General features: G+C 37.4%; 7 protein-coding genes and 1 pseudogene across 13 annotated transcripts in view; 5 read left to right on the top strand and 3 right to left on the bottom strand.

Annotated features, from left to right (window-relative positions):
- LOC116205328 (NADH dehydrogenase [ubiquinone] iron-sulfur protein 5-B) overlaps nucleotides 1-1072 on the top strand; it is a 2573-nt gene extending 1501 nt beyond the window's left edge. For both annotated transcript variants that reach the window (XM_031537900.1, XM_031537899.1), the window contains exon 3: nucleotides 722-1072. In XM_031537900.1, coding sequence (XP_031393760.1) covers nucleotides 722-823 — 102 coding nt within the window. In that variant the 3' untranslated portion in view covers nucleotides 824-1072. The remainder of the gene's footprint in view (nucleotides 1-721) is intronic.
- On the top strand, nucleotides 898-2235 carry LOC116205327. The gene is made up of 3 exons (XM_031537898.1): nucleotides 898-1141; nucleotides 1407-1411; nucleotides 1554-2235. Exons 1-3 carry the CDS (start codon nucleotides 927-929, stop codon nucleotides 1676-1678), a joined length of 345 nt encoding a protein of 114 aa, XP_031393758.1. The 5' UTR covers nucleotides 898-926; the 3' UTR covers nucleotides 1679-2235.
- A 14924-nt stretch (nucleotides 2236-17159) lies between these two features.
- Nucleotides 17160-19209, top strand: LOC116204547 (chaperonin-like RBCX protein 1, chloroplastic). The gene is made up of 6 exons (XM_031536688.1): nucleotides 17160-17407; nucleotides 17761-17855; nucleotides 18435-18552; nucleotides 18670-18686; nucleotides 18772-18834; nucleotides 18952-19209. Exons 1-6 carry the CDS (start codon nucleotides 17203-17205, stop codon nucleotides 19024-19026), a joined length of 573 nt encoding a protein of 190 aa, XP_031392548.1. The 5' UTR covers nucleotides 17160-17202; the 3' UTR covers nucleotides 19027-19209.
- A 217-nt stretch (nucleotides 19210-19426) lies between these two features.
- On the bottom strand, nucleotides 19427-28049 carry LOC116204546 (malonyl-CoA decarboxylase, mitochondrial). 3 transcript variants are annotated; one of them, XM_031536686.1, is made up of 16 exons: nucleotides 27567-28049; nucleotides 27201-27316; nucleotides 26995-27085; nucleotides 26776-26902; nucleotides 26503-26686; nucleotides 25721-25865; nucleotides 25552-25642; nucleotides 23937-23995; nucleotides 23783-23857; nucleotides 23600-23683; nucleotides 22523-22704; nucleotides 22042-22170; nucleotides 20705-20777; nucleotides 20135-20220; nucleotides 19874-19958; nucleotides 19427-19715 (listed from the first exon to the last, which is right to left on the bottom strand). In XM_031536686.1, exons 1-16 carry the CDS (start codon nucleotides 27648-27650, stop codon nucleotides 19683-19685), a joined length of 1644 nt encoding a protein of 547 aa, XP_031392546.1. In that variant the 5' UTR covers nucleotides 27651-28049; the 3' UTR covers nucleotides 19427-19682. The 3 variants fall into 3 exon arrangements, with proteins under 3 accessions (XP_031392546.1, XP_031392547.1, XP_031392545.1); XM_031536687.1 differs by having other exon boundaries at nucleotides 23783-23860; nucleotides 27201-27310; XM_031536685.1 differs by having other exon boundaries at nucleotides 23783-23860; nucleotides 27567-28048.
- Nucleotides 28050-29102: 1053 nt separating this feature from the next.
- On the top strand, nucleotides 29103-33811 carry LOC116203771 (O-fucosyltransferase 15-like). Of its 4 annotated transcripts, none has more exons than XM_031535693.1 (11): nucleotides 29103-29377; nucleotides 29523-29941; nucleotides 30565-30654; nucleotides 30738-30837; nucleotides 30991-31055; nucleotides 31160-31248; nucleotides 31425-31545; nucleotides 31660-31803; nucleotides 32120-32451; nucleotides 32871-33111; nucleotides 33375-33811. In XM_031535693.1, the coding sequence occupies exons 2-11, from the start codon at nucleotides 29561-29563 to the stop codon at nucleotides 33702-33704; spliced, it is 1893 nt and encodes a 630-aa protein (XP_031391553.1). In that variant the 5' UTR covers nucleotides 29103-29377; nucleotides 29523-29560; the 3' UTR covers nucleotides 33705-33811. The 4 variants fall into 4 exon arrangements, with proteins under 4 accessions (XP_031391553.1, XP_031391552.1, XP_031391551.1 ...); XM_031535692.1 differs by having other exon boundaries at nucleotides 29103-29392; XM_031535691.1 differs by having other exon boundaries at nucleotides 29104-29941.
- Nucleotides 33812-34104: 293 nt separating this feature from the next.
- On the bottom strand, nucleotides 34105-37823 carry LOC116203772 (plant UBX domain-containing protein 4-like). The gene is made up of 4 exons (XM_031535696.1): nucleotides 37565-37823; nucleotides 36173-36458; nucleotides 35565-35660; nucleotides 34105-34782 (listed from the first exon to the last, which is right to left on the bottom strand). The coding sequence occupies exons 1-4, from the start codon at nucleotides 37711-37713 to the stop codon at nucleotides 34405-34407; spliced, it is 909 nt and encodes a 302-aa protein (XP_031391556.1). The 5' UTR covers nucleotides 37714-37823; the 3' UTR covers nucleotides 34105-34404.
- A 20826-nt stretch (nucleotides 37824-58649) lies between these two features.
- On the top strand, nucleotides 58650-59540 carry LOC116202433 (uncharacterized protein At4g22160). Its single transcript, XM_031533976.1, has 2 exons — nucleotides 58650-59199; nucleotides 59294-59540. The coding sequence occupies exons 1-2, from the start codon at nucleotides 58685-58687 to the stop codon at nucleotides 59340-59342; spliced, it is 564 nt and encodes a 187-aa protein (XP_031389836.1). The 5' UTR covers nucleotides 58650-58684; the 3' UTR covers nucleotides 59343-59540.
- A 1222-nt stretch (nucleotides 59541-60762) lies between these two features.
- LOC116202434 lies at nucleotides 60763-61883 on the bottom strand (annotated as a pseudogene).
- Between the last annotated feature and the right edge of the window lie 8507 nt (nucleotides 61884-70390).

The following is a 70390-nucleotide window of genomic DNA, read 5'->3' as shown; positions in this document are numbered from 1 at the left end:
TGCCCCCTTAATGATTTTTTTTTTTTCGCTGAGTAAAAGGAAGTTAGACCATTGCACCTTTAGTGATTTTTTAAGCTAGGGATGAAACAAATATTCGTCATCTGGAAATCTTAAAACTTTTCTCCATTTAAAACTTTTCTCCATTTCCTGATTTTCTAGCCAGAGAAATAGCAGAACCATAATTGGGATTTGAGAGTAGCGATGGTTAGATTGCATAGAGATCTAATTATTTGGTATTAGGCAAGTTTTTATATTGGCTTTGTCTAATTATACTTAATACGATAGAGCTATCCACCGCTCTATCATCTATATAATGTTGGGTAACCTCAAGGCATGTATAGTAGCATCTGCCAGTAGTTGTCCATATTTTACGTTCCTCTTTTACCAGTCAACAGAATCAGTAGGACAAATATATTCCAGGTTAATTTCTTTATTCTCCATTCATGACATGATATAATTATTGAAGAGAAAGTTTTCTTGTTTAATAAAGCATGTAAGAATTGAGTTTGTACAAGTTTATCCTCCTTGGCAAGTATACTCTGGGTTAGAGGATCATCTTGCTTTTGGCTGAAGGGTGTGTTATGATCTTATATGGACAATACAACTTTTGCGTATAAACTTTAGGGAAAAGGAGATGGTCCTTAATCACCTACCATTGCGGTAAATTTTATCCCTGTCCAACTTCAATTACATTCTTTGCAAATTGTTGTTTCTGATTCAGTTCCAACGAAGAAACCGGATTTACAAGGAAGAGCAGCGAAAGCTCAGGGCAGCTAAACAGAAGGCTGGAGGTGGAGATGGTGGTGAAACGCATCATCATTAGCCCGCAGCTTTATCAATCTCAGTGAGATCTTCAAATAAGGTGTACGAGGATATCCTGTTGCTTGTGATGTTCATTTTGACATTCACGAAAGAGTCGTGCTTTTATGGAGCATTTTCTTTTATCGATCTTTGGAATGAGCAAGACATTCAGCTTTGTAACATTCAGTTTTGTCTTCCTACAAGTGATGATTGGATGTGGTTCTGATCTTGGCTCCAACATCCCAAATAAGGAGCCGTTCTTGGCGTACAAGTTTAATGCCTTTGTCCTCAAATTAGAAGAAAAACTCAGAAAGAAAAGAGGTTCTGCAGTTTCTGCATGGTAATCTTTTTCCTACTCCGATCAGCTGAACTCCTATTTATCCAAGTATCCTGTCCTACGAACTGAGGTTGTATTGCACTTGCATTTATCCAAGACTCTGGGGGAGGGTTAGTGTAATTAGTTTGTCAATGCCTTGGTCCCTGTCTCCTTTAATGCAGTCTTCCAAAACTTGGGCAGTCTTTCTTTCCCGATTTTCGAGCTTGAATAACTACCAAGGAAGAAATAAAAAACCAACCCTGCTTACTGATTTCTTTTCAATCTTCAGTGAAGGTACAACTCAGTTAAGCCAGTAGAAAGATTTTCAACTTTAAGCTTCTGTTGTGGACGGCTTGAACTTGGCTTCAAGTACTGAGATTCATTCTTGGTCGATCTAACTTGTATCTGCAACTCCTGTATCTGCAACTCCGGACAGGAGTACTCATGGCATCGATTTGGTCTGCAAGTAGAAAGATAATCTCGATTACACAGATGGGATACCTTAGTTCCAGTTCCCATGCTTTTGGAACTTCAAATACCATAATTTCCAAGAATCGATAGTCTATTTACCACAAATGGTTGCAAGTTCGTTTGAGAATCTTTGCGACAAATGGTTCGAGAATCTTTACAACAAATGGTGGTAAGTTCCAAAACTGTGGCCTAGCCAGGGCAACCATATTATTTCGGAGCTCCTTGGGAGTGATCACTGAGCAACAAGTCTACTTCTTGGCCACTTGCCGTTCCATGAGCTTAGGAAGCAGAACGGGGACAGAGATACAAGTCGCTATGATTAGGCAATGGGGCCCTGACAAGACAAAGCAATGGCAATCTAATGCAGTGAAGCCCCACCCCCTTATCGGAAGAGGCCCACGTCCATTACTTGAGAGACGAGCAATCTGCTCATTCGGCCGTGTGTTGACGCTACCTTGGCGGGATCAGATTCCTCGTGCTCACTATCGCCGACTAGGAGTGCAACTTTCCCCTATTCCAAGTTATATTTCTCCATGTGTTAAGCAATAATGTATGTTGGCATGTAGGGCCGGCAGTATTTGACACGACACTGTAACACGACATGGATACGATACGGAGTTAAACGGGTTCGGGTTGAGGTTTTTTTATATTCAGTCTAAACAGGTTTAACTCGTTTAGACACGGTTAATAAATGTGTCTTAACAGGTTGAATCCGTATAATTCGATTATACACGATTAAACCTATTTATTTAGACGTGCTTAATCGTATAACCTGTTAATCCGTTTATCTAATTAAATTTACCAAAATACCCGTCTACTAACCCTAATTTTGAAATTTCCTCTTCCTGAAAACCTGTTCACCAAATTCATTCAACTTCAAACTTCCAATTCCAGTCTTCCAGATCCCAAATTTCCGTTCTGCCTCCACCTAAGTCACGAAGCCTCCACGGTCCTAAATCCTTCCGCCATTCCGCTCAACCTCGACCCCGGCTCAACCCTGCGACCCTCGACTCAAGCCCTCTCTCCGACCTCAGACAAAGCGACATCACCTCGGTCCTCGACCTCAGACGAAGTCAACCTCGACCCCGCGACCTCGGCCCTACGAGTGGGTGTCCTCATGCACCGGTTTCCTTTTCAATTTGAGAAATGTTTGTTGTCTCCGTCCGTCCTTATTGGAGCAAGATCAAACCATGCTGAATAACTCGCGCTTGGAATTCCCATTTATTGGCTTTGCTCTTTTCTTCTTGCTGCTTTCGATAGATCGCTCTTACCTGTTAGAGATTTAATTTCTTGCCTTCTTTTTTGTCACGTTCTCTAGTTATCATTTTCCTTGATACCAATAGGACAATTGAGCATCTCTAATAATTTAAAATTCCGATTTAGGTATTGTCTTCGATGTCATCGCTCTACATTACCTAAAAAAACAACAATATATTAGTGAAAACAAGAATTTAAACAGAGATGATTCATTCTCCCTGCTCCTCAATTTTCAGCTGTTCTCGTTTTTCATGCTGGGATGATGGTCGAAAATTTCTCTCTTTGAAGCTGTACCACATGCTTTTGCCCTTCCATAATCGACAAGTATTGGCCTTTAGGCGAGAGAAAATCTTTGTCTTGTCCAGTAGATGGGGATTCTTATAATTTCCCCGTTAATGTTTGATTAAATTTTTTACTCTTGATGCTTCCTGGTGGCGGTTTGGCTGATTGTGGTTTAAGGCTTCCTTTCGGTATGCGTTGCGAACACTTTTATTTGCGTGTTCTTTCATTTTGGAAGCGCAGTAATATGATGATGTTACAAGTTATTGTAATCTATTTTAAGACTAGACTTATATCTCACGATCTTTCTACTTCCTAGATTATGGTCCATTTCTATGAATATCCTTGAAGCAAGTTTACTTGCTTTCTCATATCTGCGTCACTCATGGTTAACTTTTTAGAAATTTCTGTTGGGAATAAACGGGTCGTAATCGTGTTAATGTGTCGAATAAACGTGTCGAATAAACGGGTCATGTTACCGTGTCCGGGTAATCGGGTTGATCGAATAAACGGGTCATGTTTACGTATCCGAGTAACCAGATTGATTGGATAAATGGATCGTGTTAACGTGTCTGGGTAACCGGTTATAATCGTGTCGTGTATGGACACGTGTACCTATTATGACACGTTTCGATAAACAGGTTTAAACGTGTCATGTCTGGGTTGACACGGATATAAACAGGTCGTGTTCATGTTTCCAAAACCTGACCCGTTTAATAATTGTGTCCTGTATGGGTTACGACTTTAATGACACGAACCCGTTTAGACACGAGCTCGTTTAGACGCGACACGATTTGCCACCCCTAGGCATGACTTTGTTTTCTTGAGAGGGTAAGTACCCCGTCTCTACTTTCGAGAGGTGGTTGTCCCTTAGTGTAAAGTTATAATATCAAAAAGAAAAAGGAGAAGAACAAATGTGGATCGATTTAAGCGGTTCGATACTTGTTCCCTTTAATTAAGGTCTAGAGTTCGAGTCTTGTGAATGAAGAAAATTCATACTATGAGAATTTTACCTGAGAATTTTACCCCTTAGTGGACCGATTCGGCTTGACTAGATTAGTCGGGACCCAATTAAGTTTTCGGATATCAGAGTTCACATTGAAAACAGGGTAGAGGAAGAAAGAATACGGAATTCGAATCATGCAATGAGAGACCCCATTCATTTTACGAAAATCTATCACATTTGCATTTGGGTAATTTTGAGAATCCGTTGATTGACTTTTCGTTTCTTGCATTAATATACACAATATATCCTAACATTTAAGGCTACGTTTGGCCGTCGGGTTTAGGATAGGGATTAGGGTAGGATGAAATGGGATTTGAAATCCCAAAGACAATATCCTAATCAAGTGTTTGAGGCATATCAAGGTTTGGAATTGGAATATTTAAGTCAAATGACAAACATGCTCATAACTAATTATTTTTTTAAAATTTTCCTAAAATAATTACCAAAAAATAGTTGTTAAAATTGATTTCTGAAATAAAGTAAATATAATTACATTTATTTTTTAAATAAAAATGATTATGAATTTTTTTTTTAAAAAGAATCAAACAAAGGGTGCGGTGGTGGGTTGGGCCACCGCCGCCCGGAATTTCAATAAAAAAAGAAAAAGCAGCGGGGGGGGGAGAGAGAGAGAGAGAGAGAGAGAGAGAGAGAGAGAGAGAGAGAGAGAGAGAGGAGATGGGGCTGTGGTAGCTTGATGCTAGCCCCTACCACCCTAATCGAGGTCGTTGATTTTTTTTTTCAAATTTCGAGCGGTCATGCAACCACCGCACCCTCTCTCGTTGAAGTTGGCTATTGTTTCTCAATGAAATGATTTGAAATTTGAGGACTGACCACGAACATTTTCGTCCTTTTAAATATATTACAATCACAATATGCCTTTATCTCACCCTTTAATATGATAAGTTGGATAACTCACTTAATTAATTAATCCAGCCTTATCCCAAACCCAATCCTAATCCTAGAGTTTGCAAACATAGGATAAGAATTTTCAAAATCACATCCCACCTCTTATTCTGACCATCAAACACGGTCTAAAAGTTTTCTCAATTTTATCCTTGTTGAGGATTGGATTTTGGGCCCCTGATTCAGTAAGGCCCATAGGGCCCAATGGACTCAGTGAAGCCCCGCGAAGCGCAATTCCTTGATGCACGACGTGGGCTAAGGTCTCTAGAGTGAAACCCATTAGCAAAGCCCATTTGTAGGGTTTATCTTACTAATGGCAAGTCAAATAATTATGAGGTATGTTTCCTATTATGACGATATATGAGATCGAGCGATATACTTAATATCTCTCTATTGGTGGTAACACAATCTATTCTTAAACTCTATATAAATACATGATATGCACATACGTTTAGGGTTAATCGATTACTTGCACTCTTTCCCTTGTACATAAAACTCAATCTGACTTGAGCGTCGGAGAGGGAAATCAGAACACCACCTCCGACTACCCCTTGTGCAGGTGTTCGTGGTTTGTTCGTAGCTCAGGGATCGTGGATTCTTCGTCAATAGTTTGCCCGTGGATTGCTCGTGATATCGGCTCGATTTTCGTGGTCCTAACAATCCTATACTTTAAAAATTACATAAAAGTATCCAACATTTCTATTTCTTTTCAAATCTATCCTACCGTGTTCCCTTAAAAAATGGATGGAGAGGCTAACGTGGCACTAACCAAGAAAGTTAATGGGTGACAATTGGAAAGATGGGAGATAGAGGTCACTAAGCTTGTGTTTGGTTTTCGAGTTGGATCATAATCCAACTTAACTTAATTTTGTGTAATGATTGTAAGTATTGACAAATATATGGATGTGTGATAATATATATCTATGTATATATAGATGTAAAAGTAGATGAAAAATTTATTATTAAAAAGTTGATTATAAAAATGGTTATGAAAAAGTATATATGAAAAACTGTTATTAAATAAAGAAAAATACAAAACAGTAATGATTACAGTGTTGAATTTGAGAAAAAATAGAGTTATGTTGGGTAGAGTAAAATTTTTTATTTAAAAACCAAACAGAGCCTTTTTTTTTGGGAAAAGTACAAAAATTCTCTTGTGGTTTGAGGTCGGGACAAATTGTACCTTGTATTTTTATTAGGGACAAGCCTCCCTGTGGTGTACTTCGTTAAACATAGGGGGTTACGACATTAATTTTTTTTTTCATTTTCAATCGTCAATCTTTAGCCTTTTAATCATTTTGATTCTAAATCTTTTTTCTTTTATCATTCATACCCTCAACTTTTCATTTTGTCTCATTTTAATCCTATAAAAAAAATCGAAAAGGGAAAGATGGGTTGGGGTCGCCGATTGGCAGCCCCAATTCTGAATTGACCGGGGACTCTCCACCGAGGTCGGCGGCATCATCTGTGGGTGCCGGCGACCTCGGTGGAGGGGTCAAGGTCGCCGATTAGCAGCCCCAACCCCAAACTGACCGGGGACCTTCGACTCGGAGTCCATGGTCGGTTAGGGGTCCGGGTCGCCAACCGGCGACCCCGACCCCTCCATCGAGGTCGCCAATGTCCTTCGTGGGTACCGACAACTTGGGTCGGCGGCCCCGACCTCTCATTTCCTTTCAATTTTCTTTATAGGACTAAAATGAAATAAAATGGAAAGTTTAGGATAAGAATGATAAAAGAAAAAAATTTAGAACCAAAATGATTAAAAGACTAAAGATTGTTGACTGAAAATGAAAAAAAATTAACGTCGTAACTCTCTATGTCTAATGGAGTACACCATAGTGGGGCTAATTATCCCTAAAACAAACGCATGGTGCAATTTGTTCCAACCCCAAACCACAAGGGGTTTTTTTTGTACTTTTCCTTTTTGTTTTTTGGATAAGGATAAGATAACATTGCGGCGAAAAAAAAGATATAGCCGTAGCCGGATAACCCTCTATCATACAAAATGAATCAAAATCTAATTTGAGGCCATATTAGCCTAAATCATGGTCAAGGGAGTTATCAGAACGTGATATCGATGTACATATCCAATCCGAGAAAAGAAGCAGAAGATTAATTATGTCTGAGACAATACTTCTAATTTTCCAATGGGATGACAGCTATGGATAGCATGAACTAGCAAAAGGGCATCGATGTGTATCCAAAATTTCTTTCATCCATGATCAAGCACTAACGAGATAGACAACAACACAACTTTCACTTAAGCTTGTATAGGGGAGGCAACCTTAGTTGGAGAGAACCAAGAGTAGGATATGTTGGAAATTATGGCTAATGGTGAATGAGGAAATTGTTCACAAGCTAATGACTCTTGAATTTCTTGGTGGTTACAAGAGATGGATGGATTGCATTCATGATTAATCAAATTCCATTAACACATATATTGAATACGTGTGAGTTATTCTCCATAACGAGAGAATGGGAAGAGTCAAAGAAGCATTGAACCTAGCCTATAAAATCCAATAGACCTTTCAATCTGTCCACGGGACAAAAATTGATTAATTGCTTGTTTGGAAATGATGAGCTAGTGTGGAGTTTTGTCTTCATGCACAAAGATCCGAATTTCCACCCGAAACCAACAGAATTCGGTGAATTGAGGTTCGAGGGATCCAAGTCTCCCCTTTTCTCTTATGTACATTTTGAGATAATGTTCACGCTTCACTTCGAGTTCGCTGGAGCGTTGCTATTTGTGCTGCTGCTTCGCTTGTTGCCGTTTTACCCTGAGAAACGATTGTCCACTTGACCTCAAGCATCCAGGAGGGGACAATTCTGTTTCAAGGGGTTTGTGTCTAACACAGGACTAAGCTCTTTCGTATCTTTCGGTTTTGCCTTTGTTTCGGTTTGAATTTCCAAGTTCTTACACTAGTGAAATTCATTTAATTTTATAGCATTTTATTTGTCCGAATTGCTATTTGAATTATCGTTCAATTTTGTGACTTATTACGGCTAATTATAATTTTGATTACAATCTTGAAACAGACTTTGTTCTATGAACGATTCGAATGGCGTCGGGGAACGATGGAGATACGACCAACGGAAGCCAGACTACTGGCTCCGGCCCTACTCCTATCTTGCCTAACCATTTGGTTAGCCAAAACGTGGTTGCTCCTTCGATGGTCCCTGTGAACCATGTCGAGAAACCCGAGAAGTTCAATGGGTTGAACTTCAAGAGGTGGCAGCAAAAGATGCTATTCTACCTCACAACTCTGAACCTTGCAAGATTCTTAACTGAAAATGCTCCAACCCTATCTGTGGGGGGAGTTAGATGTGCAGGCTCTCAGTGCGGTTGACGCTTGGAAGCACTCCGACTTTCTTTGCCGGAATTATATCATGAACAGTCTTCATGATTCCCTGTATAGTGTCTATCAGGTGTTTAAGACGGCAAAGAAGCTATAGGAATCCTTGGACCGTAAATATAAATCAGAGGATGCCGGTGCGAAGAAATTTCTCATCAGACGATTCCTCGATTTTAAAATGGTGGATTCAAGGACCGTAATGAGTCAAGTGTAGGAATTTCAAGTGCTCTTGCATGAGATTCAGGCTGAGGGGATGGCTCTAAGTGAATCCTTCCAAGTGGCTGTTGTCATTGAAAAGCTGCCTCATGGTTGGAAGGATTTCGAGAATTATTTGAAGCATAAGCGAAAGGAAATGACAATGGAAGATCTTGTTGTCAAGTTTCGAATTGAAGAAGACAATAAAAACTCCGGAAAGGATCTCATCCTCCATGCTGCTAAGGTAAATGTCATGGAGCAAGGGCAAAGCTCCAAGAACAAAAAAGGCAAGAAAAAGCTAGGTACGAATGGAGGAATCTTCAAGCCCAAGTTTCAGGAGAAATGCTTAAACTGTGACAATAAAGGTCACAGATCTGCTGACTGCAGGCTCCCAAAGTGGAAAAAGAACCATGAAGCAAACGTGGTTAATGAAATGGCCTGAGATGTGGCAGACATCAACCTATCTGCTGTGGTTTCAAAGGTGAACCTCATTGGGTCCAACCCAAAGGAATGGTGGCTTGATACCGATGCCACTAGACATGTGTGCTCAAACAGAGACTTGTTCACTATGCTCGAACAGGTCACTGGGGAGATGATCTATATGGGAAACTTTGCCCATTCTGCTGTTGAACGTCAAGGCAAGGTGGTCTTAAAGATGACTTCAGGAAAGGAGTTGACTCTGAACAACGTATTGTACGTACTTGAGATTCGGAAGAATTTAGTTTCCGAGTCATTGCTGAACCAACATGGGTTCAGGATGGTTTTTGAGTCAGAAAAAGTTATTTTGTCCAAGTCTGGAATGTACGTAGGAAAGGGATATGTGTGTGATGGGCTTTTTAAGCTCAATGTAATGACCATAATCAATAAGAATTCTGGTTCTTCTGCGTATTTGATTGAGTCTCCTTATTTGTGGCATGGAAGACTAGGTCATATTAATTTTAATACTTTGCGTAGATTAATTAACTTGAATCACATACCCACATTTCAAATTGATTCACAGCACAAATGTGAAATTTGTGTTGAGGCAAAATTGACAAGATCACCCTTTCAAACGATTGAAAGGAACACCGAGCCATTTGATCTAATTCATAGTGCTGTATGCGATTTAAAGTTCGCAACAACAATGGGTGGTAATAATTATTTTATTACCTTTATCGATGATAGTACAAAATACTGTTATGTATATTTGTTGAAAAGCAAAGATGAGGCCATAGGGAAATTTGTTCTCTATATAAAAAAAATGAAGTTGAGAATCAACTCAACAAGAAAATCAAGAGATTGAGGAGTGACAGAGGAGGCGAATACGTAACGCATTTCGGGGAATTCTGTGCACAACACGGAATTATACACGAAGTGACTGCACCCTATTCACCTCAATCGAATGGTGTTGCTGAACGCAAAAATCGCAAGTTGAAAGACATGATGAATGCAATGATATTAAGTTCAGGATTACCTCAAAATATGTGGGGTGAAACAATATTGTCAAGCAATTACCTATTAAATAAGGTGCCCCGAAAGAAAGGAGAAAAGACACCTTATGAATTATTTAGAGGTAGGAGACCATCTTACGATCACTTGCGAGTGTGGGGGTGCTTGGCAAAAGTAGTCGTTCCGGCACCAAAGAAAGTAAAGATCGGTCCTAAGACGGTGGACTGCATCTTTATTGGCTATGCACATAACAGTAGTGCTTATCGATTTCTTGTGCATGAATCTAAGATTCCCGATATACACAGTAACACGATAATGGAATCAAGGAATGCATCTTTCTTTGAAGATGTATTTCCATGTAAATTGAATGAGGCATCGAGTTCATCGAAACGAACCTCACATACTATGAATGATGGACTTCATGACGTAGATCATAAAAGGCAGGGTTCAAATCAAGAGATTGAACCTAGACGCAGCAAAAGAGCTAGAATTGAAAAATCATTCGGGAATGATTTTCTGACATATTTGTTAGAAAAGGAACCACAAAGCTATGCTGAAGCAGTGAATTCCTCTGAGGGACCTCTTTGGAATGAGGCAATCAAAAGTGAAATTGATTTGATTCTACGAAATCACACTTGGGAACTAGTGGATCTCCCTACTGGTTGTAAACCCTTAGGATCCAAATGGGTCTTTAAAAAGAAAATGAAAGCAGATGGATCCATTGATAAGTACAAGGCCAGGCTTGTAATTAAGGGATACAAGCAAAAGGAAGGCTTGGACTATTTTGATACTTATTCTCCTGTGACGAGAATAAATTCCATTAGGATGATACTTGCAATTGCGGCACTGCGTAATTTGGAAGTTCATCAAATGGATGTGAAAACAGCTTTCCTAAATGGAAATTTAGATGAAGAAATATGTATGGAACAACTCGAGGGTTTCGTGGCTCCAAGAAAAGAAAGGAAAGTCTGTAAATTGGTCAAATCACTGTATGGGTTGAAACAAGCGCCAAAACAGTGGCACGAAAAATTCGATAATGCAATGATTTCCAAAGGATTTAAGATCGATGAGTGTGATAAATGTGTATACATTAAGGAGACAGAAAATGGTTACATCATTTTATGTCTCTACGTGGATGATATACTCATTATTGGTAGTAATGATAGAATGATCAAATCTACAAAGAATATACTGAATTCGAGATTTGACATGAAAAATATGGGACTCGCTGATGTGATTTTAGGAATTAAAATCATGAGAACATCAGATGGACTAATTTTGAGTCAGTCACACTACATAGATAAAATTCTAGAAAAATTTACCAAAAATGATTTTGGAATTTCAAAGACTCCAAGAGACAATAATCTTCATCTATCAAAGAATAGAGGAGAGAGTATTTCTCAGTTAGAATACTCGCGAGTCATTGGAAGTCTAATGTATCTGATGAGTTGTACTAGGCCGGATATTGCATACTCGGTTAGTAGACTCAGCAGATATACGAGTAATCCGAGTAGGGACCATTGGAAGGCAATTGTTAGGGAACTCAAATACCTTAGATACACTCGAGATTACGGGCTGCACTATACTAGATATCCAACTGTCCTAGAGGGGTACAGTGATGCAAATTGGATATCTGATATAACGGATTCGAAATCCACTAGTGGATATGTGTTTACACTAGCAGGTGCAGCAGTTTCATGGAAGTCCTCGAAACAAACTGTTATCGCTAGGTCCACAATAGAATATGAGTTTATTGCTCTGGATAAATGTGGAGAAGAAGCTGAATGGCTGCGCCATTTTCTAGAGGACATTCCTAAATGGCAAAAACTTGTGCCACCAATTTGTATCCACTATGATAGTCAAACGACAATTGGAAGGGCATAGAGTAATATCTATAATGGTAAGTCTAGACATATACGTCGTAGACATAATACCATTAGACAACTGATCTCAGCTGGAATTATCTCTATTGACTACATGCGGTCAAAGGATAATATAGCGGATCTGCTAACCAAATGGTTAAGTAAAGAGCAGTTTGAGAAGTTGTCAAAGGGAATGGGTTTAAAGTCCATTAGAGGAAAGGTTTTATAGTGGACACTCAACCTAGCTGACTGGAGATCCCAAGATCTAGGTTCAATGGGACAACCAAGTTATAGAACCGAATTAAATTCACTGTGAGGGAGAAAATCCCTGGGCCATTCCTTGATAAAATAGTGATAAACATATAAGGCTAGCAATCTAAATTGCTTTAATGAAATCACCTATGTGAGAGAGAAGTGATGCCGCTTTAGAGGAGAATTTCTATAGACTTAATTATTCAGAAACTCTCACAGAATCAAGACGGTGTTCCATGGCAAAAATGGACACAACTATGAGAACCGAAGGAAGTTAGTTGACTCCTGTGTGAGGTGTGTGATATCTTTACACAAAACAGCGGAACAATTCAAGGACTTCGTGTCTATTGGACTGCTAGTAAAGTACATGCATTTTCACAAGGGAAGGTTCAAGGGTGGTGACACCTACCTATCCTATACAGGTTCAACTCGTGAACACTATCTACGAGTCTAAACAAAACAATTTCCATTCATGTGGGGGATTGTTGGAAATTATGGCTAATGGTGAATGAGGAAATTGTTCACAACCTAATGACTCTTGAATTTTTTGGTGGTTATAAGAGATGAATGGATTGCATTCATGATTAATCAAATTCCATTAACACATATATTGAATATGTGTGAGTTATTCTTCATAACGAGAGAATGGGAAGAGTCAAAGAAGCATTGAACCTAGCCTATAAAATCCAATAGACCTTTCAATCTATCCACGGGACAAAAATTGATTAATTGCTTGTTTGGGAATGATGAGCTGTGGAGTTTTGTCTTCATGCACAAAGATCCGAATTTCCACCCGAAACCAACGGAATTCGGTGAATTGAGGTTCAAGGGATCCAAGTCTCCCATTTTCTCTTATGTACCTTTTGAGATAGTGTTCACGCTTCACTTTGAGTTCGCTGGAGCGTTGCTGTTTGTGCTGCTGCTTCGCTTGTTGCCGTTTTGCCCTGGGAAACGATTGTCCATGTGACCTCAAGCATCCAGGAGGGGACAATTCTGTTTCGTGGGGTTTGTGCCTAACACAGGACTCAATTATCTTGTATTTTTCGATTTCGCCTTTGTTTCGATTTGAATTTCCATGTTCTTACACTAGTGAAATTCATTTAATTTTATAGCATTTTATTTGTCCGAATTGCTATTTGAATTATCGTTCAATTTTGTGACTTATTACAGCTAATTATAATTTTGATTACAGGATATTGGCTGATTCACAATGCGAATGGTTCCTACCAAGTAAGATTTGTTTGTCGTCCAAGCAGCATCAGTGTTAATGTGTATCCATTCATGTTTCGAGCAGTTGATTTCTCCATGGTTGTCGGTTGGGCAAAGTGGAGGATTTAAAAAGTTCGTTAGATGCCTGCTTGCTGGTGTGTTCTTTGAAAGCTCGCTTGATCCGACAAATGGAAGAAGTAAGATAAGCTCTTTTACCTGTGATCAAAACATCATTTCTAAGGCTCCAAATTTCATAAAAAATTATAGAGCCATACAAAGTAAAAGAGGCACAATCAGGTAACATGCTAGCCAAAGAGGTAAGGGGATTCACAATGAATTCAACAATATCAGTAATAGATGTGTACATAATAATATTAGACAAAATATTCCGCGGTGATTCTCTCCAAGCAACTCAATAAAAGATGCAATCCCTAAAGAGATGAGCATAATTATCGGAGCTGGTTCGACAAAGCGGGCAATGAGGCATTGCTTTGTGTGAACCAAGGAAGGCATTCACTTGCCATTCTCCAAAGATGGATTTTCAAGCGGTCATGCAACTTTAGTCGCCATAAAGCTTTCCAATTAATGTTCGAAGCATAACTGAAACGGTTCATAAATAGATTTTACCGAGTGAGTACCAGAGGTAGTTGAGGTCCAAATGATCGAGTCCCTGTAATTTTCTTGAGGAAGATGAATTTTCAAAATGTTCGAGATAGTGGCATGGTCAAAGAGATTCATCAAGAGGTGCATATTCCACCGTTTTGGATTTAAGAGCATTAAGTCACATACCTTAGCTTCCGGATCAGCTTGTATTCCCACGTTAGAGATGGATTTATAGTCGGAATTACCTGGGATCCATGGGTCGGTCCATATGAAAGTGGATGCTCCATCACCAATGGAATGGTACGTACCTGATTGCATCGTATTCTTGCACCATTGAAGTCCTTTCAATGTGTATGAGGAACTCGTTGATGGACACTATTTTGAGGAGAGGAACTTGCCGTACTTGGCTTTCATAGCTTAGAAGGTAAGGCTATTGGAGTTCGAGATAAGGGCTCATGCTGCTTTCGAGAGCATTGCTCGGTTTGAATCCTCAGCTCTCCTAAATCCTAGACCTCCCATGGCTTTTGGCTAGCATATCGAATCCCAACTCTTTGGGGCAAAATAGCTTCCCTCTTCTTTTTTACTACCCCACCAAAAATGTCTAGTAGCTTGATCAATCTTGCCAAGTGTGGACTTAGGGAGACGGAACAAAGACATATTATAGATAAGAATACTAGTTATGACGGATTTAACTAAGGTCGCTTGACCTGCCCAAGACAGTGATTTGGATTTCCAAGATGTAAAATTGCTCTTTATTTTTTCAATGATGAAATGAAAATACTCTTTCTCTTTCAATTTTATAAAGAGTGGATTACCAAGATAGTGAGAGTCCTCTTTGAGCTTCCTCATTCCCAAAATGCTCTTAATGTCTTTCCGAGCATGGTCTGTGGTGTTCCTCGAGAAGAAAACACCTAATTTGGAGAGGTTGACTTCTTGGCTAGACCACGAACTGAATTTTTCTAGAATGCCCTTGACCATGTTAATCTCAGAAGTGGTTGCCCTTGAAAAGATGAGTAAGTCGTCCGCAAACGTCAAGTGGGATATGGGGGCCACGTCTACTTATTTGTATGCCTTTTAGGGCACCTTGTGACTTAGTCCCGTAAAGAAGTCTAGACAAGGCTTCCATAGGAATAATGAAGAGGTATGGGGAGATTGGCTCACCTTGTCTTATACCTCTTTTCGGAGACAAATACCCATATGGTGAGCCATTGATGAGTATAGAAAAGGAAGACATGGAAATGCATTAGTGGATCCAAGTGATAAAGCTTTCATGAAAACCGACTTTTCTGATTGCAAGCTACGTGGAAATGCATTAGTGAGTTTTCATGCAAGCTAGAATGTCAAAAGGCAAACAAGTTAAAGAAATTAATCATTCTTGATAAAGAGATTTTGGAATGATTGCTCGGTGGTGGTTCGGATTGTCGGTCCGCTCATATGTTTATTAAGGACTGTGGATTCATATGAGAAGCCGGCATTGGGACACGTATATGAGGGCTTACATAGGGCGCGTAGAGCCATTAAGGAGACTTTCCAAAATAAAAAGAGATTGTACAAGCCCTACACACATTAGCAAAGGAGAGATGGGATAAGCACATGCGGAGAGATGTTCATGCTACAATTTATTGATTGAATCCAGCTTTTAGGTTTCAGATTTTTACAGTGCGTTTAGTCTTAGAGTTAAAGTAATTTTGAATTTGATAGGAAAAAATGACAAATGAGATGTGATTATAAATTTGACTTGGAAAATGTGTGTTTTTGTTGTGTAGTGTGTTTAGTTAAAGTTAAAGTTCAAATTTTTTACTTGAGAAATGTGTGTTTTTGTTGTGTAGTGTTGAGTTAAAGTTAAAGTTAAAATTTTTGTAATTTTAACTAAGAAAACAAACAGGCCTTTAGGGTTTTTAGGGTACCTCTTGGTTTTAGTGTTTATAATTTAGAATTTAAAATCTAGAATTTTAGGGTTAAGATTTTTAATTTAGGGTTTAGAATAGGGGTATTTACCTAAAATGGCCCATGGTTTGCCCGTTTTGTCAAATCTATCCCATGGTTTACTTTTTGCATCAAATCTATCCCGGCGTTATCTTTTCCGTCGACATCTAACGGCCGTGCTGACGTGGCGCCTACATGGCAAGTGTGGCCCACTATCTCTCCACGTGCCACGTCAGCACGGCCGTTAGATGTCGACGAAAAATATAACGCCGGGATAGATTTGATGCAAAAAGTAAACCATGTGATAGATTTGATAAAAAAAAAGCATAGGATAGATTTGATAAAACGGACAAACCATGAGCTATTTTAAGTAAAAATCCCTTTAGAATATAGGATTTTAGGGTTTCATGGTTTAAGTGTCTAGATTTCTAAGGATATACGATTAGGATTTAGGAATTATTTTTTCCATAGTTGATTTTTGGTTGTTCACAGTAGCGAATTACATTTGATAGGAGAGAGAGAGAATTTTCAAATATAAAAAAGGGTTATATTTGTCATTGAAAATATAGTTGTTTCATCATTAATTATATATTGAAATATATATGGCAGTCAGTGATTGCTTATCCTATGTCCTACCTAGACAAACCCATATTTTTAAGGGACCAAGATGGTAAAAGAAAAAAAAATGGTAAAAGGGCATCCAAAAGTATCAATATTTGTTCGTTTTTTAATATAAAACAGTTATTTCAGAATTACCTTCGTTTTTTTAATAACCAGATTCTTCATGATACATATTCATTGTCCTATCATTTTTGTTTCTCTTGTTATTCCCCTTACAATATGGTGATAGTTTCGGTTGTAGGGACGCCACTGACAGCGCCTAGCACCCTCTCAATCCAAGTTTGTTGGACTTAGCGAGCTCAAACGGGAGGTAGTGGCCACTGGCGAGACCCCTTCAACGACTACCCTTGTCCATGATGATGCAATTGGTTCTCATTTTTCCTACTTTTCTTCTTATCCTATTATTATTATAAAATAAGTTAAGTTAGTAGATAATTTTGTAGATCTAAAATTGAACCCCAAAAAAAAAACTCGAGTAAAATGGAAAAAAGGGTTAAAATTTGAGAATTAAAAATGAGACTGAAAAAAAGGACAGACTAAAATGAAAGTTTTTTTTTTTGTTTTTTAGGTGCAAAAAATGAATGGTGCACTGTCCACGTGGGGCGGAAGCGGAGGATATTTCTAAGAGAGAGAGAGAGAGATATTTTCTCCAGGAATAGATAAAAGGATCAGTTAGTACCGTACTGTGAAGAGCCACCCAAAATAGCAAACAGAACAATAATGGAGTGTGCTTATGCTGCCCAAGCCAAACTCCCATTGTTCTCTCCCTTCCCACATAATAAGCCAACGTTAGATAAATCATCATCATCTAATAATAATAATAATAATAATCATCATCATCATCATCATCCCATTTCAATTCTCAAGCACAAGAGCTCCAAGTTCTCTCCCACTCGCCTTCACTGCCAGAAAATGTACGTCCCAGGTAAGATATACATTGATAAATTCTCCCGGAAAATGTCCATGACTAGTTACAGTTTACTCGAGGTTTCACTTTGCGGTAATCTCGGTCTTTATTCACGAGTCACTAATATCATTGATGGTCTGGTGACTGGTTGATAATTTTAATTTGAATTTCGTTCGGGAAGTTGAGCTCAGCGTATGTATTAGACTGAGTTGAATGTATATCTGGTAGTAGTTGTAGGAGTAGTTAGAAGAGGAAAGGCGTTCACATAATTGAGTCGAAATCGGTTGATGGTTGTTGGAGGAGGTGGAGGTGGCCCAATTGTTAATCGGTCTTTGAGTAACACAGCGATTGCAATGGGAATGCAAATGCAGGTTTCGGTGAAGCATCGCCGGAAGCGAAGGCTGCCAATCACCTCCACAAGTTCTTCACTTACATTGCTATCAGAATTGTCAGTGCACAGCTCGAGGTTCGACCGATTTTTAGAATCTCTTCTTCTTCTATGATATTCTTCACGATTCATCTGCTTCTTCCTGGACAAATTAGATGCTTTCGCTAGTTTGACATTATGTGGAGATGTTCACTGAATGAGATGGGACTTCATCCATATAGTATGTGATCGGAAAGTTGGGAGAAGGACAGTCAAGTGATTTTTTAAACTCAGTTATGTCGACGTTCTTCGTAACCTGATATTCCTTGTAGATTTTAAACTGAGTTAAGACACAGCCCATGGCGAGAGCAGTACTATTTCTTAGAAGAAGTAATTATGAAAAAAAGAGAAAAAAAGAAAAGAAAGAAAACTTTTCTTGTAAGAAACTCGGAAATTCCATGCTAATCTATCTTCTACCATCCAAGGCACTTTCTTTCTAGTGTATCTCCACGAGCGGGATCATGATCATGAAGATATACCGACTTATATCTTTCAGAATACAGTTCATTAGCAATGATAGTAAGGGTAATGGATCGTAGAACTACTACAGTATCAATCTTGTGCATTTTGGACAATTTCATCTGTCAGCAGTAAAAAGGTTTTATCCCCCTGGAGCAGAGCTATAACAAGGAGGCATATGAGGAATTGACTGAGTTCCTCAGCAGGCACTCTCTGAATGATGGAGATAAATTCTGTGCCGATTTGATGAGGGAGTCTCCAAGGCACAAGAACTTAGGTATCATCAACTCCTCTTCTTCTTCTTTGGCATAACAAATCTGCATAAAAAAGATCCTTGAGTTGCCGTGCTACTGACGGCCTTGTTGTTCCATGTGCAAATCATGATCATCAACAGCCTTGCGCATTCTAGAGGTTAGTTCGATATTGCCTTTCCTCGATAGCTTTCCTCTGTTCACGAGCTATGGTTAGGGGCTTAACGATTGCGTTCTGGTTGTAGGTTCGATCTGCATACTGCAAGAATGATTTCGAGTGGGACAACTTGAAGCGATTAGCTTCTAAGGTCAGACACTAGAACGGGATATTGCTGCTGTTGTACTGACTGACATTTTTTTTTTCATTTATTGGTATTTCAACTTAAACTGAGCTAGTTTCTTGCATGTTTGCTGCTTAATCGCAGATGGTGGATGACTCAAACACCAGACTGATGAGGGATTACGTGTTGGAGACCAGTCATGTGGAAAGCGAGAAGTGATCGAAATATCGTTGTGGGACGCTGTCTCCTTCTACCGGCATCCTTTTGTTATGGTCCCGCATGCAAAATCGTACACATAGATTGATCGGAATGTAAAGATAGAACTGAGATTATATAGATAGATACGGTGATTGTATACAAGAGACAGTTTATGATATATCCAGTTGGGTCTGTTGTCTTTAACATCCAAATCCATTATCTGCGCCATCTCAAGATTTTTAGACTGTCCTTTGGAGAAGAAATCAATATCTTCAGTTCTCGATGTTTGTATCCTGGGAAATGTTTCGCCAGATTTGTTACGGCCTAACAAATATTGGAAAGCATAATCAAACATATCTCCTCGACCGTGATGATAAAATTGAGAAAAAGGAGAGATTTTCAGAGCTCTCTGGAGATTGGGTTTTGATGAAAAATGATGAATTTGCCATAAAAAAAAAGAGACTGAACGTTCAGTTTTTCCAATTGGAACAGTTCATCCTCGGTTTGCTGATACAGAGAAAAGGGCAATGAATCTCTCTGTCATCTTTTATAAAAACGACAGGCACTACCATATCCATCCGAGCCCCACTCGACACCTTCCATACGGCGTCTTGAATATATTTATTTCTTTTGCTATTCACCAAAAGCATATTATCCACTCCGAGCAATTTGACAGTCTATTCATCGCCATTACCTTGTACATCCACATTCTGCAAACCCAAGTAGAAACTATCAAGAAATGTTTCCAATAACGAGAAGAAATCATATTGAAAACATAAAGATTCTTTATATTTCAGATAATACTGCCATACAGTGATCAAAATTGTCAGGTGGATCTGGTTATTTCTTTCAAGAAGAAAATTACTACCTCAAGTTGATGAAGAAGATCCGGTGAAGCGTGAATGTGACCTGTACTGAAATACGACTGAGCATATTCTTCAATATTCCCCAACCTGCAATATTTTGTTGGTGTACATCACAATTTTTTAGGCTGTGTGAGTTCCCAGAGATATAGTAACCAAACAATGGGTTAGACTGATCTCACAGTCAAGGAGCTGGGAACCTCAGGGATCATGTTCAGAATTTTCTCCGGTCAAATAACTTTCAAAGCTATTGGTAGGACGAGTACCTGTACACGTAATTTACCATGATGCCCCCGCTCTGTTGGAGACCTTTCTCAGATCGGTCAGCCATCCAGTTAATTCTCTGGACCATCTATTCCCATTAAACAATTTCAGCATAAGTGATTCTTTGGGCCAAAAATTTTAGCTTAAGTTGAAAGTAAGATGGTGTGTGAAAAATTAAGTGATTAAAAATTAAGCACTTAATTAGTTAATGGAAGAAATGTATAGGAAGAAGGGAAGAATGAATAAGGATGGGAAAATTTTACGAGAGATAAAGAGCACCAGTAAGTGAAAAAATGACTTATTTCATTAAGTCAAAATTTTCTACTTATTTCATTAAGTGGTTTTTTGCTTAATGATTAAGTAGTTTAGATCCTTATCTCTTATCTTTCCCTATTTCTTACATTCATTTTCTCTTATAACTATCTTGTAACTAACTTTTAAGCAATCATTTAATTAAGTTGAAACAAACACACCCTAATAGTCTCTAATTACTTGTCAAATCTTCTTCATAACAATACTGATGTGCTAATCAGATGTGGGATGGATTAAACTCAAAACATAGACATACATACCGCTCCATTTTGCAAGTGAAAATTTGCAACAGAGTCTAACGCTTTCCCTCTCTTTTTCTCTTGCAGAAGGTACCTACAGCCATTGAACCAACTTTCAAAACTTTCAGGGCAAACTAGTATGCACAACTTATAGTAACTATAATTCAACCTTAAATGTGTTTAATATCCCGAATCATATTACCCTTGAAATCAATTCCAGCACCATCTTTGTAGATATGTCGCTCATATCACATTTATCTCATTACACATGAATAACTGACTAATGTATGTTGCCTTACCAGTTACCAGTGTTTAGCACCCCCAAAGACCAACTATCAACATGAATAATTTAGAAAGGGTGTAGTTGCCTGCCCAATTTAAGCATTTTTTCCACTTTATAGTTTCTATTAGCCACTTCAATTAGATTCAATGATAAAGCATGCCAATCCTCTTATACAACACAGTGAAAGGCAACTGAGGGATTCTGATTTACTAATAAAGCATGTTAAAAGAAGTACTAACAAAGCCGTCCATATCTAAAAATGCAAAACCACTGACAAAGTTTTTAATTATTTTAATTTTAATCCTTTCTTTACATGTACAGCTTTTAGAAAGAATTACTCCAGTGTAGGCAATAGCTCGTCGAGTCCAATATAGTATGAAGTCACATTATAATACCGTAACAAGCCAGATATAAACTTTAACCCTATAGTGTATTTAGCAAGTGTATGCATTCTAATCTTACTGATCAAAGAATTAATAAAAGCATGTTATAATTCGTTCGATCTCAATCCCTTTCTCTTAAAAGGACCAGAGACTGTTGCTGAAAAAGGATATGGCATTTGCCCAGAAAGCTTCTTTGCATATCTGCTCATTATTACTAGGACAAAAACGCTTTTCTGAGCCCCGATGATTGAATGAGGTACCGGCCATCTGTCCAAATATGCTAAGACATCTTCGAAGATGTGATGAAAGAGAACATTGCCAGAGTTGGAGAAAGGGCCTAATAGAATGAGATACAATGAAAATATACAACACTAACAATTTTTAGTAACTTCTTGTCCAAGGAGCTGGTCTCTTCACGGAACTCCATAATGATTATCTGTAGTACCAGTAGTACTTGTCTATAAATCAATTCTTGCCTTTGCTAAATCACTGGTACAAGTCCAGGCAATGGACATATTGCAGGTGTACTGCTAGTTAGGTCAGATTTTTGCACTTCAAAGTTCACGATTATCATTTTCCTCAGGCTGCTTTTTGTGCAAATGATTTTGCTTTCAAAGTGCCAACGTGCGAATTCCATAGAAATCAAAGGGCTTAACAGCAAAAACCCAAAAGACTATATGTTGATAGTTTACCGGGCACAAAGTCGCATCAAAGGAGGCTTCAATACTGCCAGCAATTCTGGTGAATTCTTCCAGTCGTGGTTTTTTGAAGTCAGAATGTGCAACATCACTTCCATCCCATTGTTCATAGCAGCAAATTCCCTGTAAATGGGATGTCAGTTTGGGAAATGAACTTCAGTTCAGGAATTGAATTTCAAGAACACTTCCCAGCTTTAGAACACAGCAAGTTGCCCTGATCAGTGTCTTCCAATTATCTTTTATTTAAGAAAAAAGAGATACTAGGAAAAAGGGTTTTTGTGTAACCAAGTCGAAATCCAAGAACCTCCAAGCCAGCATCCTATACTTGAAAAAGCACTTAGTTCACAAGTTGTAAACAAGTTGTATTTTGGTTTCTAAACAAGTTGTGTTTTAGTTTCTTTGAAATTGATAATATCAAGAAATGACAATCTAATGGAACATCACTAGGGCCGAGAGATCATGAACAGTAACTCACTCGGATAAGCTCAAGAGGGCACTTTCTTCTTCTTGTTTGAGTATGTTTTCCCAAAAGGATGAAGTGGATCTATCAGCTGATGGATGTGATGACGCCTCAAGTTCAGCGAGTTTCGATTGAGATGCCAACTTGGAGAGCAGCCACTGCATGAATCCTGGGATTGGGCTAAGTGTAGCAAATGTCTTCATAAGAAAAGAAAATACAGATTTTTCAGTAATTAATAAAACATGCTAGTAATGTATAAGAATAACAGCATAAACAGAGCAAGTACAGTTAAAAAAAAATTTCCGCATTCAACAAAAGAATATCTAAATTATGACCTGAAAAAGTTGGAGAAAAGATGATTTAATACTTGAACCTTCAAGGAAATAGACAAAAAGAATAGCTCAATGAAGGTGATTTCCAATAATATCCAGCACATAGTTTACCTAAGCAATATAGAGATGCCTTACTTTATAACTGGCTATTAACAACCACACTTTTGAGCCTACATGGCTCTTTTATTATTCTTCAATTCGCTGATTGGAGAATAAAATCATAGACAACAACATATAGCACTGCATATCACTAAATAACATCTAAAACAAAAATATATATTTTGTTTTCAAAAGCTAAATTGTATTAAACATTAAGAACTAAGATTTTTTTCTTTTTTAAAAGGAGCTCTCAGAGCTGGAATCTCCAGGGGTTGGTGGTTGGAGGCTCTATCATCGCAAGGAGTCAGCCTCATCAGTAATGGGGCAGTGACTACCACCCAAAGCACTAGCTATCACACCCTGACTGGGATGGGGCCATTTAGCCCATTTCTCTTGGGCATAAGGTGCAGCAATAGGTACGAGCCCACTGCCAGGCAACAGCTCTCGAATATTTTGTTGAACATCTTTCTACTAATTGGGGTGATGCAGAATCATGTCTCATTGGCGAGTTATCCAGTCATCAAAAAATAATAAGAATAAAAGCAACTTCAGGCAAACGAGAGGGATAGTGGGTTCCTAACCCCAGAGAGGAGTATATACTATTTCAAAGGCCAACTACAAGGCTCCTGCTGGAATTTATCATTTGTACATAAATACTCACAGATATTTGAGGCATATCCTTTTTAAGCAAGGTAACCACTCGTTTGATGAGAAACTTTCCTAGGTTGATCCCTGCCAAGCCTGGCTGCCGAATTTAAAAAAGGCAACATATTAAACTTGAGGAGAGTAAGGAATCAATGCTACAGAAGAAACACTAGAAGCTGTTCCAGAAATGTATCCTAACCTGGGTTGATGATATAGAATAAAATAATGCACATGTTGCTTCATGTTCAGGTGTTGGAGGATTGTCCCATAAAACCTCCTGCCATCAAGAGTCAAATACTTAGGATAGACCACAAAAATATTTAATTGAAATGGCAAAGATGAAGGAAGACTACCTGTATAGTTTGAGCCACATTCTTTAGTAGGGCAACCTCTATGAATATCAGTGGCTCACCTGCAATGAGTGTGCCATCATCATATACATTGTGAAAATCATAAGTTCAATTTAACTCGTAAGATTGAATTCTTCCACCAAATATGAGGATCATGGTGCTCAGACTTTCATCACTTCAATAGATTATACTATGTTCTATATATTTACTGGTCAAGCACTTTATTGTTTATTCGTTCAATCCTACAAGGTAAGTTGTCCAACCACACATGACCCATAACTAAAGAGACTGGTCCATGCAAAAATCCCCAATATGCAAATCAGAGTAACGGGAATGCATTCCTGAAAAAGGTGACAAATTTTCCAATAGAGCCTTTATCTTGTAGAAAGGGTACTATAATCAGACGAATAATTTATGATAGATATAATACAGCAGATTTAGTACACAAATTGTACATATTAATGAGACTCGATTATATTATTAACAAACAAATACAAAATTTAAAATGCATAAAATATGTATATTAGGTTAATCATAAAGAATGGATAGCCCTTCAATTTGCACCCCAAACAGTAACACTTTGATGAGTTATAACTAGAATCTCGGAAAATGGCGTCGCGTAAGTAACTGAGAATCGATATACTCCAGCTCCCGACCTCAAAGATAATTTAAAGTGTCAACTAATTTAAAACATTATACTACTCATTATCAACACGTATAATCAATGCATGTAAAAAAAAATATTTAATTGAGATTATAGGTTAAACATTAACTAAAATACGTAATAATCATTCTCATAAAACTTCATACAAAGTGAATCGCAGCATAGAGAATCTCTGCATAAAATTTCAACAAATATCAATGAGGTAATTTTCAAGCACTACAGATATTTCTGTCATAGAAAATTCATTAAAAAGGTAAGCAATTTTATTTTCTATTTATGTGAAAGCTCAATGTTGACTATAAAGGATACATAAGATTTTATCTATATTACAATAAATTTGTTCTACAGTCCATAAGTTAGTAAAATAAACGACTCTTTTTTTAACCAAAAAAAAAAATAAACGACTCTTTTTTATTTTCTTATATTCATGTAATCATAGAAGAAGCCAAGTTATCAGGGCAATGGGAGAATAAAGAAGGCGAACCGATTATAAAATGATATTCATAGATGATTAGAAGAGCATGAGTAGAAAAAAGGAAAATGTTAGTGAAAAATTCAAGAGCTTTGTGGACAGCATGGATTTGGTTATAAAATTCATAGAAGCATACAAATATACAACATTTTTTAGTAGACACATGTAATCAATTATACTAAAGGCATTCCATATACTTAATATGTTTATATTAGATCTGGAAATTATTTATATTGCATATAGAATTGTTTTGTATGATAATCTAACTACGAATCCTTCTGTTTGAGCATCTCTAAAGAGAGATTACATATAAGTAAGTACAAATATACATCTTAATTATTTAAATTTGATATATACTTTTACTAATCTCGAAAAGTAACACATGAAATCCCATGCAATGCACAAGCAAATACTAGTACTAAGCATAGAAGACAGAATAAACATTATCTAACAGATAAGCAAATGCAATGGACATTGCTAACCTGGTATTGCTGGATGTATGTATCCGAAGCAGCGACGGCCCACTCCCAACCTTCTCTTCAGGTCTATAAGGTTGCTGATAGGATGCACCGCCTGCAATGCCGTCACTAACTTAACAGATCCAAATTAAATCATTATCTGTAGCTGTAATCAATGCATAAGTACAAGAACCTCGTATGCCACAATTTTCTCAAGCAAAGATGCGGAATCATCCCAGGTAATCTGATGTAGCTCCAAGGTAGCCGGACTAAGCCATGTGCTGAGTTTCTCCTTCAAATAGGAATCAAGTGCTCGCAACGACGCAATATTATCCTCTCTGTTACAAAGGTTTTACTGGCCCAAGTTTAGATGGAGGCAGTTTGGCAATTCTCCATGAATATTGTGTGCGCAAAAAAGAAAAAGAAAAAAAAAAAAGAGGAGCAAACAACCATTTTGGATTCATGCCCGTACAATGCACTTTCAGTAGACAATGCTCAAGCAATGAATTAAACTGACGGAAAGAGAATATAATTATAAATCATCTACCAATACATTAGCTTCAACCAATCACTAAACATTTCTATCTCTCTAGATCAATTATACAGACTCAAGCCATCATGGCTATAAGATATTGCACAAACTACTCAGAGACTCTTCTTTTTAAAGGAAGTCAAACAATGGCAAATTCCATTCTAATGTCCCTTTAAAGGACAGATTTTCAAGTTTTCTGAAGGGCATTATGGTTGCTCAGATGGAGATTGCATGAAATGACACCCACAAAATTTAGCCATGCAAACTAAATCTCTGTGGTAAATGCACGTAAATGGTGCCAGGTTTCTTCAAGTTGAGCATTCTTTAGAACAACAAGAATGGATACATAGTAACGAGGTGACGGGTGGCAGCTGGGTAATCATCAAACAGTTTGCGATGGCATGAAAAGAGTTCGTTTCATATGATGTCTAGGATGGCCTTACGCGAGAATGCATAGGATATCCGCACGGAGAATGGATAAGAACTTCAACCCACCAGGGTGGGTGTTTAATCTTTCAAAAAGAACTTCATACAGAGGCTGGAGAGAATGTCTCAGATTCCGCTCTATACGGTAGAAAGTAGATAACAAGCCTTCTTCTTCAACAGTATCTCCTTGAGCTCCATCACCTTGAATTGAGAATTCCCAAGACACCCTCAAATGTCATTGCCCAGAGCTGGTAAGTAGATGGGCACTCAAATGGCAATGACTTGCTAACCTTTAGGAAGTTCCAGGCTGAGATACTGATTTATAAGTTGCCTGACTTGCACCCGGTTAAGATCGTATTCTTTGGCAAGAATCAGCAGCAGTTTGCGCCGGTTTTCAGGAGAAAGACTGAAGTAACCCTGGATGGATCAGTTTTCAAGGTCCAAGGATCAGCAAGAAAAAAACACGATCGTGATCATTATGAATCAGAGAATGTAGTTAAGGATGAAACCTCCGAGAAGTCACTGAGAACGGTATCTAGAACTTCAGTTTTGTTCATTGATATGGCAGAGTGCATAGACTCCCTCACTTGCTCAAATGCCCTTCAATAAACATCACTCAGAGAACACTTCTCAGCAGAAATTTCTTCTAAAACTATAACCCAAGAAAAAAACACAAAACAAAACAAAAGTTGTCTTCTTAGGGAAAAAAAAATACCTCATATTGTTGCTTGAAGGGCTGAGAACTCTGTTTCCTTCCCCTCCACCATCTCCCATGCTGCTTCCAGCGGACTGGTTTCCCTTGTTTTCAGCTCTCATTTCATTAGCCTGGTCCTACAAACAAACATTGAAACCCATAAGAATCCCTCAACAAAAAAAACTGTTTTTTCATCTAAAGAAACTACCCTTTGAAGTCTCCTAGCACCACAATTCACTTTCTCAACAATTCCTGATGATCCTCCGGTTGCTACCAATTTCACTGAGGCAGCCAAATTACATTGGAACAGTAACGTTTCATTGAAAGCTTAAAGCTTAATTGCAATATGGGCGAGAACGGAGAGGAAATCGAATAGAGAGGGCTTACGGCGAGAGGAGAGAGGGCGAGCTTGCTGGGTTCGCCGGGTCTCATCCTAGTCCGCATTAGGATGGCCAGTCCCTTCTTGTTCATGCTCTGAGTTAGTCGAAGGAACGGAGAGAATATGTGATTGATTGTGTGCTATTTGGGTTCCATGCGAGCGGGAGATCCAAGAAGAGGTGTGGGAGGAGACATCGAAAGAAACCGGCTAATCACTTCCGAAGGACTGACTCCTCGTCCCGCGCGCGATTGCTACTGCTGCTGGTATTGCGTCTTTTTCTTGCGACTGCCTGATGCTTTCGTTTGCGCGGGTGGAGTGGAAGAAGAAGAAAGCTCAGCTCAGTTACAGAAGTTCACTCATGTCGTCACCTCTCTCCGGCGCCGGCCGGTCTGGTCAAAAGCGCGACCATTTCTCCCGGCTGAACCCGACCCGCCCCGACCTGATAAAGCGGCCAAGGGGAGGATTAGCTAAAATAAACGGCTAGAAGCCAGCCTGTACAGTACTCCTCCGTGGCGCATTTGTCTGAGATTTTTGGTGGAAAGATTTCCAACGGGGTTTAATGCTGCGTTTGATTTGTTAGTGTGATTTTAAAATCATGATTTTGATTTTGATTATGATTTTGATTTTGATTTTGATTGTGAAAAAAGACAAATGAGAATGGTATTATAAATTTGACTTGGGAAACGTGTATTTTTGTTGTGTAGTGTGTTGAGTTAAAATCAAAATTATGATTTTAAAATCAACCTAACTTTTTAAATGCAGCCTTACATTTAACCACGCAATATCCACGCGCAATGTTGTGCGGTCAAAAATATAAAAATTTAGCCGGTGGATTTATACTTGTGCAGAATTTACGTGACTCTAAATAAATTTTAAAAATAATGTCAATTAAGTTAAAAAAAATTATTATATTAACATTGGTATGTTATACCAATGTTAATAATTTGCAAATTAAGTGATCAATAAATTTGTTTAAAAATGAATTGATAAATATATTTGATATAAAAACCAGGAAAGAAAGATAATATTTACGGTGAGATAGGGAGAGAGGATATAGGAAGAGAGGAGAGAGTGAGAAAGTGGTGGAAAGAAAATAGATGTGTTAGTAATATAAGTGCAGCTTTTTATTTAGGTAGTATTACGTGGGAAACGTTATTTTTATAATTTCATAAATATTTCCTTCAACAAGTGTAATTTTATGAATTCAAATTTATATTTTACTCATTGCAAGGTGGACGTTACTTTTCACTCAACCAACGATTTGTTGCTAATATATGGGATTGAGATTTGCGAAACACTATATAAGGTGTTTTTCTAAAATTATTTTTATACATGAATTTGCCCAAAATTATATATATCAGTGCCCTTTTGTCCACTCCTCTTGCCTTTTACCTTTTCTTTTTTAATTATGGGAAATTGAGATTGATTAATTAATTAACAAGCTACTAAAAACCAATCGAGTGGCAGGAACTGGAAGAAACTTGCTAATTACTAGCCCGAGACCAGATGCAGACCAATGACCATCACATGATTGACATCACACGCCCTCCCTCACAAATCTCACCCAGACCAGACACAGACAAGACATCTCATGAAAACAGAAAAACAGAACACCCAACTTCTTCAAAACTGATCAGACAGCCCCAACAAACACCTCTTCATTCTCCCAATTCAGGCAAGAAACCATAAAGGGAGCTTCGATCGATAGGGACATGTATAGCTCATCAGTTTAATCCTATATATTCCCATGGCGGCTGCTGCTGTTGCTTCTTCTGTTAAATCTTCTTCTTCTCCTCCTCCTCTCCCTCGACTGTAGAGAGTAAGATCATTAACCGTATGGCCCGCGAATCTCCCTCTTCTCCTCCTCCTTTAAACAACTTCCGCCTCCATCGCCCTTTGTCCTGAACAGACGAGACAAACCTTTCCTTAAATTCCATGACAGTAAATTTGCCTCCTTTATGCAGATCCATTTCTGGGTTCGGCTTAGTTAAACTCAAATCCGATGGATTTCCCCAATGGTACATCAGATCAAGAACTCCTTTCCAGTTCACCGGGCCCCGGTCGGCCTGGTTGTCTCCCCGTCCGGCCCTTCTTCAGCGAGGATGGTGGTTATCCTTTTTCTTGGCTAGTAAAGCTGGAATCGTTGAGTCCCCTGTCGGGAAGGGACAGGAGAGGGAAGAGAAGGGCAGGGAGGGCTTGGTACCAGAGGAGGAGGGTGAAGGCGGTGGTTGCAGTTATTGGGATGTTGGCATGCTTCTTTATCGTTGACTGGTTGATGCTTCTGCGCCTACAAGATCATAATATCGAAATCGAGGATTTTGAGGTTATTGGGAATTCATCCTCTTCTTCGTCTAACTCTTCGAAGGTGCCACCTCCGATTAAGGTGTGCTTCGTGCACTAGTTCATGATTTTAGATTGTAAATTACTTCAAGTCATACTTATGTCGATGATCGGGTTGGTGATTCGGTTGCGAAACGATAGTAGAATGATTTCAAGATTTGAATTGATTTGCGGAGTGAGTCAGTGTCTGCTTTAGCTCCCCCATATCCAAATATTTACATACATATCGGTTTCAAGATCCATGATCCTGGAGATGTTACAGTTCTGCTAACCTTAAACTCAAAATCCATGTTACTAGTGTTTTAACTTGGAAGATGATTAAGTCCTCAGAAGATATAGAATTGGAAATTGTGTGCAGATTATGGTAAGATTTTAAGTTGCAATAAATTGTATTGAGCTTTTGTTGGATGCAGATCTGAGCGAAAAAAGAAATATATTGAAATGCATTAGTGCCATAAATTGCTTATTATATGGAGCCCTCTATTGTGTGATAACACTCTGGGAACAGTCTAGGTTGCATGATTTATCATTGGAAACATGAATGCTCGAATTTGATGATTTGGGTTCAAAACTTTGGTTTTAAGGGTTTCAGCAAATCTTAAAAACGACGAATATAGTTTAAATGGGGCATTGACAAATTTTTGTGACTATTGTATTTTGTTTCAGGGGGAACGGAGAAAACTTGGTAAAAAGATAAAACCGCAGAAAGGTGTCTATGGGAGGATGTTGGCTTTGGCTGCCCATGCCTTGGCAGAGGTATAAAGATATTATATTGAAAAGAATAAAAGCTTATTGTAATCAAGCTTTGGCTCATGTTCTTATATTATACTTAACCACAGGGACATAATAAACCCGAACCAAAAGATCTGTGGCAAGAGCCGTATGATCTAGCTTCTGCATGGAGACCCTGCTCTGACCATCGTGACTGGAGACCTAGTGGTAAAAGTTTATCTTTGCCTCTTCTCCTTTCCCATGAATTACCTTATCATATGTTAAGTCTTTGTTAGCTACAGCTCTGTCTGCATAGAGATTTTAAGGGGTGCCTATGTTTATAGAATAGCTGAATGTGACATACCAAAGTTGTTATTCAAGCAGGTGGCAATAACGGATACATATTGGTCACTGCAAATGGCGGGATGAACCAGCAGCGAGTAGCAGTATGCACCCCTTGATATCAAACATTGCTACTCTGTCAAGTTCATTGACATACCAATGTTATAGTTATATAATTATTACTCCTTGTCCTGTTTTTGATAAGCAGGTATGTAATGCTGTTGCTGTTGCAAGACTGCTCAATGCAACTCTTGTCATCCCAAGATTTTTGTACAGCACTGTTTGGAGAGATTCAAGGTAACATTATTCTACCAGTTATTTATGTATTTATTTTTCCAGATTCTGTTAGAATTTTTGTTTCATGTCATGATTATTGCAGTTTGAATAAGATTGCAATATTTTTCTCCTTTTGTATTTTTTATTACTGTCTTCTGCTAATGGAGAAATGACCCATAACTTTTATAATTTCATAGTCAATTCAGCGATATCTATCAGGAGGACTATTTTATTAACTACTTGACCCCTGATATTCGGATAGTGAAGGAATTGCCTGAAGAGCTACAGTCGCTAGATTTGGAGGCAATTGGTAGTGTTGTGAGTGTCTTGCTCCAAATAATTTCCGAGCTCTTTCTATACCAGTCTAAAATTATCATCCAGCTTCTTTCTTTAATTGATAACATTCTCTCTCTTTTCTTTCTTCTCTTCTAGGTTACAGACGCAGACATCCCAAAAGAGTCCAAGCCAAGCTTTTATCTGAAACACATTCTTCCAATCCTTATTCCTAACAGAGTTGTTCACTTCCTCGGTTTCGGAAATCGCTTGGCTTTTGACCCCATACCATTTCAACTGCAGGTAACTCTCCATGCTTGAGATAACCTTATGTAGCATGAATATCTTGGGCTCCATTTATCCGACAGGGAAAGACAAAGACACCCTAAGCTGGTCCAGTTCTCTGAAAACCCGGATCCATAAATGGACCATTGAGCTGCTGGTCCTCATTTCTTGGATTTATTACGTCTGTATTTAAATAATCCTTTTATGTTATGGCAACTGGTTTGACCAGAGAATTATGTTGTACTTCTTATATTAATGCTAGAACAATGTTCCATTTAATGTTCCATTTTTTTCTTTTTTCTCTTTGCTTTCCTAATTGAGGGATTTCATCTAGAGACTTCGATGCAGATGTAATTTCCATGCGCTGCATTTCATTCCCAAAATTCAAGAAACCGCTGCTTTGCTTCTCCAAAGGATGCGCCGGCATGTTCACCCTGGGCCGCTAGATAGACACCTTGTGGGTCCATATGCGGAAACAATCTTGAAAGACAAGGGGTCACGTCCCATGAAGAATTCCAGATACCTCTCCTTGCACTTAAGGTTTGAGATTGACATGGTGGCCCATTCCTTATGTGATTTCGGTGGTGGAGAAGAAGAGAGACGAGAACTGGAAGCTTACCGTGAAATTCATTTCCCTGCTTTGGTACAACTAAAGGAGACAACTAGGTAATTAGAAAGTTTCCCAGTCTCTCCTTTTATGCAGTTTCTTGTGAAACTTCTGGTGATCTGGGCTGCATAATAGAGTAGAAGGTGCTTATTTCCAGAGCAATTGGAGCATTTCTGAACTTATTTTTGAGATGAGTTTTTGCCTAGGATTTATCAAATGGTGGATTCTTCGATGAGAAAACGATTTTTATGTCTGGTGTTTCATAAGTTATTGTTAGATTACTCAAGTTTCTTTTACACAATTACTATGATGTCACTTAATTATTTCTCTCTGCACATATACTAGACACTTTCAGATAAATGAATTAGAAAGAATTCACCCCCCCATCCGACTTGCCTTTTAACTTATGCTATTTTCTTTTTTTTTTCCCAAAACAATACCTGTTGCTGATCATTAATAATGTATTCTTGTCGAGAAGGTTGCCTTCTCCAGCAGCTCTGAGGGCAGAAGGTTTGTGCCCTTTAACTCCGGAAGAGGCTGTGCTGATGTTGGCGGCTCTAGGGTTCCGAAGAAAGACTCATATCTTCGTGGCAGGTGCCAATATTTATGGAGGGAGTTCGAGATTGTCTGCTTTGAATAGCTTGTACCCTAATCTAGTCACCAAGGAGAGCCTGCTGTCTGCAACCGAACTCGAGCCTTTCAGAAACTTCTCATCTCAGGTAAGATCCTGTCTACTCATGAGTTGTGCCAGAAAGAGTATTATCTCATTCTCATAAGTTCTATGTACACTTATTGTTATACTGCTACAACATAATGTCAAGTTGCAATCGTTTTCAACAGTAGGACAAAGCTTAGATTCTTGAACTATCATCGAATTTACCGGAGTCATTGCGCAAAAAGTACATTTTACGAAACATGTTTTTACCATCTCCCTCTTCCTCTCATATTATGCCAAGTTTTAACGACAATTTATCCCCTGCAGTTGGCAGCGTTGGATTTTATAGTATGCGCCGCATCAGATGCATTCGCAATGACAGACTCGGGTAGTCAGCTTTCCTCTCTGGTCTCGGGCTACCGGATATACTTTGGAGGGGGGAAAATGCCTACAATTAGGCCAAATAAAAGGAGGCTGGCAGCTATCTTCGTGAAGAACTCAACGATAGAGTGGCGGATTTTCGAGCAGAGAGTGAGGAAAGCAGCGAGGCAGACCAAACACGTCCAGACGAGGCCGGTGGCTCGGAGCGTTTATCGGTATCCGAGGTGTAGACAGTGTATGTGCAATGCCGATCCCTTTGCCAATTTTAAGCATTGAAACATGTCTTTTCGAGAGGGGTTTATTTGATTCTTTTAATTACTTTTGGTGTAAGCAGATATTTATTTAATTCAATTCAATTCGCAGTCTGATGGCTTCACGATTTCTATTGGTTTTTAACTTCAGTACCAAGTGTTTTTTTTTTTGAAACTTCAATACCATTTTTAAATCATAACGAAACTAGTATAATTTTAGAATTGTGAAAATAGTAAGAAACTACTCGAAATAATTTCCCGACTAAGTTAGATTCCCAGAATCTTTCAATCAGTCTGCACCAGGCATCACAGAGTTCGAAATAAACCTCATTGGTTCAACAATGCATAACATCCATAACCAAGAGATTCTATGTTCGGTTCTCGTGAGAGAGATTTTTCAAACCTCTTTCTTTCCGAACTGAAGGTAGTTTATAATACAAAATGAAGACTGAAGAGCTAGAATATCCATAAGAACCACATAAGTCTAATCACAACTTCATTGCATCTCACCCTAAACTGCCTCCCCATTCAGGAAGTTCCTGGAACGATGTTTCCTTAAAATTCGAGAACCATATAACCTGAAATCGTTCATTTAATAGCAAAAGAAAGCAAGGGCAAAGAGCACGATAATCTCAAAAGCACATTCTTCAGTATGGAAAGTACATTCTGTGCTGCTGAATAAAGACAATCATGCAGTTCACCTCGACCCAATAGTTATAGAGCTTCTAGAACTTCTGAATCACAACGGAGTTGGCGAGTCCCGCCTGCTCGATTGTCTGATCAAAATCAGTCAGGACCTTTGGAGGGAATCCCATCATCTGGAGCTGGTAGTTTCGGGATCCTCCAGGCCTAGACGCGTCGATGAACCTCCTGACGTCATTGATCGTGTGGTGATGATTGAACTGAGCTATCAGGCGGGTTCCATCAGCTAACCGGAGCTGGACTGAGGTCACAGGTTTCGAATCATCAACTATCAGGCCTACTGATGGAGCTGGAGCAGTGGTGAAAGCTGTGGAGGCACTGGAAGGCTCAGGATTTGCTGAGCTGCTGCTTCCCAGGGTTCTTCCTACACCCTGGAATGGGGCATGGCGATTCTCGGGCTCCTAAAGTACATGCAACAACATTAAGATTATCAGGCCTTCATCTAAAGGCCATATAAAAGTTTTTTGCACCTTTATTATAAAAAAACAGTGGTGAAGTCGGGGGCAGTTATTCGGTAGATATCTAAAACCATCCACTTAGAGATAACCGAGAAGAATATAAAGAGCACAAGCATCATACATGTACCTTTCTATTGTTTGTAATGCTGTAAGAAACTATAATTAATCCATAGTTTTCCCAGAATAGATCAGATATTAAGACTGGGCTCATGCATGGGCTCATGGGTTCAACAATTGGTTCAAAGCCCAACCAGATTTACAGGATTCATCATTAAGGCCTCTTCATATCAAGACTCAGTCCAATACAAGAACTGACAGCCTGACCGGCTGGTTCATGAGGCAGAACAGATTGTAAAGTATAATCTCCTCTATGTAAAATGTCGACCCTGGACTTTCAAAAAACGAAAAAAATCCATAATGAGGAACTGTCAACATTCTCTTGTCTTCGATTGTCTCACATTCTGCAGTAATTTACCAAGACCTCCCAATATAACATATATGCTCAATGTCTTTCCTAGAATATATTGGATACCGTTTAGCCTAAAATATTGTGATAAGTGTTAACCCTTATTACAAGTTATGTTTTTTAATAAAGAAAAAACACGCCTTTAATTATTTAAGTTGGAAAGCAAGGGTCAACATCATATATGTGTGAGATGCGATGACCTTTCAAAATCCCTCATGAAGGTATGAATGAGTATCAGTGATTTAGAAAGAAGACTCACAGGACATTTTTCATCCCTCCTGATCAAATTAACATGGACCGAGGATCTTCTGTCAGCAGGCTCAAGCTCTTGTGGGCATTCAGACTTTCTGATTCTCTGCATGTGAAGATGGAACAGGGTATCATAAGGACAAACTTGAAATCAGAATTTTCATGACACAAATAGCAAAAATCCATAGCAGTCTTTGATAGAGGATACAAATACGGAACAAATAACATAGTTATTCCTACTCGGGTGCTATTAGAGTATAAACGCATTTCGTATATCTCCATCAGCAGGTGTTGCTCAGATTTATATAGTGAAAACTCAAAAGTAATCATTCTTCATGAAAAATATTATCATCAACCGCATAAAGTTCTGGTCCAATTTTGTCTCAGAAGGCAATAAATAACTGAGACATCTCATAGAGTAATTTTAGTGCTGTGAATACATTCAACTGACACTCATCCAATTAATGAAATATTTCAACTATCATTATTTACTTAATATTTTCCCATCCTAATCTATGTGATTATGACTTAGGTAGCAGCTGGAATCATACTGCTTTCTAGACTCACTATAAACCCTTGCTCCTCTTTCCAAGTAAAAATGATCTCAACAGCAGTTACCTCTAGGAAAGCTCCATTTTCAGGATCATCCAATCTCCTCAAAGGGCCATCATTCACAGTGAAACCATTGCTCCAGAAGACAATGTTGTGAACGACAGTCTCAGGCTGCTGAGGAGCAGATGGAATTGTTTCTCCAGAAAGAAGCCGCCCAGTACCAGTGAAACTTCTTGAGCTTGAGGATGGAAGTTGTTGATCTGCGGGCCCTTCCACAGCACCCATTTCTCTAGCTTGATTAAAGATAGCATCCACATCATTGCCCTTTGTAGGGTCTTGAACAAGCATCCCACTGGCAGTTCAACGCTACAACAATTAGGCACATTGGCTACCTATATAATTAAGGCAATCTGCGACCACTAATAAGTAACAATACCTCTGTTGAAATCAAACAAGCTGGGAATCAAAGATATACCCGCTAAAGAATAAAAACATAGGGAATATTTGAAATAACCACTCAAGACAGTTAATAAGAGAACGCACCACACATTAGAAAAGGCCAAACAGATTCCCTATGTAGTGGAAACCAGATTAGAACATTCCTACCAACAATATACATGGAGATTTTAAGTGTTTTTAATTTTTTCCCCATCTGGGAGTTAAGTGACCTCAAAAGGGTTATGTGCACTAGAGAAAATTCAAACTTAGGAAAACAAAGATAATCACAGGCAGTACCAACAGAAAACTTAAAATGGCACCAAAGGGCTTGCCTATGTTTCACCAACATATTCCTAGCTGCTACCACTATGATTTTGCATGCATAAGTAATTCCATCCAATAATAATAACAAATAAAAATGTTGGAAATCGTGGTAGAGGTCACATGCTACAAAACATTATTTATCATTTGATCATCTTCCACACTGCAATAATGAGCATTACTGGATGGCTCACTTTTAAGTAGCAGCTCACAGCAAAATATCACACTGCCACAGCATCTCCATTTCAGCACAATGAAATAGTCTAGCAGCTAAGTTTAGCTCTGACAAACACTTCCCAGAAAATTTGAGCGGTCTGAGGTAAACCAGCAAAAATAAAGCGATCAGTCCAATTCCTTTCATAGGGCTAGTCTCTCTCAGACCTTCACCTTCGACAAACATATCAGAACAACCTTCTGTTAATACTATGATTTCCTCGCATCAATAGCGAATGATAGGTTTAACTCAATAAATGCAACTCTTTAACCTAATATAGAGATTGACAACAACGAAGAACTCTCGCTCAATTGAAGGAAGCCAATCCCAAATAAGCATCTGCCTGTCACAAACCAAGTAGCAGCACAGCTCCATCGCCAATTGTGGAAGCAATCAATCATGAAATCGGGAAAGAGCAGAAATTGATGCGGACAAGAGAATCTAAGAAAGCGAATTAGGTCCAGAGGGGGGAAGAGAGAAGGAACCTCTTCTCTCCGCCGGTGTAGTACTCCTGGGGGCCGTCGGAGTCGCTGTCCGAGTCGGGACCGGAGTGGCGGTTCAAGTCGGAGAGGGTTCGAATTCCGCCAGCGCGGCTACCGCTGGGCTTCGCCGGTTTCTTGTCCCGGGAGGCCATTGCGTTGCGGGTCGGTGTGATCGGAATCAATCACCGAGGAGAGAGACGACGGAGAAAGAAGGGAAGGGAGATAGAAAGCGACTCGGTTTAATCGATATATATTTTCGGGCTTTCATGATCCATTTTCAGATATTATATTGTATAATAAAAAATGAAAAATCCAATACATGTGGGACCCATCAGTTTGTGATTTGACGAGCTGGTGAAGAATCCAACGGCAACGTCAATGATTATTCGTGGCAGAAAAAGAAATTTCGGCTTTTCTTGGGGATGGAGTAATTTCTTCTACATTTCGACTTAACTTCACTTATTTTCAATTCAATAATAAAATTATTATTTTTTATTATTTTATCTTAACTACCGTTCAATTCAATTTTTAATACTAAATTCTTATTCATTACTTTTTTATAATTCAACAATACTATCATTACTTTTTCTCAACTATTCATTATTTTTCTCACTTTTTTTCAATAATTCAACATCACAATTATTATAATTTCAAATAAATATAATTATTTATAGTTGGAATATAGTTGAGTTAAACAAAGCCTAAACCGTAAACTCCACTCCATTTTCAAACAAAACTTTTATTCTTCAAAGATTCTTTTCATAAAAGAAATTCTCTCGAAAGAATTTTCTAGAGTCTTTATTAAGGGTATAATGAGACGAAACGATTCGCGAACCATTCAAGCTCAACTCGATAAAAGTTCAAACTTGCCTGAACATTAATGAGCTTGAGCTAAGCAGAACACAAGTTTTCAATTCGTGATACTTGCGAGTCTAAATGAGTTTTGTAATTATTCATGTATATATCATAGCCTCATATATAAAGCCCATAAGTGTTGGATTGGCCCAGCCCCAACCATTTAGATTTCAGCCCATTCTTCCTGGTACTATAACAATAATAATATTCTATTTTTTAGAAAAATAATAAGATTATTGCAAATTAACAAATGAAAAAAAAAAAATGAGCCCCTGCCCTAATTGTGGAACTTTCGAGTTGTCAAATGTTGTATCTTGATTGAAGAGAATGTTATTTGAATTTGACTATCAAGCTATATTAAGTTCTAATCGCTCGGTATCATTAGATGATATTTTTATATGATATTGGGAATTTTTTTTAGGCTGAATAAGATACTTTATTACAAACTATAGGACGTCTCTCAAACCAGCACAGAGATGCAAACTTGGACCTAAAGCCATATTGGCAGAGGTCGTGATCATGGGGATTAGAAGAACGTGGAATCCAAGTATAAAGTCAATCCAAGAGAAACTAAAGGAAAAGCAAGATGTCCGAGACTATAGTCTTACATCTCCCACGGGGCAAGCAGAAACTGCTAGAAGAGCATCGCATTCAATCCAAATCTTCGTCCAACCTTCGTTCACAACTAAGCAGACAGCAAATAGTACCGCCTGAGCTGGGGTTGCAGAGACTGGGGCGCACCAAGAGCAGGAAATAATTCCATTCTGAAATCGAACAACCCCTAATATGTATGTGGATCCGTATTGATTTTCTTGCAATCCAATGAGGAGAAAGTCGTGAATTTTCGAGGAGGGATCGGAGGATTACGCCATGTATCTGGAGGCAGGAAGGCAGGGGTGGTACGGTGCTGAGGCAGAGAGAAACCAGGAAATTTTGCTGCTGTAAGTGTCAAAACTGAGTCGTGCGCCGAGAGCTGTTGGAGAGGCCTGCAGGAGGAAGATGTGTAGTATTGCTGGGAATTTTATATGATATTGTTGTTGTGTAGTTTAGTTCATAATAATTAATTTTTTTTCGAGTCTAAATGAGCTCAAACTCAAGTCTTTAGTCAGAGCTTTTCTACAGCACTTGGTTGAGCCTTGCCAAGCCCGAGTATTTGATTTATCTGACGAGCCGTGTTCGGATTCAAATGTTTAGATTTGACCAACCTCAAGTCCAAGCCGGAGCTCCGAAGCACATTGACGGGCTGAGTTTGAGCCTTATATATTCTCGGGCTCAGCTTTTCTCATTTATAAATTCCTAGTAGTCGTCATCATCTTTTCTTTTTTAGTACTAAGCCTAATTATTTCTTCTTTTCATTTTTTTTTCCTAATGAAATCTTACTCTCATCCCATTTACTCGAGAAGTTCTTGCTGAGCGGGGTTAGTATTCTAGGAAAACTTCAAAAAAAAAAAAAACCTTAGGTGGCGTTGGTTCAAGTACGGATTACAAGAGATATTAGATAGTTGGTAAAGTAAATCTAAGAATATTTAGATTTTTAGGAATTTTGCGCATCAGTGTGTTTGATAAATGCATTGTATTATTAGGAAAATGCCTGGCAGCGTAATATTTCAATTTTGGTAAGACAAATGGATTGATGAGAAAAACATGTCATTTTATGATAATGTCTTCACTAATCTATACTAAATTTGTGTAAATTTTATTGGGTGACTCTCTTTCTCTTAAAAATGCCAAATAATATAATTAAATATGAATGCTAAATTTGTGAAAAGCGGAAGTTAAAGGGTGATTCAGTTGTAACCTAGTAAGGGTGATTTAGTCAATCAAATCTTCATTACTACTAAATATACCAATTTTCCACTTTTCCTCTTTTTACTAGCTATTCCCCTTTTTCCTTTTTTTTTTGTTTTCCTCGCTCTCCCCCTTTTGCTCTCCGCTTTCTCGTTTCCTAATTATTTTTTTATAATTAATATTAAAATTGATAAAGACATTAATTAATATGTATAATTTAATAGATATGTATAAAGTATTTAAATAATTATATATTTTTTTTCAAAAATTTGAAATAGCAACGAAAAATTACGTTAGGTCAAGCTGGTTGGAGTCTTGATCATCAAAAGAATTACGTTACTTACAGGTACATATCTCGTATGATATATTAGTAAAAAAAATAGAATTAAATAATAAATACACATAAAGAATCAAATATTATACCTTTTTAAAACTATTAACAGAATTTTGCAAATTAATAATATTTTATGAAAAACTTATTCATTTCATTATAAAATTTTGCCTTTTAATAATAATATAATTATTTATAAATAAAAAAATCAATTAATACATATATGTTATGTTACTTTTATAATAAAAATAAAAATATGAAATGTGCATACATATATATATAAGTTAAATTTTAAAAGGAAAAAATTGAATTTAACGCTCTTACATGAGGGTAAGAACGTCAACTTCAACAAATTCTTGGTGGAATAGTCTTTTCCATCAAGAATAACATCGTTCTCGGTGAGAAAGACCTTTCCACCCATCTCCCAAGCTTCACTCCGATTATAAGCTCCCTTTCTCTCTGCATAAGAGTTTTTTTCCATGTCTAAGATAGTTGGCTATAAATTTCACAAAAAAATTATAGAAAATAATACATATATTATTCATCAAACAGTTCAGAAAATGTGCTTAATTTTATTTCTTCTGGTTGACACCATCTGCGGAATGGAGAGGGTGGTGCCGGTGGGGCTCAATGCCGGCCACCATCACCAAAGACAAGGTCTCCGTCGACCCCATAGGTCATTTTCCAAAATAAATTAATTTTTATTTTAAAAAATTGTAAAAATCTTAAATTATGGGTACACTATCACTGGTCATTTCTCTTATCATAATCTCAAAACTTGGAATGAACCAAGCATTTGATTAGGATTATGAATATCTTAGGATTTTAATTTCCATCCCATCCTAACCATAAATCCTATCGGACAACTCCTATTCTTATATATCATTCAACTAAAAATAAGAGATTAGTTTGACTTTTCAATCACATCCTATAAATAAGGTGGTAGTTATAAAATTAGACTTTCGTTTAAATAATAGTATAAGATAAGATAAGATAAGATAAGATATAAGATGTCCATATATATATATACAGATAAATATATAGATATATCTTTTGTATATAAAAATCTTTTTCAAAAAGGGACTATCAGATTTATCAAAAAGGGGATCTATGAGGACTTTTTTTTCCCCTTTAGTTATTCTGATTTTTCTTGGCCTTAAGATAATATATTATTATCACTTTCATTATTTTGGGTAGGCACTCGATATCCAGAAACTTATTATTTTCATTAAAAAAACAAAAAAGACTATTAATTATCCTTGGCCAATTGGGACATTTATAAGCCTCACTCCGCTGAGACACAGAGAAACACACTCAAAGACAGTGTCTTTCGTTTCTCCCAACCGCTACACTGTTCTGTATCAGAGTTATATTCATAATGTGTATATATATATATATATGTACACACTTGATTGATCTTGTTTATAATAGATTAGAGGTCTAATATTTAAGACGGATGGCGGTAGCATCCTCGGAAGAAACTGTGGTAAATACCAAGTCCTTTGGGTAGGATCGGTTTTATTTTATTTTTTTCCAGCTTACGTAGTCTATTTATTTGGAATGATTTCCGATTCAATAGACTTGTGGTTACACATATCTGTAGTGTATTTTGTTATGATCAGGCTGGTATATATGTTCATGCTTAATATATAATTTGACGTCTTTTAATTGCAAGGATTGGATAAGCTCTTTTTCGGATGACATTCTCATCCTGGTATACTTTCTCACTTACCACTGAAGGAAGCGGCAAGAACCAATCTCCTGTCCCATAGATGGAGATACCTGTGGACTCACACCTCGAGATTGGATTTTGATGCTTCTGAGAAGTTGGTTCGTATCCTCGACAACGTGGTGAACAAAGAAACCGATTCAAACGAGCATATGAGCTGGATCGACCAGGCGATTGCGGCTTGTAAGGCCCCGGTCTTGGATTGCTTCAGAGTTCGCTTTCACTTGGATTCACGACATTCAGACAATATTGATTCCTGGATTAGGTTTGCCCTGGAATGAAGACTGCAGGCGCTCGAATTGGTCATGCTTTCCGACCGCATCCGCGCTATATGTTTCCCAGCTTTACATGTGGGTAGATAACTCTACCCATAATAAAATAAAATAATTCATATAAAGTCAAAAGGTGGGCTACATACATAAACATTTATACTACTCTATTATAATACAACTTCATAATTAATAAATTCTCTATACCAACCCTTCAAAATCTGATTTGAAAATGTTATTTACAAACTAAACGTAGTAAACCATTTTGAGACTGCTGCTGGTCCCCCTCTCCGGTTAAGGTGCATAAAGTATATTCCGACAAGTAATAACTATCATGATCTCCGCCCCTACTCCCGATTTCATGAATGAGTGAAAGGCTTGCACACTGAAAGCGCCCCCTAGACTTATCGAATTTATGTATCGACAGGCACCCCGCCCCATTGAGCCTTGTTCTCTCACCCCTTATGCACTCCTCCTCCCAGCTCCAGACCCATATTTCACTTTTCAGGGATTGGACAAAGATAGAACACATTCCAAAGTTCTTTTTCATTATCTCAATATCAAGAACAATCATTACTTTGAGGTTATTTATGATTTTACAGGCGATCCGTACAATACCTTTATTTCCAGAGATAACTTGTCTGAAGCATCTCACATTGTGTGTTCACTCAGTTTAACAGCAATACTAGACTCCAGCTTAACTTCCTTTATTAATAAAAGTCCTTCATTACAGTGGTTAACAATCAAGGTAAACACTCCAGTAGATTGCTCCGCAATATTTTTTTCTTTCTTATTTCTCTTAATAGTTAATTAATGCGGGAAGATATTTTATATTCTTCTCCAAAATACTTACTATGATTAACAGGGAATTAAGGTTTGATTTGTTGTACACGGACTAATTGTAAGAAGTCGAGACTTCTTTTTCACAGATGAGTCTGTTTGGCGCTCGAGTAAAGAACAATTTCCCAAGTACTTTCAAGTTTCACCCATCCCTTAGAGTCATGGAACGGAGAGGCTTTGAGAGGTCGACAAATGACATTGAGCTGGCATTGTATTTGCTCGGTATAGCTACTTTTTTCCGAAAAGCTTATAATCGATCTGCACCATGCCTCCCTGGACGGATCCTATGCTTTCCAGTAGACTGCAAGACTGGAAGGGGTGATAAATCGCGTTTTAGAGCTTCGCTCACTGTTGGCTCCAGAAGTTGAGCTGGTTGAGAATTTGCTTGAGGATTCCCAAGAGGCTTTTATAGATTAGCAATCAATATAAATGATGAAATGATATATTTCTTTTCTAGAAACAAATAAAAATGTTTATGTTACAATGACTAGTTCATTAGACATAATTAAATAAACTGATATAGATGCATGAAGAATAAGTGTCCATCTTACAATTGAAAACTCAACTAAAAAATAAAAGGAAATAGTAAGTAATAAAGAAACGAAAAAAATAGTAAGTCTGAATGAATAAAAGGAAATAATAAGTAATTAAATCAAGTCCTTATAAAAGGACATAAAAGTTCTTCAAAATTGAATAAATTTAAAAATAAAAGGGAAATAATTTTTGGTCAAATACAAAAAGTAAATAATAAGCAATTAATCATTAAATAACAAAGTACTATTAATTAAGAAAGAAACTATGGATGGAAATTTTTTGGAGAAATAACAAAGAAATAAAAAATAAATTGCCACCTTCCGATTTGAATAAATTGGAAAATAAAAAAGGAAAAACAATTATGATCAATTAGAAAAATCGGACGACAAATGCATGAATAATAAATGCCCACCTTACAATTGAAAACTATATATAATAATTGTTTTGGACGAATAACAAAGAAAGAAAGAAAGAATAAATTGCCGCCTTTTGATTTGAATAAATTGGAAAATAGAAAAGAAAAAATTTATAGTAGATTAGAAAAAACAAACAATAAATGCACAAAGAATAAATGTGCACCTTAGAATTGAAAATACAACTAAAAAAATAAAAGGAAATAGTAAGAAATACATAAACGAAAAATCGTAAGTTCCGATCGAATTAAAAAAGAGAGTAAGTAATTAAACTAACTCCTTGTATAAGGAAATAAAAGTCCTTCGAAATTGAATAAATTTGAAAATAAAAGGAATATAATTTTTGGTCAAATACAAAAAGTAAATAGTAAGTAACTAGTTATTAAATAACAAAGTGCTATTAACTAAGAAAGAAAAACTATGGACAAAATTTTTTTGGAGGAATAACAAAGAAAAAAAATAAATTGCCACCTTTTGATTTGAATAAATTGGAAAATTAAAAAGGAAAAAAATTATGATCAATTAGAAAAATCGAACAATAAATACACAAATAATAAATGTCCACCTTACAATTAGCAACTATATATACAGAGGCTCACATTATAAACAAACCACATTATATCTAAATTTCAAACTCAGATTTGGAATACGTCTAAAATTTGGCATATATTTAATTTTCAGTTCACTGGCTTCCGCTATGAAGCACCTAAATAAGTGAGTTCTCACTAATTTCAACAAATTTTCAAATTCGATGATTTGGTTTATGTAAGTGTAGTTTGATCATTGATTAAATTAAATTGTTTTGTTCTTTTTGATGATTCTACAAGAGAAAGGCATCAAGTGATAACCAATATTCCTTTCTTGACGAGCTATCTCTAGATAAAGAGGGTTTTAAAATTAAAGTATATGTGTCTTGAGTATGGGATACCTTAAATATAAATATAAATTAAAATAAATAATTTATTAGTACATACGTGGTTTTGGTGATGAGAAGGTGCGTGAGTCTCTCCCTATAATTTTTACTCTAGTCTATATATAACCAAAATTTACTTGGGTGCATAATACATTCTTTAAATAAAATTTCAAAAATATGGAAAAAGAAAATTAAAAAACAAAGATAATAATTAAAAACTTTTAATAAATGCAATTAATATATCTTAATCACCTACTCACCATATAATAATTCAAAGAAAATAAAAAGCATATGGAAAAAATTAAAAACAAAGAATAATAATTAAAAATATTTACTAAGTGCAATTAAATGTACCTAAATTTCTTACTAAATACAATTAAGAGAAAATTTTTGGTGTAATTACTTAATTATACATAATTGATAAATGTATATAAATAATTAAATTACAGTGACATTTATAAAAATTGAGTCTAGCTTATAGAAATTGAAATAAAAATTTTGATATTCTTACGGAAATTAATGAGTGTATATATATTTATCATAAAAACCAATCATATATATGTACGAGCATATTGGAAAATACTAAAATTTAACGTGATAAAAATAACAATCTTTATCAAGAAGGAAAATTCCTTGAATTTTGAAAAATAATATAAAAGAATAAAAATATTTAAAATAATATAATTATATATAACACAAATTAAAATTGCGAAAGAAATTAAATAAATTTACAGGGCATAATAAGAACGTTAATTATAAAATTATAATTGAACTATTCAAAAGCATTCATGCTACTCTAATAAAAATTATTGTTGAAAATCGACTGTTCAGAATTTTTATTTTCAATAATAATAATAATACTAATAAGTAAATTAATATCTTAAACTGTGATAATTATTATTCATATAAAATATAAATATATACAAACCCGTGCAATGCACGAAATAAAACACTAGTATATATGTATTCTTTTACTAGTTATTAGAATTTTATTTCATTATATCAGGCTTATAGACTTTTTTAATAAGTGACAAAAAGTCTTACAAGCTTCCGTATGAACCATTTGAGTTGTTCACACATCGCAAAGGCAATTATTTGAAATCATTTCGTGAGTATTTTTTGATTATTTTAAACTATTAAATTTTTTAATGTCATGTAATAAAACGTGACATTCTTGAAAATTTTCTACAATTCTAAATAACAAAATTTGTGAAGCTTTTCACGTTGTCCTTCCTTACATTCCAAAGTTCCTATACATTATCGTTCATATTATTGATCATATCATTGTCGTGTTTATAATTAATATTGTTGACATTGTTTTTTGTGACATTACAGATGATACGTAGGATACCATTACAGATGATACGTGGGATACCATTGCTTCCTAAAATGACTTGTTTAAAGCATCTCATATTGCTCATTTACTCATTTAATTGTACTATGGTTTAACTTTGACCTTGATCTAAAAAGCTCCTGCTATAAGGTTCTTAAAGTTGGAGGTAAACCATCTCTCTCTATCTCTCTCCAGGGGATGGGACATACATGTGAGGGCCGATCATATACGTTCTATATGAGTGCACCTCTTTCTCTTTGGAAATCTCATTCTAAGGAGGGGAGAAATGTAAAGACAAAAGAGTATTTTCAAATTTATGGCGATTGTTTGGAAAGGTTTGCACCAACTTGGGCTTTAATAAGAAATGGGTGAAATTTCAAGAGAGCGCAAGATGGAACTAACAATTTAAAGAGAAAATAGTTAGGGAATTGAAAAGTGAGGTGGGTATGTATCAAAAAGACACAATTGGTAGCCCTAGGAGCAAAAACACTTTGAGAAGTCTCATAGTTTTTATTGTGGATAATAGTCTTATTAATTATAGAATTTAATGAGTATAAAATAATTATAAATTGTTTTATTGTTATATTTCAAAAGATGTCTATTTTGATGAAAAGATGCATTTAGAAAGCATGATTAGTTTAAGATGATTTAATCTATATGAAAATGAACATGCGGTTATATTTCACTTAGTTAGACACAAAAATGGATGTAAATGCATACAGTTCAAAGTTTAAAGGGTATTTTGGAAAATAAAATGTGGAGAAACACAAAGTGAGCTCCCAACTTTCATATATGTAATAGATAACAAATTTATTTTCATAATCAAAGGATCTTTAAGTTTAAATATGGTTTGCTGTATTTATTTTTTCTTTGTCATAAATGGATGCAAGAGACCGAAAATCAAAGCTAAAGATGAGACGATTTTACAAGTTCTCTCACCCATCCCTTGAAACCAGAAACCTTGAAATTATCAAACCATAAGGGAGTGAACTTACTAACCACTAGACATTGCCTTTGGTGGTGTTCGACTAATAACATCAAGCTTGCGTTGTACTTGCTCTGCATAGCTAATTCACTTGAAAATCTTATAATCGATCTACATGATGTATATTCAGATCTATAATATACTTTTGATGATCTTGAAAATGAATTAGAAGAGACAACTATAAATAAGGCATGGGAGCTTCGTAAAGTGGTGACTCTTGAAATTTAGTTGATTGTAAGTTGAATTTGATTAGCATTGGCTTTTTGTGAGAGAATAAGTAACAATTTAGCTATAAATTGTTGGTTTCATTTACATTGCAACTAGATGTTTATAAATATTGTTTATTTGTACAATCTTTCATAATATAATAATTTGCTTGTTACAGATTCTTATCTATTGTTTATGAGGTCGCAAAAAGTTCTTTATTGTAAATTATGTTGTTCATTCACAACTTACAACATTATTTTCGATATCTAGGAGAAATCAATGGTCACGTGTTTACCCTTAATAGTGATTGTTGTGATTTCATAAATAAATTCATGTTAATAGGTATTCAAACTAATTATTGAACATTTTAACTTTAGAATATGTTCTCTATATATAAAGTGAAATGCAATCAATAAGCATTTCATTTTTAACTTTCTTATTTCAACTATGTACCTGACACAGAGAAATATTTCAAATGACTTATTAGATTCATGGTGCCTCCCGGAGCACCTCGAATTCGAACTATGGATCATCATTCTTCGATTTAAGAAGCTTTTAGTAGAGCTTCTTAATACGCCTTGAATCGAGAGTCTCGTCTAGGGATATAGGCAATCCACTAGTAGCGAAGTATTATCTAGCTATATCAACATCTTCAATTTTCTCGAATTGGATGCGCCTCATCGCACAAACTTTTATCTTTGGTTGGCATTGTCATCCTCAAGCTCAGCCATGCGGAAAGTGATATCCTCCATCTCATCATTTAGCGACTTTAGTTGGTCCATTTGGTTCATAGCTTTGCCTTGGCTAATGAGATCCAAAAGACAACTTGCTCTACCATTTTGCCTACTGAGCACAGCCTGCAAGCTATCAAGATAGCGGAGGGCCAAAGTCTCGTCATAAGGCTCTTTTTTCTTTCCTTTGAGATGTTCAAGAGTTCGCTCAATAGAAGAGTTGTGGATAAATTGCGCTACGTATTGAAGAAACTTTCTTTTATAACAAAAGTAATAAGCAAAATGTACATGCATGATTCTCTTATGATCAACATGCCTATAGCAATAGTCAGACAAGTATAATCTAGCTATATTGGCATCTTTAATTTTCTCGATTTGGATATGCCCTATCGCACAAACTTTTGTCTTTGGTTGGCAATGTCATCCTTAAAGTCAACGATGCAGCGATTGATATCCTCTATCTCATCATTTAGCGAGTCTAGCCAATCCATTTGATTAGTAGCTTTGGCTTGGCTAATGAGATTAAGGAGACAACTTCATGCATTTTGCCGACCGAGCACATCATGCAAGCTATCAAGATGGCTGAGGGCCAAAACCTTGTCATAAGTCTCTTTTTTTTTTTCTTTTGAGATGTTCAGGAGTTCGCTCAGTAGAAGAGTTGTGGATCAATTGTGCTATAGAATGAAGAAATTGTTTTCTTTTAAAACAAAATTGATGAGCAAAATGCACATGCATGATTCTCTTATGATCAACATGCCCATAACAATAATCAGTCAAGTATGATCTAGCTGTATCGGCATCTTTAATTTTTCCCATTTGAATGTGCCCCATTGCACAAACTATTGCCTTTGGTTAGGAATGTCATCCTTAAGTTCGACAATGCGGCGAGTGACATCCTCCATCTCATCATTTAGCGAGTCTAGCTGATCCATTTGATTCGTAGCTTTGGCTTGGCTAATGAGATCCAGGAGACAACTTGCTACATTTTGTCTATCGAGCATAGCATGCAAGCTATCAAGATGGTAGAGGGTCAAAGCCTCGTCAAAAGGCTCTTTTTTTTTTTCCTTTGAGATGTTCAAGAATTCGCTTAATAAAAGAGTTGTAGATCAATTGCGCTAGAAATTGAAGAAACTGCTTTCTTTTATAACAAAATTGATGAGCAAAATGTACGTGCATGATTCTCTTATGATCAACATGCATATATCAATAGTCAGCCAAGTATGATCTAGCTATATTGACATCATTAATTTTTTCAATTTGGATGTCCCTTATCGCATAAACTTTTGTCTTTGGTTGGCAATGTCATCCTCAAGGTCAACGATGCGGTGATTGATATCCTCGATCTCATCATTTAGCGAGTCTAGCCGATCCATTTGACTCGTAGTTTTGGCTTGGCTAATGAGATCCAGGAGACAACTTGTTGCATTTTGCCTACTGAGCATAACATGTAAGCTATCAAGATGGCGAAGGGCCAAAACCTCGTCATAAGGCTCTTTTTTCTTTCCTTTTGAGATGTTCAAGAGTTCGCTCAGTAGAAGCATTGTGGATCAATTGTGCTGCGGATTGAAGAAACTGTTTTCTTTTATAACAAAATTGATGAGCAAAATGTACATGCATGATTCTCTTATAATCAACATGCCCATAACAATAGTCAGCCAAGTATGATCTAGTTATATTGGCATCTTTAATTTTCACGATTTGAATGTGCCCCATCGCACAAACTTTCGTCTTTGGTTGGCAATGTCATCCTCAAGTTCAACGATGTGGAGAGTGACATCCTCCATCTCATCATTTAGCGAGTCAAGACGATCTATTTGATTCGTAACTTTGGCTTGGCTAATGAGATCTAGGAGACAACTTGCTGCATTTTGCCTACCGAGCATAGCGTGCAAGATATCAAGATGGCGGAGGGCCCAAGCCTCGTCAAAAGGCTATTTTTTCTTTCCTTTTAAGATGTTCAAGAGTTCACTCAGTAGAAGAGTTGTGGATCGATTGCGCTACGGATTGAAGAAACTACTTTCTTTTATAATAAAATTGAATACAAAATTGATGAACAAAATGTACATAAATGATTCTCTTATGATCAACATGCCTATAGTAATAGTCAGCCAAATATAATCTAGCTATATTGGTATTTTTAATTTTCTCGATTTGGATGTGCCCTATCATGTAAACTTTTGTATTTGGTTGGCAATGTCATCCTTATTGTCAACGATGTAGCGATTGATATCCTCCATCTCATCCTTTGGTGAGTCTAGCCGATCCATTTGATTCGAAGCTTTGGCTTGGCTAATGAGATCCATGAGACAACTTGCAGCATTTGCCTTTAGAGCACAACATGCAAGCTATCAAAGATGGCGGAGGGCCAAAACCTCGTCATAAGTCACTTTTTTCTTTCCTTTTGAGATGTTTAAGAGTTCACTCAGTATAAGAGTTATAGATCAATTGTGCTACAAATTGAAGAAATTGCTTTCTTTTATAACAAAATTGATGAGGAAAATGTACATGCATGATTCTCTTATGATCAACATGCCCATAGCAATAGTCAGTCAAGTATGATCTAGCTATATCGACATCTTTAATTTTTTCGATTTGAATGTGCCCCATCACATAGACTTTTGTCTTTGATTGGAAATGTCATCCTCAAGTTCAACAATGTGGCGAGTGACATCTTTCATCTCATTATTTAGCGAGTCTAGCCGATCCATTTGATTCGTAGCTTTGGCTTGGCTAATGAGATCTAGGAGACAACCCGTTGCATTTTGCCTACCGAGCATAGCGTACAAGCTATTAAGATGGTGGATGGTTAAAACCTCGTTTGAAGGCTCTTTTTTCTCTCCATTGAGATGTTCAAGAGTTCACTCAGTAGAAGAGTTCTAGATTAATTGTGCTACGCATTGAAAAACTGCTTTCTTTTATAATAAAATTAAATACAAAATGGATGAGCAAAAGGAACATGCATGATTCTCTTAGGATCAACATGCCCATAGCTTAAACTTTTGACTTTGGTTGGCAATGTTATCCTCAAGTTTAGTAGTGCAAAGAGTGATATACTCTATCTCATCATTTAGTGAATCTATCCGGTCCATTTGGCTCATAACTTTGGCTTGACTAATGAGATACAGAAAAAAAACTTGCTCTTGCATTTTGCCTAACGAGCACTGTCAGAACTCCATTTCGGTCCACCGGCTCCAAAGTGACAAAATCGTCACTTTGTCACCCCGTATGAGGGAAGTATTTCTAGCGAATTGCTCGAGCATTCATGGCCTTTGAAAAAGTGACATTTTTTCTAATTTAACATCAATTTTATAAAAATATTTTTACGGGGTGTTTTTGAATTTCGCGCGCGTCGACGTCAATTTTCAAATCCGGGAAGAAAACTCAATGCCGGAAAATATTTTATTGCATAACAGTGATCCGTAAATTTTTCTGAACACAATGCCGGTCCCGGATCAATTTTTGGTCATCAAATTGCAAAGACAAGAATTTTGATTTCTACGCACGTTTAAAAAAAAAGTCATAGTCGGTCAGAACCGGTCAGAGCCGGTCCGACCGACTAATTTAAAAAAAAAAGGGAAAGTCAAAGTTTGACTTTCCCTGCCACCCTTCCCCTAGCTTCTTTCGTTTCCTGTTCTTCTTCTTTCCTTTTTTTCTTTTTTTCTTTCCTTCTTCTCAGGATCAAATCTGCCAATCTCCGGCAAAAATATCTCGCCGATTTCGATTCCCTTTCCTTCTTCTTCTTCTTCGCGAAACCCTGGCAAGAGGCGGGGGACGAAAAAAAACAAAAAAAACCTAGCCGCCGGGGGGGTTAAAGATCCTAAAAAAAACGGAATGAGGAGGCTCTAAAAAATAAACCGGGGAGAACTCCCACAGCTCGGGCCTGGAATCTCCTTCAGCTCACACGCGAAACAAAAAAAACCTTAGCTCGGCCTCTTCTCCCTCTGCTCACCTGGATTTTTCCCCGATAACTCCCACGCCCATAACTCCCGGATTCCCTCGGTTTATCCTCCCTCTTCGACTCATGCCATTCCCTCCGTCCACTGGCATGTCAACCGGTGACCTTGAGGCCGTCTCCAATGACTACCCGGAATTTGAAATCGCGACACCCGAACCACCGGAGCCGCCCATACCATCTCCATCTCTCTACTTCGTTTCATTTTTTTTAAAAAAATTTCTAACCGGGTCTGATTGTCTTTGCCGGGTCGAAGCAGATACACGCCGGATCAGAATTACCCTCGACCACCTCTGGTCGCCTCTCGAAAGCCCGAAGCATTGTTGTCCGCCTGGGCCAGCCGCACGAACCAGCGAGCTCCCGTTCCAGGCGTTTCCATTCCAATCGGATCTGTCTAGACCGTTCGGATACCCGACTTCCCATAATCTCCTTTTTTGTCGAAATCAGGTAGCACTCGGCCCAGATCCCATTCAATTCGGCCCAATCCAGCCCGGATCTCAGCCCAGTTCAGTTCAGCAGTCCGTTCGGCCTAGCAGCCCACTCGGCCCAGTTCGAATCTCATAGGCCCAGTTCAGTCCATCGGCCCGGTTCGGCCCAATTCCCTAGCAGCCCAATTCGTCCAAAATCTCCTCTATTTACAGAACTGCCCACGTTCTTTTCAAACGAGGTAAATTCTCGACTTAGTGGCATGTTTAGGACTCCATTTCTGAATATGAATGCTTTCTTGGATGGATATGATGTGAAATGAGCATTCTTGGGTTGCTTGGGTGATCGGATTTGTCCCGAACTCGATTTTACGAACTTTCTATTTTGTCTCATTTCAGTCCTGAGGATGCATTTTATTTTTTTTAGATCTGCCCCGAATTTTAAAAATCGTTTCAGTCGAGTCCCGGCCATTTCTATTATTTTCCAATCAGTCCTTAAATTTTCCAGAATTTTAATCATTCTAGGAAACTTTTCAAGTTGTTTCAGTTTAGTCCCGGGGCTATTTTCCGCCTTTTTTCAGATCTGTCCCGAAATTTATAATTTTTTTAGTCAAGTCTTAGTCATTTTTACCATTTTTCAATCAGTCCCTGAATTTTTAGAATTTCTAAACCTATTTCGGGAATTTTCCATGTTGTTTCAGTTCACTCCCTAGGGCATTTTTTCACTTTTCAGATCAGCCCGAACTTTCAAATTCGTTTCAAAAAAATCCAGGGACATTTTCAGTAATTTTTACACAGTCCTTAATTTTTCCAGAATTTTCAAATCAGTGCCCCGAACTTTATCCGAATTTTCAAATTAGTCCTTGTTCTTTTAAAATTATTTAATTCAGTCCCTGGACATTTTCCAAAGACACCCAATACTTTCCTACTTGGATTCCCGATGTGTGTGTCCCGCTCAAATAATTTTGTTTCAATAATCATATGTATATAACATGACAATGTGTGTTCTTTTAAGTTTTTCTGCTTCCATGAGTCGATGTCGTTTTATCGATTCTGTCAATATTATGTTTGTTTATGTTTGTATGTTTATCATGATCATGGCGGCACCGATTGTATAAAAATATGTATGTTTATCGTGCTTGACGTGATAATGTGCTCTTGATCCGTGTTTGAATGATTTATTTTTCGTTTTAATCGAAACCTCATATGAATTGGTTTAATCATGCAAACTCGGCCTAAAATCAAAATTTTAAATTTTAAGACTATTGGAAATTAGAGTTTATCGGGCGATCAATTAATGGCTATTCCGACGACTCGAAATCCGTAGACTAAAGCATTCGGCAAATTTCTAATTAACCTAAAATTCTACATACGGGATAATCGGGACGTTAAACTTGACTAAATTAAATCACTTGACTTTTTTAAATAAATTGTACGAACCGATTAACAATCTGTAATCACGCTGATAGTTCAAGAACTGTTAGCCATGCCCTTTTCAAATTCACAATTTCAAAAGCACCGAGATACGTGCAACGTAATCTTGATTTTCATGCACACACATATTTACAGATTCCGGGGCATGACTACTGGTTCTTGTCCTGCCGTAACCCTAGCGTAGGTTTGTGCATAGAATTGGTCAAAACATGGGAAAACAAATTAATCAAAAACTCGGCATAATCAAACATGGGCAAATAGTCAAGTAGAGGGTTAGGTTTCGGGTTTTAGGTGAAAATACTCTTAATCTGTAAAAGCCATATTGTCATGATACAAAATAATTTAAAAATAACCCACACATTCAGGACTTGACTACAAACATCATGTCTGTCGAGTCGGTTAAAATAATGCCGAATGCTACATACCCTATCCATCATCCCTTTTGTTTATTTTAAGGTAGGATTTGTATGCCAATATAACCTGGTTAATAATCAGTTAATTCACGTAAATTCGGCGATAACAAGAAACCCCATTGTTTGTTTATTTGAGCTTGCTTGTTACATTTTTGCACTTGTTTGTTATGCGGATCGAGCCCGATCCTTTAGGACTCGATTCACATTGGGTCCAACGCTCATAACCGTCGATCACGAGGTCCAACGCCCCCATACACCGAGTGCGTATTTAATTTAATTTTCGGTCTTTTCCAAAACCATACGGTGAGCATGAGCGAAATAATAGCCGAATGCGAACCGACCGGGATTTAGTCATTGTAGCTTGTCTTTTATTTATTTGAGAGAACAATGTAAGGGTTTATGATGTATATTTATTCATGTAATAATCCCGGTCGGAGAGTGGACGGTTCAAGTGTCTCTTCGAATTTACAGTGTCAAAACGTGCGAGTCGAATGCAACCCTAAATCATGCGGTAAATAAATAAAATAGCAAGTCTAGCAAGTTAGAGTACCGAAAGGGCGTGTGGGATATAGGCCCACATAATGATCAACTACGCTCCCTAAATAGCGAGACGGACGGTCTAACTAGCCGTATTGTTGAGCTGGAGGAAGACATTCAAAACCAAATCCTAAAATTTATACGATGAAAATACATCTTGGTCGAGAATCCTGAAGAAGTTAAAATCGCCAAATGATACTTGGCTGACAATGTATTGCCTATAGCCCAGATGAGACCCTCCTTTCAAGGTCTTGTAACAAGCTGAACAAGAGGCTTGTGCATGAGGAGAGTGAAAATTTCAAGATTCTCCTTGTGGAACCTTGAAATGTTTGCTTAGATTCAGTTGCATTGAGATGACAATAATTTGCTCATTAATTACATGCTAGTCATCCACCCGTGCTTTGCGCGGAATTATTATTTTTGATGGATTTTAGTTTATCATTTAATTTGATTAAATTTTAATAAGTTTATAATTTATTTCTTGATAGCTTTCAAATAAACATTTAATATAAAAATATTTATTAAATATAATGCGTTGAACTATTAACTTTCTTAAAATACTCAAATATCTAAATTCATATATTTTTAAATAAATTGATCTAATCTAATTAATAAGTTTATTTTAATTAAAATTAAGTAGATAATTAGAATCATAATTTTTCAAAAGCTTTTCAATTTTTAACTTCAAAATTTTAAATGGCACTTTGATTTTTAAATCTTACATCTTCTAAATAATAATAAATCAATCATAAAATATAAAATTTTGAACTAAAATAATTTAAATTTACTTAGAATTTTAATTAAAATTACTTACTTTTTGATAATAAGACAATTTAATTTTGAAATGTATTTAGTTTTTATATGAAAATTAAAACTAATTTACTAAAAAGCTCTTTACATTTTCGAGTAAGTAGTTAGTTGTCAAAAGCTTCATTTTTAGTTTTAACTTAAATTTGTAAATTATATCACTTTAATATACTAGCTTAAAATTCAATATATTTTTATATAAGATTGTCAAGCATATAACTTTAAATAATTTCAAAATTCATGATATTGAATAATTAGTTTCATTTCTAATTATAATATAACAATTTAAGTTTATTTTAAGTTTAACTTGAACTTATTATTATTACCCTTGTAAATTGTTTCTCCAAGCTGCCGCTCATATTTATCTTTACATAGTATAATTTAAATAATGAAGTTGAGACCAAACATAGTGGGAAATAATAATAATAATAATAATAATAATAATAATAATAATAATAATAATAATAATAATAGAGATATCGAAGGTATAATATCAATTAGGAATAATAAATTCCTTTTTCGATGTGATTAGGAATAGGAAATGAATAACAACAATAACAATTCTTATATTTCAATACTATTAAAAAATATTCTATATTTAAAAAATATTCTATTATATCAATATATAATAAGGAATATTCATTCAATTTTAAAATAAAAAATTAGCCTATATGAGAGATAATCGCAGACTATATATTACAATAAGAAATATATATATATATAAATACATTTATATTATATATAAACATGTTTTAATATATATATTTATTTTAATACTAATATTTGTGTACTTAGATGCCAAATATTATATAGATAATAAATCTTATAAATTTCAAAAATACTTCATTATGTCGATAACTTATAAAAATTATTATTTTTAAAATTCAAATATTCAAAACATATTTAATATTGTGAGATCATCAATAATTTATCTGAAAATTAGAAAATATTCTGTTTTATTTTGATTTTGTCAAAAAAATATCTTTTACAATTTAAAAATAGTTTTTATTAAAAATTACCATAAAAATAAAAAAGTGGAAATTGAAGTTTATTATACTATATCTTTAAATATTTTACAAAAAAATATTTTATTAAAAAATTAATATAAAAATAAGAAAACTAAAAAATCCGAGAAAATTTCATTCAAGAAACCGAGCATTATAATCACCATAGTTTCACTCTATAATCGGATTTATTTTTTCATTTTGGAACATTTATTTCATAAATACATGAATGATGAAATCTTAATGATTCATAAATTATGAATTTTATTGTTGTGTTCCCTATGTGTTTGCACCTTTATACAAAGAAATTTTAAAAGTCATCATAAAATAAAATAATAAAAGTTTACTTGAATTTAACGCACTGCCAGATATTCATCCAAAATATCTTTTATTCTTTAATTTACATTAATTTTTTTTTCTATGAAATGTTTTCTGAGTAACTCAAAGTTGACACTAACAATGTGTAAACACCGAAGCGAGGAATGTTGGGCCACCTGCAAGCCAAATTTGAATACTCAAAACAATACACTTCTATGGATTAACGCATGTAAATCTTATGTCTACTGTAGAAGATTCAAATTCTGCAGTATATAACACACAGAATCCATAGACTAACTCTCATAGCTCAAAGAGTACCTTAATTGACAGAAAGTGCTTAACACTGCGTTTGATTTGTAAGTAATATTTTTAAATCAGATTTTGAAGGGTTGGTGTAGAGAATTTATTAATTATGGAGTTGTATTATAATAGAGTGGTATAAATATTTATATATGGGGCCCACCCTTTGACTTTATATAAGTTATTTTGTTTTGTTGTGGGTAGACTTAAGTTAAAGTAATATTTTAAAATCTTACTTATAAAACAAATGAGACATAAGTTGTCTCCGTCTGAACGTCTTGGAGTTGAGCAAGTGATTTTGAAGACGATTTTCCTATTTATAATTACAACAAAGAATCTTTAAAATTTGTAATTTGATTTTTTGACAATTTCGTAAGATTCTAATTTCCAAAATATTTTTGGGTAAATAATTTGGTAATATTTTATTGACATTTTTATAACTGAGAATAATTAATTTCAGAAGATTTTGTTTAATTTTGAAAGATATTATTAATTTTGAAAGATTTTTAATTTTAGAAGATTTTGTTAATTTTATAACAGAAAATTAAATTAAAAATTTTAAAAACTCAAGAAAGGAAGAAAATTTCATTCAGAAACGGAGCGTTCTGATGTCATCTGGTCGGGTCCACCTTGTCCTTACTTTCATATATATTAATCGTGAAACTAGTGTGCTCTATGGGATAGTTCCACCAATTTAAAAAAATGTATAAAATTAAAAATTAAAAAGAAATATTACTTAGAGAATCAAAAGTGAAACAAAAGTAATAAAATAAACAAACAACCTTCGCATTTTATAGTAGTATAAAGATAGTAGTACATTTCGAGAGATGAAACTTATATCACCAATCTTTAAAAAAATATGAAAAATAAAAAATTAGAGAAAAATCAAACCATAATTGTCCAAAAAAATCTTTGGACCTGCAACATCTCACGGGTGCTTTCCCAGTGATTCAATCAATTTTCAATCGATTAACCGAATGTTGCGTTCTGACATGGCAGCGCCCAATGGCGACAACTGAAATGCCTCCTTTCACTCATTCCTCCCATTCCCTGCAGAATAAAGAAGAAAAACGAATGGCGGATCCCTCTCGTCCAACCGGAGAATACAGCGCCGGAGCAGCTGGCGACGAGAACCGTCTAAAGTACGCTTACGATGACGGATTCATCCCTGAGAATCTGCCTCCCGACGAGGACTCCACCGTCTCTCCCGGCTCCGCGTCCGACTCCGAGCCAGAGTGCCCTGATGGCATCGCAGTCAATCTGGCGGCGAGTCTCCGCCTGTTCTGTGACTCGATGCGGACTATCGAGCAGGTGGAGATGGAGATGGCCAAGGCGAGGGAGGCGTCGAGGGTGGAGGTGGAGCGGAGGCGGGGAGAGCTTGATTTGGAGCTGACTCGGATGGTGGCTCAGTCTCAGCTGCAGATTGCGGCTGTAGTCGCTGCGGGGAAGAGCGGGCGGTGCAGGAAGAGGAAGCGAGGCGGCGGGGAGGATTCGGACACGCCATCGGTTTCGGCCAGAAGGTAAAGTTCCGACCGGTAGAATGGACTCTGTCTGAATTTCAGGGGGTTCTGATCTGATCTGGTCTGACCTGATCAGTTTGGTTTCAAAACGCAGGGAAGGAGCTGTGCTGCTGACTTTACTCCAATCCAATCTCTTCATGTGAACTGGAGATGATGACATTCTCATCCCCACAGGGTACGACATACTTCAATACGACAAATCTGCGGATTTTCGATCGTAACTCTGTTACTTTTCCGACTGTATTTTGATGTTTGCTATCGGACTGAAGTGATCTGCAATCAATAAATGTGGACCGGAGATGTTAATATGGCAATTCTAGCTGAACGAGTTTACTTTGCTATGGTGCCAACTATTCTTGAAGGTAGAATGCAACACGAATTTCCTTCACCTGAATTCGATTCGTCGAAGAGTTCATCAGAACCTTTGATGCACATCCATTTTCATTTGAGAAGGGAAAATCAGGTCGTCTTCACAGCAATCGGGCTCGTGCCACACGAAGCCGCTGTACGTTCTGCAAACATCAACAAATCAGAAGCAAGCAATTCACGTGTACTTAAATGTGAAGACATAGAGGAACTTCAGTAAAATGGGGATGCCCGAGCTGGTGACTCCGCCGGAGATAATAAACGACGGGGGGGCACTTTCTTGTTCTGATAGTACCTCGGCTACTGACTCATCTGCCCAAACCTTTGGCTCTCCCGTAGGTCGCATCGAACTTTAACAATCCCATACCAGAAAACCAATTCGACAGAAGTATGCTACAATTCATCGGTGTTCGATTAGCGCTGTAGAAGTACCCTACAATAAACTATCGGAAGAATTTACATAAGTAAAATTATTGCGTGTGAACATAAACAAAAATTTTTATTAAATAGAAAGTCGGTCAATTTTGCATTGACTTGGATGAACAGAAGGCAAGGCTGTAATCGAAATTTGTTTCGATAAAATGGTCAGTGTGATCTCAAAACCGGGAGATATGAAAATAAGTAAATTACAGACAAATCAGATCGTTCATAATAATATATTCATTCTTTGACATAGTTAGATAAATGTGTTTATTAAGTTTAATAATAAGCTTAGCACATGTTTTAAAGTGCCACTTATTCCGCATGAAGGTCTCAAATTTGCTGCCTGTGCTAATCGTCGAACTTGAAATGTCAGAAACTAAAAATGATAACTGAGGGAGAGCTTCTTCAACACCAGAGGAAGAGATCCAAACGCCTGCTTTCATAAACAGCAAAGGCAAAAGCAAGAATCTATCACACAGATTTATAAATCGTAATTGCATTTGCTAGCGAATTTTCAAGATATCGAACGAGTGGCTCTACAAAATGAAATCAATAAATAAACAGCAAGATTCTATATTTTAGTGCAGACTACCAAGAATCCTACATAATAAATTTAGTACAAGAAGTCATCGATAAACAAATAGAGCTTATCTACCGTTTGAGCCAAAAAAGATTTTCCAGAAACATCAAACAATAAAATAATCTTCACTGTAATAGTAATTGACCAGAACAAATAAAATTTATGATAGGATTTTATAGAAATGGACCTTCAAAAGAAATGCCACCCTAATAATAAAATAATTTCATGGAAAATATAATTGTAGATGCTTAGGTCGTGTATTCAGTAATACTTACCAGCTCACTAGGATTCTGCAAAGAAAGGAGTTAGATCTTTCGGGGGTTCGATCCAAATACTCTCGGAAGAGTCTTCATCTCCCCAGTAATATCCCTGCTTGCGCGGATGATATCTGCTCCCACTGAGAGAGTACCATATGCAACACTTCCCATATAAACGAAGTTTAGAGAAGTAAATACTGTTGGTCGTAATCCCTGAAAGATCAGTCATGGCACGGGATGTCAAGTAATTTGCAAAAAGTGTCGCTTCTATGGGACTTTTCACTTCTTCTCACCTGCTGTTTCTCCGATCCAACCTGAACACATGCTGGTTTTGACGGCAACATGTATAAACAACTAGGATATCTCCTTTATTATGCACGGCCATAAATTTCCCCTTCCACGAATTTCTTGCAAATAAGTCATTGGGACATTTAGGTGGAGTCACGAGGACTCCCCAGGTACGCTCCTTGGGATCAAAAACCCCGAGCCAACCCTTGGGACAGAGGCAATAGAAAACTCCATTGCTGAAGACAAGTCTATTCCACATTGTGCTCCCAAAGGGTAACCTGCTGCTGTAATTGACTCTAGTCCACTCTGTTGCCCCAGACTGACGAGTGCTAATAGCAACAATTGCAGGCCTAATTTCCTTCAGGCAAAAACTACACAGTTCGGAGATGTGGGGGCACAGGAGAAGGCAACCGTCTCATAGGACAACTACGCATGAACGGGTTAACGAAGAAGATAGAGTAATCACTAGGCCTGTACAGGAGCAGCCATCCGTCTTTTGTGTAACATACCCTCGATTCCTGCAACTCTGGCAGCTCGCGGGAATAAGCCTCACGGTGTGATGGGTCGTAGAAATAACAAAGGTTACCACGCTCGGGGAAGTACATGATCCATGGAGACTGATTAACTGTCCGAATAGAAGTGGTGGCCGATTGCCATCTCTTACAAACAACTGAAGCACGAATGTTATCACGTAGATTGAGGTGCGAGAATATCAACACCAAAAGTTCAGGAGGAAGGTAGGACCAAGTCTGCATCTCCAATTTTACCTTTTTCCCCTTTCTTGCTATTGCATTGCTTCACTTATGGTTTTAGCTAACCTAGAACAATTGAAGAAAAAGGGAAAGCAATATTGACCGGAACCAATCAAGGCTTACGTTCACATAGTAAGGAACCAACCGGTGGAATGCAATGCAAAGAATTAGAACATTAAGGAAGCGTGGCATGATTATGAATTTAGACTTGGAAGCACCACGAACATCAAATCGAGATGAACATTATGAATGTCCATCATTCACTTGAAACCAATGAGGCCGGACCAAATGTACATCATAAAACCACGAACCCCATAATGTGATTAAGAACATATCAGGTTCTTCCCAATAAATGAACCACTCAGATGGCAAAAGTTCACTCTTTGCGTTGAAAACGAACACCTTATAAATGGCCCCAAAAGAGCATAACACAGTATCAATACTTCAGTAAGCAGAACTCTTTTCATCCCGAGACAACACCCAGGCGGCCAGGTCGGGCCCATAAAAGAAAAAAAGGCCCAATTTCAAGAAATGCCCATTTTGCTTTTTACCACTTGAACCAGTCTTTGCTATCCCACCCTCTCTTCCATTATCTCGACTAACTCTCAAAGAATTAAACAGTGGGCCCAGCCAGACAGAATGACCCTTACCGTTTGTATACCCTAACCTAATCAACAGCAAGCAGCGGACAAACAGATGCGGGTTCGATCACCGAAACAGAGAAACCTTACTGTTTCAGCTTCTTTCTTCTTCTTCTGCTGGCCGCCTGTTGGTAAGAATAATATGAATTCCGGTGGAGGAGGAAGAGGCCGGCAACCTGACCAGTGATTTCAGAGAATTAGATTAGAATCATCATTTGACTGTTTTCGAAGTACGTTGGGAGAGTAGGATTAAAATTCGTTTAATTTTTATTATATTTTTAATAAATTCATTTTACTTATAATATATTATATTCGATTTTCGATAAATAAACGAGCGAAAACAATAAGTACGTTCACATTGTTATTTCGTTCTATTAGACAAATAAATTATTAACGATAAAGTAAATAATAAAATTATAAAGTAATACAATAATAAATGCGTTGCTTAACGCTGAAGTAAATAATAATATTGTAGAATAATATATTAATATATATATGTTTACTTAACGATGAAATAAATAATATTAATATGCATGTTTATTTTTCTATAAGCTTTACAACAAATTAATTTTCATGAATTTCGTTGTAAAATTGATTGGTAGCATACTCGATCAAGCGGGTGATTTTCTCGACTATTACGTATTCCATTCTACCCTTTCCGGGGTAAATGTTCGGATCTATTATGGCATAATCTTTTAGGATTTATGATAGTATGGGTACATACAGATTCTATACTACCCATATTTGCATTTTTTATATATATTTTAATGGAAAAAATAATAAACTTTTAAATGATTTTGTCACATGTACTTAGTTGAAAGTTAAGTAATGTATAAATTTCAAATTATTTTCCATAAATTACATAATGTGTTGTTTATTGCTGCTTACCAAACATATGTTAACTCTGACGTTACTCAAGGAGAATGATTATTAGCTTCATTAATTGCTTCAATTTAATTTTTATTGACTATAGAACATTAATTATCTTATTACTTTAAAAATGATTAATCTCACGTAATTTTTCCCATTAACTAACCTATATTAGCTTAAATGCCACAATAAAAATATTTTCATAATAACATTAATAATCGTGCGAAGCATGGGCCGTCCCAGTGATTAAGAAATGATGATCAATTGCGAAATCATAGCCCGCCGTCCCAGAATACTTTTGCCCAAGGGATCATAGGGAAAAATTCATTTTTAATACTCAATTTTTATTTACCTTTTCGTTTTCATCCTAAACTTCTATCTTCGTTACATAATTTGATTGTTTTAGTCCTACCTTAAATTTTTCCATCAAAAAACTAATTTTTTGTCAAAAATATTTTAAAATATATAATCTAATTACTAATTAAATTTGAAAATACAAAAAAAAATTAAAAAGAGAGATCCCAGTCCCCGCCGGTGGCTACCCCTCTGCCTCTGAGGTCGCTTGTGGTTTCTGTGGCCGCTGGCAACCTTGGAAAGGGAGGGCTGGCCACCGGCGAGGCTCCCCTCCACTAGAATCGAGAGATCCCAATTGTCAACGATCACCCCTCCCCCTCTGAGATCGCCTGTGGCCACCCCTTCCCTTTCGAGGTCACTGACGGCCTCAAAGGCCACAAGCAATCTCGGAGGGGGAGAGGTCGCCGCTGGTGGGACCCTCCACCCCCAAAATATTTTTATTTTCATTTTTTCTTATTTTTTGTATTTTGAAATTTGTTTTTAATTAATTATATATTTAGAAATATTTGAATGGAAAAATAATTTTTTTGACAAAAAATTAACGGTAGGACTAAACCGAACAAATTATGTAATGTGTAGGATAGAATTGAACGAAAATAGGTTTAGTCCGAAAACAAAAAAAGTAGGCAAAGGTTTAGGATAAAAAATGTCTTTTCCCCTTTATTTTACGTGAAGTGGAGAAAAATAAAGAAAGGCCAAATTTTACATTTTTTTGCTAAATTTTCTTTTTTGATAAAAGAAGATAGTAAAATAGTACAAACTACTCGGTGAGGAAATTCTATTGTCCCTTAGTCGACTAACTCGGACAGATTTTATTTGAAATCACACTTTAACTTAATTCTACACATAACAAAACAAAATAACTCATACAAAGTCAAAAAGTGGGTCTCATATATAACCATTTATACCACTCTTTTTCAAAATCAAAATCTGATTTTAAAATCCTACTTTGAAACCAATCACAACATTAGACCCCTGAAATCATTCTATCAAGAGGTCATTTTGTTGTTAAATTAGCATGGGCAACTAAAATGGAAAAAAAAACAAATATTCATATTCTCATAACACTGGTGATTTTTTGACACCTTATTTGAAATTGATTCTTCTAAAACGGTGATGCGGAAAAAATCCAGTCTCGTGTTAGAAATCTTCCGATCCTAAAACCTAGAAATCTCACATTCTGAAACCATCAAATCGATTGAATAATTGAAGCATTCTCCATGAAAAATACGAACTAAAGTTTGAAGAAGGGGAAGGAGAAGGAATACTCAACCCGTTGTCAGCACCCCATTTTGGTCCACAAGTCAAACAATGTCCATCAATAGCAAACAATGCTACGACTTGAGCGTTATCACAGAAAAAGGCTCCACAGAGCGAGAAATCAATATTCATTCTCAAGTCAGCAAAATCAAGCAAATGACGCATGTATATGACAGAAGGACTCCAGAGGTCATCAAGGAGCAACAGAGTGACTAGAGAGCTCAGCAATATCCAAAACCGGCATTTTCAGTACATCACACGGACAACTCTATTTTCCTATAGTTCGCTCGATCATCGGAAGATAGCCAATATTGGACTCCAAAAATCCACTCCAATGCCAAACAGATGAAAAGTGTCCCCAAAGGCATTTTGCAAATCATCTGCTCTATACAGAATAACTTTCTGTATACAGACAACTTTTCAGTGGAAGTCCAAAAATGCCGGTTTCTCGGAGAAAAGTTAATTCCAAATATCAGATGCGGCCACACCCCACAATCATACAGAGCACGTGTAGAGCTTCAGATTGTCTTTTGGAAGCCATACAAACACCCTAAATGACTTCCGAGCGACAAAACGGGTATACCCTTCTTCGGAAGAGCGTAACCGGAGACTGGTCTGATGGAATTACGGCAAACGAAGTTCACACTACATTGCCCTGAAAACTCCAGCGGACATTCGCAATTGGGCAAAACAGATAGCAAAACCCTTCACGGTTTCCCGAGTAACCTCCGAGGAGCACAAAAGGCCATTTTCAGTGAAGATCCATATCCGGAGGTCCTCTTTGGGGAAACTTGATGCCGAATGCTTACGTTACACAATGCTAGCCTTCTCAAGGCCCGATGTGGAGTCGTCGGAATGAATCACACAACTCGTCTAGACCCCCCGAGCAGTGCTTTAAGGGTCTCAGATGCACTTTTCATATCCTTAGAGGCCCAATCTCGGCAAACAGAGATCACAGTGATCTCCGGATAGCCCAAGAAACTCAGAAAGCAATCTGAGAAATCCAGTTTCGGCCTCCTAGGATACCTCCGGCTCCATATTTTGCATTACCGGCTTAAGGGTCAAGTGCCCACGTAATTTGACAATTTATGTCAAAATGACCGACGTGGGATGCAGATACAAGATATGCTGTCAGAAGTGGGCAATCTCGCTCTAAATAAATAAAAGGAGCAAAACCGGCTTCCGAGCCTCATACAGACATTTGGCAATTTCTCACGGAAAATGCCAATTTCGGACTCTTTAAACCCGTTTCCTCGCGTATATCGATAATTCAACATTCGGTTCGAACCACGAGCCTCGAATGCGCGATCAATCGAGACCCGAGCTTTTTCCCGGTTTCTCCTCTTCGGTCATGGGACCCACGGACTACCCAAGATGAGTCACCCTATGCTCTAGAAGCTTCTTCTTCCTCTTCAATGCAAGAAGCCAACTTGCCCTCTCTTAGCCAAGATATCTTGGAGAGGTTGAAGACAACACTCAATGCTCATCAATGCTCATAAATGCTCTTGAATCATCTTCATCAAGAACACTTGGTCCACATTCATCCTCATCCTCATTAGGCAAACCGAAATTTGCTAATGGGAGGCTTAAGTGTGCTTACTTTTGCTTAATTACCCATTAGCTTTGCCTATAAATGGCCCAAAAGTGATTAAGATAATCACTTCTCCTCTTACACACTCTCTCCAACCTTTCTCCTTCAAGAAATCCTCTCAAACTCTATAGCCAAGAATACTCAAGAACCAGAAAACTTCAGCACTTAGAAGGAAAAGAAAAGAGAACCGAAAAGATCCAAGGAGAGCCTTGAGTTCTTAAGTCGGAAGCCGATGTTCATCATCCCGACTTAAGCTCAAAACTTCTCAAACTTCATATTCCACTCATTTTGAACCCATGGAGTTCATTGGTGAAGTTGGTTTTTCCATTTGAAGTCATTTGCTCATCATTTCAGGTTGATTTCCTCATTTCGGGCGAAGATCGTGCTCTCGGGTGAACAGTGCACCCGTAGCCGCACGTTCGCGCGTCCAGCAGCGCGCCCGCGCGCACAGCCGCCCTCCCCGCGCGCCCGCACGCCTCCCGCGCGTCCAGCAGCGCGCCTCCCGCGCGCCCGCGCACGCTAGCTGCGTGCCCCGCGCGCCCAGGCGCCTCCCGTGCACTCCAGCCGCACGCCCCGTGCACCTAGCTCCCCGAACGTGCATGCCCTTGCACCCGAGCACTCTTCCAAGCGTTCAACCGAGTCACCCGACTCTCGAACACTTCCCCGACTCTTTCCTCGTATCCCGAGGCTAGGTAAATCACTCTTGACTTCGAAGAGTTAGGGCTCTTTACATTATTTGCATGGCTATGGAGTAATATGGCGTTTTATGCATGTTTAACTTGCAAGACTTAATTTTTATACACTTTCTTGTTGATTATGCATGTTCATCATCATATAACATGTTAGCATGTCAGGAAACGTTTGGATCGACCCTCGGAAGACCTTCCCGACCCGAAATAAGCAAAAGAGCTCTCGAGTTTGCCTCAAGAAGAGGTGAACGAGGCTTGGCTTGCTTTTCTCGGGTTAAGATCGGCCTTCTTAGCCCGATCCAAGCTTGATTCCCGAGTTTTCTCGTGTTTTCTCACATGCATGAAGTCGGTATTGTTTTATCGATTCCTTGAATAACTTGTTTGTGCATGTTTCCATGTTCGAATGCGTTATTCAAATCATGGCAATACCGACTTTCGTTTAATCGTGTCATTTATAATGTTTGTCGTTTAAGCATGCGAGAAATGATTCGAAACAAGACGGGGAAATCTCGTGGAACCCCATTCGGGCCATGGGACCTCTCGGCTATCTCCAAGGAGAAGTAACCGAGAGTCTCTTAGACTCCTACGGGTTGCATGAGGCTTCCTCTTCCCGTTTTGAGTCCGTTCTCGGTTTTCGTGTAATTTGCAATTTACATTATCGTCGCAATATTGCATGAAAATGTCTTTTCAAAACAAAGCATGCATGGATTCGGGTATCGATGACTCATTCGGGTCCATTTGGTTACGAGGGTAGTTTCGGTCATTGGACCAAATATCCTCGATCCTTACGGAACCGTCTTGGTCGTGGAATCACGAATCGTTTTCACAATTAATGCATTCGGCGATAACCTTAAGCATTAATTCCACGAACGGATTAATCGGGACGTTCACACGGTTAATTCATTCAATTTAAACAACTTTGCATGAATTGGACATTAATCTGTAACTCGCGTCGACGAATTACAAAACGGTGTTAATGCCCTTTTCAAAACCCTCATACTTTCAAATCCGTATTGTGTTGTTCTCCTTTTCTGGAAACAAATTTTCAACTCAAGGGCAAGAACATCATTTTGTGATGTGCCGACATCCTAGCTCAGTTTAAGGTGTCAGTTGGGTACTCTGTATCAAAATCACAATTAACTGACTAATCATTTCACTCGACTTAACCAAATGCTAGAAAATGATTAGGTGGAACTCTAGGTTCCAAATCTAGAGTCAAAACACGAGTTGGGCTAATTTAGTGGTAATTCAGTGTCACAACACCGAATCACTGTAAAAACAATCCACACACTCGAAACTTGACTACGGACACCCGACATGTCAGGTTCTCAAACCAAAGCCGAATGCTAAAACATTGGCACGTGCTTGTTTGTCTAGGGTAGGATTTGCATGGCAAAATACCCCGGATCAATAAACTTGTTAAAACACGTACACTTGACAATAACAAACACCTTGTCTGTTATTAACATGTTGCGTGTTATCTTTCCGCACCTGTTTGCCATGCGGGTCGAGCCTGATCCCTAGGCCAAATAATATTAGGGTTCAACACCCTAATCATCGATCACAGGGTCCAATGCCCCAATCAACACTCACAGGGTCCAACGCCCTATTCAGTGAGAGCGTCCATTGAATTTCAGTTCTTCGGTCTTTTCCCTAAACTCACGGTGAGTTAGAATGAAATAATAACCGAACGCGAGTCGACTAGAATTCGGCCATTTGTAATTTGTATTTATTGTTTTCGAGAGTATTGTAAAGACTTTTATTTTGTACATTTTGTTCTGTAAGAATTCCAGTCGGTTAGCGAACGGTCCGAGAGTCGAATTAATCGAATCGGTTTAATGCTTGCCCAAAGGAAAGTAAGCCCAAGAACTCGCGGTTTTGGTTCACGTAGGGATTCAACCTCCATGGTTAGATGAACTGTAACGCAAGATTGTGAACCAACTCCCCGACATAAAGGTTTAATTCTCTCTCGGCTTCTCAACCGACATAGTTTAGGTCACCGAATTTCCGGTGTCAAAACGTGCGAGCCGAGTGCAGCTTAATTCATGCGGTAAATCATAAAACATGCAAGCCTAGCAAACCAGAGTACCGAAAGGGCGTGCGGGATATAGGCCCGCACGTAACATGAACCCCCGAACACGGATTTTCTGGTTCCGCACAGACCAATGCCTTAACAACAACTAGGTGTTCCATACCCCTAGACCCGGGTAACTTATCTGCCCTCGACCTTCGGGTCGTAAAATGATAAGTGGCGACTCCTTCTCTCACGCGTATCCGTCACGCTTCCCCAAGGGAAGGTGGACACTCCCAAGCCGCGCGATCCAAAAGCGCGCAATGCGGGCCCCGACGAGAGTCCACATTCAGGTCCGTACAGCTTGGCGACTCCACTGGGGATACACTTAGTGGGTTCAGGCTCGATCCGTTTGCTTTGCTTGCATGTTCATTTACCGCTTCCCGCAATTTTTCGCTTATCTACTTTACGCACATTTACTTTTCTGCACTTGCATTGCATCATCCTAGCGGAATTCTAAGTACCAAATGCCTGAAATCCCACGGGCACCAATTTAGGAAGCTAGGTTGGTCAGAGGTTCTGAGTAAGGGAATGGATCGAGTCGGCTCCGCCACCGAATCGGCCCCCAAAGATCCTCGCTCGATTTCAAGGAATTGATCCCCTTGAATTGGGAGCCCCCATCCCTAGTTAGTGGTTTTCCCAGTAGAACACTGAAACCATGCATAAACAGGGACCGTCATGCTGGACCAAAATAACCTCACGCCGTCAACCGACCCAAAGTTCGGTCTTTGAGTCGGCCCCTAGTTTTCTTTTAGGCAGGCCTTTTGTTGTTTTTCTACAATGAGCGATGTATATTGTAACAGATACAGTTATACTTTACTTTTCTGCACTGCATGCATATTTTCAAAACAAATTAGGACATTGCATTGGTTCGATTTTAAACATTGAACCGACAGTCTCTCCCATTTAAGTAAGGATGATCTGTCCGGCTCTTTGTCTAGGCTCGACTGCATCGTGCCGCTGGACTAGCAGATCAACCGCAAGAAGGAATGCTTTGACTGACCGACCAAGCATACATCCGCAACATTATCAGTAGCTTGTCACTTTTC

The sequence above is a fragment of the Punica granatum genome, chromosome 4 (assembly GCF_007655135.1).
Source record: "Punica granatum isolate Tunisia-2019 chromosome 4, ASM765513v2, whole genome shotgun sequence".
NCBI lineage: Eukaryota > Viridiplantae > Streptophyta > Magnoliopsida > Myrtales > Lythraceae > Punica > Punica granatum.
The sequence above is the reverse complement of the archived record's forward strand: the minus strand, read 5'-3'. Positions and strand labels throughout refer to the sequence as shown.

Excerpts from the sequence above, each read along its gene's own strand:
- LOC116205327 (XM_031537898.1), top strand. The coding sequence starts at position 927 with ATGGAGCATTTTCTTTTATCGATCTTTGGAATGAGCAAGACATTCAGC.
- LOC116204547 (XM_031536688.1), top strand. The coding sequence starts at position 17,203 with ATGGAGTGTGCTTATGCTGCCCAAGCCAAACTCCCATTGTTCTCTCCC. Across the intron at positions 17,856-18,434 it reads TTGTCAGTGCACAGCTCGAG|AGCTATAACAAGGAGGCATA; the intron begins GTTCGACCGATT and ends CCCCTGGAGCAG. Across the intron at positions 18,835-18,951 it reads TGAAGCGATTAGCTTCTAAG|ATGGTGGATGACTCAAACAC; the intron begins GTCAGACACTAG and ends GCTTAATCGCAG.
- LOC116204546 (XM_031536685.1), bottom strand. The coding sequence starts at position 27,650 with ATGAACAAGAAGGGACTGGCCATCCTAATGCGGACTAGGATGAGACCC. Across the intron at positions 26,903-26,994 it reads TTCTCAGTGACTTCTCGGAG|GGTTACTTCAGTCTTTCTCC; the intron begins GTTTCATCCTTA and ends TGATCCATCCAG. Across the intron at positions 23,684-23,782 it reads ATTCTATATCATCAACCCAG|CCAGGCTTGGCAGGGATCAA; the intron begins GTTAGGATACAT and ends TAAATTCGGCAG.
- LOC116203771 (XM_031535693.1), top strand. The coding sequence starts at position 29,561 with ATGGATTTCCCCAATGGTACATCAGATCAAGAACTCCTTTCCAGTTCA. Across the intron at positions 29,942-30,564 it reads AGGTGCCACCTCCGATTAAG|GGGGAACGGAGAAAACTTGG; the intron begins GTGTGCTTCGTG and ends ATTTTGTTTCAG. Across the intron at positions 31,056-31,159 it reads TGAACCAGCAGCGAGTAGCA|GTATGTAATGCTGTTGCTGT; the intron begins GTATGCACCCCT and ends TTTGATAAGCAG.
- LOC116203772 (XM_031535696.1), bottom strand. The coding sequence starts at position 37,713 with ATGGCCTCCCGGGACAAGAAACCGGCGAAGCCCAGCGGTAGCCGCGCT. Across the intron at positions 36,459-37,564 it reads TACACCGGCGGAGAGAAGAG|TGGGATGCTTGTTCAAGACC; the intron begins GTTCCTTCTCTC and ends TTGAACTGCCAG. Across the intron at positions 34,783-35,564 it reads GGAGGGATGAAAAATGTCCT|GAGCCCGAGAATCGCCATGC; the intron begins GTGAGTCTTCTT and ends CATGTACTTTAG.
- LOC116202433 (XM_031533976.1), top strand. The coding sequence starts at position 58,685 with ATGGCGACAACTGAAATGCCTCCTTTCACTCATTCCTCCCATTCCCTG. Across the intron at positions 59,200-59,293 it reads CCATCGGTTTCGGCCAGAAG|GGAAGGAGCTGTGCTGCTGA; the intron begins GTAAAGTTCCGA and ends TTCAAAACGCAG.